Source organism: Mytilus californianus, unplaced genomic scaffold (genome assembly GCF_021869535.1).
Source record: "Mytilus californianus isolate M0D057914Y unplaced genomic scaffold, xbMytCali1.0.p SCAF_1, whole genome shotgun sequence".
In the NCBI taxonomy this organism is placed as follows: domain Eukaryota; kingdom Metazoa; phylum Mollusca; class Bivalvia; order Mytilida; family Mytilidae; genus Mytilus; species Mytilus californianus.
In genome coordinates, this window is record NW_026262581.1 from 69,462,050 (window position 1) to 69,530,659 (window position 68,610).

At 34.1% G+C, this 68,610-nt stretch overlaps 2 protein-coding genes and 1 long non-coding RNA gene across 3 annotated transcripts; 1 reads left to right on the plus strand and 2 right to left on the minus strand.

The window, feature by feature from the left end:
• Window positions 1-247: 247 nt before the first annotated feature.
• On the minus strand, window positions 248-39,176 carry LOC127707035 (uncharacterized). The gene is made up of 6 exons (XM_052211779.1): window positions 39,100-39,176; window positions 31,805-31,902; window positions 26,978-27,216; window positions 25,949-26,081; window positions 24,284-24,499; window positions 248-3,454 (listed from the first exon to the last, which is right to left on the minus strand). The coding sequence occupies exons 2-6, from the start codon at window positions 31,869-31,871 to the stop codon at window positions 3,333-3,335; spliced, it is 777 nt and encodes a 258-aa protein (XP_052067739.1). The 5' UTR covers window positions 31,872-31,902; window positions 39,100-39,176; the 3' UTR covers window positions 248-3,332.
• On the minus strand, window positions 7,480-23,303 carry LOC127707283 (uncharacterized). Its single transcript, XR_007984745.1, has 3 exons — window positions 20,280-23,303; window positions 11,523-11,657; window positions 7,480-10,476 (listed from the first exon to the last, which is right to left on the minus strand). It is a non-coding gene; the product is annotated as an uncharacterized LOC127707283 (long non-coding RNA).
• A 3,960-nt stretch (window positions 39,177-43,136) lies between the features above and the next one.
• Window positions 43,137-49,070, plus strand: LOC127706950 (uncharacterized). Its single transcript, XM_052211685.1, has 2 exons — window positions 43,137-43,423; window positions 46,972-49,070. The coding sequence occupies exons 1-2, from the start codon at window positions 43,275-43,277 to the stop codon at window positions 47,867-47,869; spliced, it is 1,047 nt and encodes a 348-aa protein (XP_052067645.1). The 5' UTR covers window positions 43,137-43,274; the 3' UTR covers window positions 47,870-49,070.
• Window positions 49,071-68,610: the final 19,540 nt, after the last annotated feature.

Consider the following 68,610-nt stretch of genomic DNA (forward strand, 5'->3'; position numbering starts at 1 on the left):
GCCAAGTTATTAATTTCCGAAATCCTCAAAAAGTTTCAATGGTATCACCCATGCCAAATTTCTTTATTTTTTCATGAACTCAAGCGGAATAATCAGGTCTTTGGTAAAAACAAAATGTTTGTTTTTGTCTATGTGTGTCTACCATGCATCTCCTACTTATATGGTTGATGCAGTTTGTTGTGATCCTAGCAAATAAAGGTATGTCGCATATATATTCTACTGAAACAGGTAAAAAAAAAACAATGAATTCAACCTAATTTTTTTATTACAATCATATCATTTACAGTTAGGTCATTATAAGAACATTCCTAGATTCTCATTCAATTTCTTTGAATAATTGAGGAAGGCGATGGTAGACTTTTCTTTTTTTTAACCATCTCTGATAAAAACCTCAAGCAAAATGAAAGAAAATAGTCGGATATCAAACTAATTTAGTTTTGCTCTGAAAAATTGGATGGGGGAATGAAAATCTAGAACCCTTTTTATTATGACCTTAATTACCTGTTTTACAGATACCTATAGCTTAGGACAATAACAACCTAGTATAAAGTTAAATAAATATTTGTGTAGAAATACATAATTCTATATTAAATAATTAATATCACATTTCCATACTATTATATCTATTGCACTAATCGTAAACATCAACAAAACACAATTTATAAATTAATATTAACAAAAGCAAACATATATAAACAATAAAGAAGCACAATATGTATTTTAAGTGTCGACAGTGGTAAGAAAATCCACTTAACATTCTTTCAAGGCAGTCAAATAGAAGTAAAAATGTAACAAAAAAGGCAAGAACACAATAATAATATCTACTCTAGACTCGAGAAAAAATGCTTCGGACAGGAAGATTTATCCAATTTTATCTAAAATCATAAAGCCCTAAATTTTGAAAAATATACCTAGAGTAGGGACATAATAATTTTAACCAAGTAAAATGTACATTTAGGGACCCTGAAAATGTCCATGTGGAATGTAACAAGGGTCTATTAAAAACGAACCATTTTATTCTGTCGTGGATGGCACAATGATTCAATGAAAATATAATGGCACAAAAAATAACTTTTGCATGGAGAAAAAGATTCGATTGGTTGATTGATTCTTGGTTTTTAACGCCACTTTCAGTACTACTGGCTATATCGTGACGGCCAGTTTTTATCGTTGGAGGGACTGCCCGGAGAGAACCACAGACTTTCGGCAGTATAACTGGCAATCATAGGGAAAAGATTCGAGAGCCAAAATATTTTTGCTAAAATACTTACTACTAATATCCCTTCAGTGACTAGAATAATACTCATCCATAATAACTACAGTTGGAAAAACATTTACAATCATAAAATAATTTACGTACAATCAAAAATATCCATACCTTATTTCTCATATCATAATGATTAAGTCCAAAATATAAATGTTTGTTTTACTAATGTTTGCAATTCAAAGAAAAAATCCAGAGATCGTTTTACCAATCAAAATTCTGTTTTTCAATGGCTGTATCTCTAACAACAAACTTACACATCTATCTTTATCTAAGTTTGATACATTTATAATTAACTTTTGAAAAACACTTCATTGAAGAGAATATTGTGATTTTGAAATTTTGAAGCTAATTTCTGAATTTCATAAGCTTATATACAGTCATGAAGACTAATATTTTGCAAACCATACACTTGCTGTCCAAAACAAAAATTTGCAAACCGATATTTCATTAGGATCAACCATACACTTGCCTACAACAAACTATGTAACTGTCAATCAGTCAAACTACACTATGGGTTTAAAGAACTGTCTCTTACAAAAAAATAAAACCGACAGCCACTGAGCCTAGTCTCATGATCTCATCTTCGCTAGCCAGGGGTAACGATCCAGTCCCCTCCTCTCCAGGGAACTGGATCGTAACCCTTGGAGAGGAGGGGACTGGATCGCAACCCTTTGTTTAGCGAAAATGAGTCTATCTGCTCATAGTCAGATTGATTTTTTACACAATTCTGATTAAAATTAGATCTGTCACTGTGCTCCGTTATAATTGCATGTCGTTCATGTAGCCGGAGAAAAGCCGGGTAGTATTTTAATTTCTCCATAGGCGACAATACCTAAATTTTCTAAATTTACAACTTTTTATAATAAAAACCTTGACAAAACAGTTATGTGTGATATAAGAACTTTATTATTTTATTTTAGGAATTGAAATCAATGGTAGCACGACCATCTTCGAACGGAGCTTGTTCATAGGCATGGTCACCGCCAATTTCCATCAAACTTATGAAAATTTGGAAGCCTTTTCGAATAATTCTCAAGAAAATATTTCGATGTGGTTCATAATTCATATTGTAACTATACACACTGCAGTTATTCAGAAATAAATAAAACATATAGTATATACCCTTACATCCAATCACAGCGCTCCAAAGTTGACTTCCTTCACCTGTCCTAGATTCACAGAAGGCAAACATAAAGCCGGGAAAACAGTGAAATATCTGATTTCAATCAGAATGTTCTTTACAAAAATCTTTAGAAAACATTAACAAAATGTTATCTTTTCACAATACTGTGAGTGTCAAGTTTATCCCACAAGTTTTGATGTATGTCATAGTACGCTGATCTACAGGTTGGAAGGACCATAGATGTATGAACCCATAGATATGGGTTTATACATCTATGGAAGGACACTATTATAATGCACTGTTAATGGAGGACACCAGGAGTGGGTGTAAATCTAATATAACAGGAAGTAATATAGAGGCCAGAAAAACTATAATCTCCTCAGTCTGATCACACTCCTCTCTATACTGAACACAAAATTATGTTGTTAATCAGAAATATTAAATGGACAAAACTATTGTAAGGTGGGTCTCATTGCTGTAAATTAATGTTTTCCAAGAGTTGCAGGTTGACAAACTTGGACATGAATGATGAGAAAACAAAACAACAGAGGTGATCCTTATGTGAAGAGGTGATCCTTGTGTGAAGAGGTGATCCTTATGTGAAGAGATGATCCCTTCATCGCTCAGCTTTGCTGTCAGGCGACACTAAAATGTGACCCTGATTGTACTACTTATATCTCTCTCTCTCTCATTTATATGTAAGACGTACTTATATATATGTGTTGAATGATTACATATAAAAATATGTTTCTAAAGGAAGATAGTTTAAATTTGAAGATATTTCCTTTGTGTGTTATCATAAATAACATGATATCATACACCTATTATATTAAATAAATATCATGCTCTAGGGTAATAAATATCTCCCTGATTTTCAAAAATAATCAGTTAATAGTATACTACTTAGACAACACATTACAAATGGTGGCAGCTTTTGATTCGTCAAGACGGAATATCAGTAGTTGTATATGGCGGTGGTTGTTCTGAGTACGCTGGCGGAGGTTCACCGTCTTGTATTGGCACGGAATGATATCCATCATGTCCATACTCCTGTAGTGGTGGAGCTAGAAAACATAAACAATTCTGTGTAATTCACAATTTCAAAATCTGGTCTAATTTTTATAAAACGTACATTATAACGTTACATTTTGATTGGTTAAAAATGTCTTAAACAATGGAAATTCAACTAATACCACAACATTTATGATTTATATTCATTTTGGGATTAACCGGAATAATTGAGGCCATCTCCGAAATCGTCATCTACTTTCGAGGAGCTATGGTAGAGCAGTGGAATATTGGGACTAGTTTAGGGGTACAACCAATCAAATTACTTATAAGAGCTATACATATTTACGAACACCCTGGCACTAAATTTTAAGGAGGTGGCCATAGGCGGATCTAGGGGGGGGGGGGCTCTTTCGTGGGAAAAATTTGTTTGATTATATAGGGAATCACTGAAGCATGACTGGAGCCCCCCCCCACCCCCCCCCCCCCCCCCCCCTTTATGAAAAGTTCTGGATCCGCCACTGGTGGTATTCTTGGGGTTTTGCCTCAAACTGTTTGGGAATTCAAATTTTTTTTAATACAATTTAAAATTTAATGATTATAAAGATATCACAAAGATAGTTAATACCAAAATCGATCTCAAACAAAATTTGAGTGATTTAATAAAAAAATTAATTGATTTTTAAATGTGTATTTCATTTATGGTAAAACCCAACGATTTCAAATTTGTTATCTAAATAGACATTCAGAAACTAATTATCTGATTGGTCAATCTTTAGCTGTGACATAAGCAAGCTATTATGTATAAATTATGTGGAAAAGGTCTTTGAAAAAAATTCTATGAAACCGTAAGAGTATATAAATTGTGCATGTTTAAATTATGACTATCATGTAAATATAATAATACGTTGTTCCTTTCTTTACTAGTAAACTGATGTTTTGTGTGTATACAATTGGATCATTGCATTTAACATGTTTAAACAACTATTAAATAACTCATTTTAAGGCAGTTTAATCAAAGTGATTTTGTTTCGGAGGTTAGTTGAATAAACTACTAATATATGGGTAAGTCGACATGTCAGATGTCAGATGGGGGGGGGGGGGGGGGGGGGGGTCAAATAACTGACCTGTAGACACACACCTGTGTCTCAGATTTGATAACATTTGATCTAAAGATACAAATATTTTCTCATCATTTCATTTCTCCTTTCACTCAAAATTTTATGGCACGTTGAAATTCATTTCATTTTTTGTATGTGTAATTTGTTGCGTAACTAGTTATAATATACATGTTTAACTATGTTTTACTATGATTGAGAGCTAATACAGATCACTAATTAGTCTAATTTAAATAAATGTGGATTATGGACACAGATGATGCCCCCGCTTGCATATCATATAGTTATAAAGAGACATAACTGAAGAACGGTAAAAGTGACGCTACCCAAATTTGAACTTGATCTGAGTTTTGTGGTAATAAGCATTGTGTGTAAGTCTCATAACATTTGGTTGAGGCTAACTTCCAAACTAAAAGACAAATTGAAAGAGTTGGTATTACTTTGTTTCATTAAAAAGAATGGCGAACGTAGATACAAGTATCTTGTCTTGGGGAGGGATAAATCCTACTTTTTAAAGAATCACTCTGATTCAAACAAACAATTCTCTGAAACTGACATTATCAAGATGCTTGATTTCTTGATTGACAACATATTTGTTATGTTTGGAGGACGTGTTTTTCAACAGACTGTCGGAATTCCCATGGGAACCAATTGTGCCCCTCTTCTTGTCGACTTGTTTCTTTATTATTATGAGGCTGACTTTATACAGGAACTTCTTAGGAAGAATGATTAGAAGTTAGCAATATCCTTTAACTCTACGTTCCGCTATATAGATGATGTTCTCTCAATAATACAAAATTTTGTGACTATGTTGAACGAATCTATCCCATCGAACTAGAGATAAAGGATACTACAGATACAGTTAAGTCTTCCTCATATCTTGACTTACATCTAGAAATTGACAATGAGGGTCGGTTGAAAACAAAACTTTACGACAAAAGAGATGATTTCAGCTTCCAAATTGTGAACTTTCCATTTCTATGTAGCAACATTCCAGCAGCGCCTGCATACGGAGTATATATATCTCCCAATTGATACGATATTCCCGGGCTTGTGTTTCCTATCATGATTTCCTTGATAGAGGATTGCTGCTCACAAGGAAGCTATTAAACCAAGAGTTCCAAATGGTGAAGTTGAAGTCATCCCTTCGCAAATTTTATGGACGCCATCACGAGTTTGTTGACCGTTATGGAATAACCGTTTCACAGATGATATCGGATATGTTCCTTATGTCGTAACTACAGTACCCTCCCTTTTCACGAATGTGACTTACCGAATTAGACTATATTTACCGGATTTGTAATAACATAAGCAACACGAAGGGTGCCACATGTGGAGCAGGATCTGCTTACCCTTCCGGAGCACCTGAGATCACCCCCAGTTTTTGGTGGGGTTCGTTTTGCTTAGTCTTTGGTTTTCTATGTTGTGTCATCTGTACTATTATTTGTCTGTTTGTTTTTTTATTTTTGGCCATGGCGTTGTCAGTTTGTTTTAGATCTATGAGTTTGACTGTCCCTCTGGTATCTTTTGTCCCTCTTTTAAGTAGAGAACAGAAACGAAAAATTCAGCAACTTTTCTATTTGTAAACACACATAACTCTAAAACGGTTGTGTATAAGTTTTATAACATTTGGTTGAGACAAACTAAAGTTAGAGAACGGAAATGAAAAATTCAGCAATTTTTATGTTTATAAAGGGACATAACTCAAGAATGGTAAAAGTGACACTACCCAAATTCAACTTGATCTGTGGAAGGCAAAATTAAACATTGCATTGTATAAAGCATTGATTGTAGTTGATTAAACTATAATCATGGACAAAGGAAGATAACTCCAATTTTAAAAATTACTTGAATAATGATATTGATATTTTTGGAAAAAAAATGAAAAAATTAGCAATTTTTTCATTTGTAAAGGGGCATAACTCTAGAACGGTTAAAGTGACGCCAACAAAAATCAAACTTGATCTGTGTTTTGTGGTAATAAACATTGTGTATAAGTTTGATAACATTTGGTTGAGGCAAACTTAAGTTAGAGAACGGAAACCAATTTTGGGACGTACGGGCGGACTGACAAGGGTAAAACTTAATGCCCCCTCCGCCTCGGCGGGGGTATAAAAAATGAAAATAAAAATTATTTCTTTCAGCATATACATATTTACGAATAATATTGTCCAAATATATTTTATTTCTATTTCTAAAAGCATTTTGTGTGCTTTCTCCTTTCCTAAAGGTCAATAGAAAATCTAAATTATCTTTAACTAGAAAGAAAATCCTGTTTTTTATTGGAAACAAAGTGACAATCTGACTTAAGATTTCCCCCTTCTATTTCAAATTTTAGATAAAAACTTGTTTTAGTTCTATGCCAAAAATTACCAAGTCAGAACAAAATTAAAACTTGCTTCGTGTAAAAATAATCATACTTTTATCTGTCTTCAGACAAAACACAGTAAAATCATGCAATGAAAAAAAACATGCAAAGTTAAATGCACTTGCGTACAAAAAAACTTATTTACTGACTTAGGTAAAACACACTTGAAATAAATGGTACAACATACAACTGCAAGGTCAAACACAAATTATGCAAAACTAAAATAAATAAAACAAGAGGCTCACAAGAACCTGAATCGCTCACCTGGTAAATATATATGTAATTCTGATATTATTTTTTAACTTTATTGCAATCAGTTATTTTCTTTTCCTAGATCTTGTATTGCCATCATTTTTGGAGAGCAGTTTACACTTAACTTTTATATAAAAACACAAATGCTAGTCAACAGTCGTCATTCAAGGGCAATAACTCCCTCAAGAGTCATCCAATGGTTTCAGCCATAATGACAATTTGGAAGCTGTTGTTGAACTGATCATTTATGCTATTTACACTTTTTACTTATCGAATATAGTTTTCAAGATAATTTGCAAAATAATAAAAATTATTAGGGGCAACAACTTCTATAAAGACTATAACTATAAATGGTTAACTCATATTGGCTTTTTGTATATCTTGTATTGCTGATCATTTTTGCTGTTTTCAATTTTTATCTCTATTTTATACTTCTTGAGATAAGTGACAAACTCATCGTCATTTAAGGATCATAACGCCTTTTAAAGTCATCCTATGTTTGGTTCGGTAGTTTCATAAGAGATAAATGGGGAATGTGTCCACGGGACACAGATGATGCCCCCGCTTGCATATCATATAAAGTTATAAAGGGACATAACTGAAGAACGGTAAAAGTGACGCTACCCAAATTTGTACTTGATCTGAATTTTGTGGTAATAGTATAAGTTTCATAACATTTGGTTGAGGCAAACTTAAGTTGGAGAACGGAAACGAAAAATTCAGCATTTTTCCATTTGTAAAGGGGCATAACTCTGGAACTGTTAAAGTGACACCACCAAAATTCAAACTTGATCTGTATCATGTAGTAACTAGCATTCTGATAGTATTGCATGGCAATACATAGTCCCCTACCGGGTAAAAATTCATTATACTGGAACAAAAAGCTAACTTGTTCTATAACTTGTCATGGTGTAAACAAAAAGAAAATATCAAGTCAATATCTTCAAGCATGACTAAAAACAGGGTGGAAAACTGATTAAATGAATGAATTTTTCAAGTCCAAGGACCATAACTCTGCACAAAATTATCAGACCGAAACAAAATTTCGAACTTGATTTGTATAACTTGACATGATAAAACTATATACCAATTATCAATCAATATCTTCAAGCATGATGAAAATAAAATGCTCCGCAGGGCGCAGCTTGATACGACCGCAGAGGTCGAACTCTGAACAGTTGGGGCAAGTATGGACACAACATTCAAGCTTGATACAGCTTTGCATTTGGATTGTGATTAAATATTTGACACAGCATAGGTTTCTGACACAGAATTAATGTGGTCTAAGAACTTAAAATTTTAAATTGGACATTCACCTATTATGGTCCAATATCCAAAATCTAAATACATGGTTAGATTCAGCATATCAAAGAACCCCAAGAATTCAATTTTTGATGAATTCAAACAAAGTTTAATTTTGGACCCTTTTGACCTCAATGTGGACAAAGTTGATAACAGGGCCCAAAAATCAAAAATCTAAATACATGGTTAGATTCAGCATATCAAAGAACCCCAAGAATTCAATTTTTGATGAAATCAAACAAAGTTTAATTTTGGACCCTTTTGACCTCAATGTGGACAAAGTTGATAACAGGGCCCAAAAATCAAAAATCTAAATACATGGTTAGATTCAGCATATCAAAGAACCCCGTATGTTCAATTTTTGTTGAAATCAAACAAAGTTTAATTTTGGACCCCGATTTGGACCAACTTGAAAACTGGGCCCATAATCAAAAATCTAAATACATGTTTAGATTCAGCATATCAAAGAACCCTAAGTTTAATTTTGGACCCTTTGGACCTTAATGTAGACCAATTTGAAAACAGAACCAAAAATTAAGAATCTAAATACACGGTTAGATTCGGCATATCAAAGAACCCCAATAATTCAATTTTTGATGAAATCAAACAAAGTTTAATTTTGGACCCTTTGGACCTCAATGTGGACCAATTTTAAAACGGGGCCCAAAATACAAAAACTAAATACACGGTTAGATTCAGCATATTAAAGAACCCCAAGAATTCAAGAATAAAACCCCATTGAAATTGGTCAAGAAATAAGCAATTTATACGAAGTATCTTCTTTTGCACAATACTGTGCAATTAAATATTTCTTGCTATTGCGCAATACTGTACAATTGACAATTTCTTGCTATTGCGCAATATTGTGCTATTGGATATTTCTTGCTATTGTGCAATACTGTGCAATTGAAGATTTCATGCTATTGCGCAATACTGTGCAATTGATGATTTCTTGCTATTGTGCAATACTGTGCAATTGAAAATTTATTGCTATTGCACAATACTTATTATATAATAATTTACACATCCTGTTTGGTGTGTATCTCCTACCATATCATTATTATTTGCTTTTAAATATAAATCAGAAATAACCAACTTAAAATGGAAAATTTTAAAAGAAAAAAAAAAGGAAAAAAAAAAAAAAATCCCCCCCAAATTTTTTGAACCCCCTTATGATTCATCACCCCCAAACTCAATCCCAGCCTTTCCTTTGTGGTATGGTACCTTGCAGTACAATTTCAGAGAGATCCATACACTTGAACACAAGTTATTGTCTGGAAACTAGAAAAATGTGTTTTTTGGCCCCTTTTTGGCCCCCAATTCCTAAACATTTAGGGCAATTACCCCCAAACTCAAACCCAGCTTTCCCTTTGTGATATGGAACCTTGTAGTACAATTTCAGAAAGATCCATACACTTACACACAAGTTATTGTCCTGAAACTAGAAAAATGCTTGTTTTTTGCCCCTTTTTGGCCCCTAATTCCTAAAATATTGAGGCAATTACCCCCATCATCAATCCCAGCCTTCCCTTTGTGGTATGGTACCTTGCAGTACAATTTCAGAGAGATCCATACACTTGAACACAAGTTATTGTCTGCAAACTAGAATAAAATGCTTCGCTGGGCGCAGCTTGATACGACCGCAGAGGTCGAACCCTGAACAGTTGGGGCAAGTATGGACACAACATTCAAGCTTGATACAGCTCTGAATTTGGATTGTGATTAAATATTTGACACAGCATAGGTTTCTGACACAGAAAGAATGTGGTCTAAGAACTTCAATTTTTTTAATTTACCTATTATGGTCCAATGTCCAAAATCAAAATACATGGTTAGATTCAGCATATCAAAGAACCCCTTATATTCAATTTTTGTTGAAATCAAACAAAGTTTAATTTTGGACCCCAACTTGGACCAACTTGAAAACTGGTCCCATAATCAAAAATCTAAACACATGTTTAGATTCAGCATATCAAAGTACCCCAAGAATTCAATTTTTGTTAAAATCAAACTAAGTTTAATTTTGGACCCTTTGGACCTTAATGTAGACCAATTTAAAAAACGGGACCCAAAATTAAAAATCTAAAAACACGGTTAGATTTGGCATATCAAAGAACCCCAATAATTCAATTTTTGATGAAATCAAACAAAGTTTAATTTTGGACCCTTTTGACCTCAATATGAACCAATTTGATAGCAGGCCCACAAAATAAAAAATCTAAATACATGGTAAGATTCAGCATATCAAAGAACCCCATATATTCAATTTTTGTTGAAATCAAACAAAGTCTAATTTTGGACCCCAATTAGGACCAACTTGAAAACTGGGCCAAAAATCTAAAATCTAAATACATGTTTAGATTCAGCATATCAAAGAACCCCACATATTCAATTTTTGTTGAAATCAAACAAAGTTTAATTTTGGACCCCAACTTGGACCAACTTGAAAACTGGTCCCATAATCAAAAATCTAAACACATGTTTAGATTCAGCATATCAAAGAACCCCAAAATTCAATTTTTGTTAAAATCAAACTAAGTTTAATTTTGGACCCTTTGGACCTTAATGTAGACCAATTTAAAAAACGGGACCCAAAATTAAAAATCTAAATACACGGTTAGATTTGGCATATCAAAGAACCCCAATAATTAAATTTTTGATGAAATCAAACAAAGTTTAATTTTGGACCCTTTTGACCTCAATATGAACCAATTTGATAGCGGGCCCACAAATAAAAAATCTAAATACATGGTAAGATTCAGCATATCAAAGAACCCCATATATTCAATTTTTGTTGAAATCAAACAAAGTTTAATTTTGGACCCCAATTTGGACCAACTTGAAAACTGGGCCAAAAATCTAAAATCTAAATACATGTTTAGATTCAGCATATCAAAGAACCCCATATATTCAATTTTTGTTGAAATCAAACAAAGTTTAATTTTGGACCCCAACTTGGACCAACTTGAAAACTGGGCCCATAATCAAAAATCTAAACACATGTTTAGATTCAGCATATCAAAGAACCCCAAGAATTCAATTTTTGTTAAAATCAAACTAAGTTTAATTTTGGTTTCTTTGGACCTTAATGTAGACCAATTTAAAAACGGGACCCAAAATTAAAAATCTAAATACACGGTTAGATTTGGCATATCAAAGAACCCCAATAATTCAATTTTTGATGAAATCAAACAAAGTTTAATTTTGGACCCTTTTGACCTCAATATGAACCAATTTGATAGCGGGTCCACAAATAAAAAATCTGAATACATGGTTAGATTCAGCATATCAAAGAACCCCAAGAATTCAATTTTTGATGAAATCAAACAAAGTTTAATTTTGGACCCTTTTGACCTCAATGTGGACAAAGTTGATAACGGGGCCCAAAAATCAAAAATCTAAATACATGGTTAGATTCAGCATATCAAAGAACCCCAGATATTCAATTTTTGTTGAAATCAAACAAAGTTTAATTTTGGACCCCGATTTGGACCAACTTGAAAACTGGTCCCATAATCAAAAATCTAAATACATGTTTAGATTCAGCATATCAAAGTACCCTAAAAATTCAATTTTTGTTAAAATCAAACTAAGTTTAATTTTGGACCCTTTAGACCTTAATGTAGACCAATTTGAAAACGGAACCAAAAATTAAGAATCTAAATACACGGTTAGATTCGGCATATCAAAGAAACCCAATAATTCAATTTTTGATGAAATCAAACAAAGTTAAATTTTGGACCCTTTGGACCTCAATGTGGACCAATTTAAAAACGGGGCCCAAAATCCAAAAACTTAATACACGGTTAGATTCAGCATATTAAAGAACCCCAAGAATTCAAGAATAAAACCCCATTGAAATTGATCAAGAAATAAGCAATTTATACGAAGTATCTTCTTTTGCACAATACTGTGCAATTGAATATTTCTTGCTATTGTGCAATACTGTACAATTGACAATTTCTTGCTATTGCGCAATATTGTGCTATTGGATATTTCTTGCTATTGCGCAATACTGTGCAATTGAAGATTTCTTGCTATTGCGCAATACTGTGCAATTGAAGATTTCTTGCAATTGTGCAATACTGTGCAATTGAAAATTTCTTGCTATTGCACAATACTTATTATATAATAATTTACACATCCTGTTTGGTGTGTATCTCCTACCATATCATTATTATTTGCTTTTAAATATTAATCAGAAATAACCAACTTAAAATGGAAAATTTTAAAAGAAAAAAAAAAGGAAAAAAGGAAAAAAAAAGAAAAAAAAAAATCCCCCCCCCAAATTTTTTGAACCCCCTTATGATTCATCACCCCCAAACTCAATCCCAGCCTTCCCTTTGTGGTATGGTACCTTGCAGTACAATTTCAGAGAGATCCATACACTTGAACACAAGTTATTGTCTGGAAACTAGAAAAATGCTTATTTTTGGCCCCTTTTTGGCCCCCAATTCCTAAACGTTTCGGGCAATTACCCCCAAACTCAATTCCAGCTTTCCCTTTGTGATATGGAACCTTGTAGTACAATTTCAGAAATATCCAAACACTTACACACAAGTTATTGTCATGAAACTAGAAAAATGCTTGTTTTTTGCCCCTTTTTTGGCCCCTAATTCCTAAAATTTTAAGGCAATTACCCCCAAAATCAATTACAGCCTTCCCTTTGTGATATGGAACCTTGTGGTACAATGTCAGAGAGATCCATACACTTACACACAAGTTATTGTCTGGAAGTTACAAAAATGCTTATTTTTGGCCCCTTTTTGGCCCCTAATTCCTTAACTGTTGGTACCATAACCCCCAAAATCAATCCCCACCTTCCTTTCGTGGTATTGAACCTTATGGTAAAATTTCATGGATATCTATTCACTTAAACTAAAGTTAGAGTGCGAAAACCAATGTGTCTTCGGACGACGCCGGACGACGCCAGACGACGACGACGACGACGACGACGACGACGACGACGACGACGACGACGACAACGTCATACCAATATACGACCAAAAAATTTTCAATTTTTGCGGTCGTATAAAAATGCTTATTTTTGGCCCCTTTTTGGCCCCCAATTCCTAAACGTTTCGGCAATTACCCCCAAACTCAATTCCAGCTTTCCCTTTGTGATATGGAACCTTGTAGTACAATTTCAGAAAGATCCATACACTTACACACAAGTTATTGTCATGAAACTAGAAAAATGCTTGTTTTTTGCCCCTTTTTTTGCCCCTAATTCCTAAAATTTTTAGACAATTACCCCCAAAATCAATCCCAGCATTCCTTTTGTGATATGGAACCTTGTGGTACAATGTCAGAAAGATCCATACACTAACACACAAGTTATGTCTGGAAGTTACAAAAATGCTTATTTTTGGCCCCTAATTCCTTTAATGTTGGTACCATAACCCCCAAAATCAATCCCAACCTTCCTTTTGTGGTATTGAACCTTGTGGTAAAATTTCATAGAGATCCATTCTCTTAAACTAAAGTTAGAGTGCGAAAACCAATGTGTCTTTGGACGACGCCGGACGACGACGACAACGACAACGACGACGCCAACGTCATACCAATACACCAATATACGACCACAAAAATTTTTTTGCGGTCGTATAAAAAGTGTGGAAAACATGTTAACATTAGATATGATTAATAGTTCTCTAAAATTAGATATGATGTAATACAGTGTATATCTATTTTCAAATTATAATCAAATATAATTAATAGTTCCAAATATTTTGTCTTTTATTTGTCACAAACTAATATAGATTTGTAACTTATCTATAAAATGTCAACAATTTTTATCTACACAATGTAATGTAATATATACCATTAATAAAAATAGATTATTATCTTATTAAAGGATTTCACTTCATAATTTTATATATATATATATATATATATATATATATATATATATATATATATATATATATATATATATATATATATATAGCATTCAGAAAATTAGTTTATACAAAATAACAAACAAATCTGCCAAAAAATTATTCAAATAATTTACCAAAGAATGTCTTTTAAAAAATGAGTTATCTCCCTTTGTACAGAAATATGGTTTAACATAGTACTCTAACATTAGATATGGTCCATAACTCTGGACTAAATCATCAGACCGGAACAAAATTCGAACTTGATCAATAACTTGTCATGGCAAAACTATATACCAAATATCAAAGCAACCAACAATCAATCAATCAAATCAATATCTTCAAGAACGAAGAAAAAGGGTGTGGAAAACTGATTTGCCGGACTGACGGATGGACAGACGGACGGACGGACAGACGGACAGACGGACAGAGTGCAAACCTAAAGTCCCCTTCGACTTTGTCGGTAGGGGACTAATAAGCATTGTGTATAAGTTTCATAACATTTGTTTGAGGCAAACTAAAGTTAGAGAACGGAAACTAAAAATTGAGCAATTTTTCCATTTATAAAGGGGCATAACTCAAGAATGGTTAAAAGTGACGCCACCAAAAATTCAAACTTTTGGACTTATGTGAGTTAAAAACTAAAATAACTAACATAAATGATGCAGCAAGATGAAAACAAGAGTGTACACGCTGAAATGTCTCGTCTGCTTTACTTATCATGATTGAATTTATATTCAAACCCTGTGTAGCAGGAGCAATTCTGCTGGAGATTCGGGGATGCGGACCACAGCTTGTTCTAGTTTGTGAACTGATTTAACGGAGATGATGGATGCCAAATGTAAAAGCGCTATCTAAATATCTAAGTAAATGAAAACCAAAAACAGTGAAAACAACATATAATGTATTCAATAAGTACAACTTTTATTATGAAATCCAAAAGTTTAGAAATGGAGCATTCAGTGACTTTAATAATTACCCGTATTAAGAAGGCAAATGGCAGATGCACTAACCTTAAAGGGAGGTTTGGAAAAGCACAGCTTTCCTAGGTTGGATTGAACATTAGTCCTCAGACAATTCAATATAATAATTCCAAACCAGTTATATAAAATGTATAAGTTTTTCAAAGAAGGTTATAAATGATTTGCAACAATGCAAATTCTAAACTTTAGAATATAAATAAATATCTTTAACCAATGAATTCAAAATATCAATATCTATTCAATTTAACAAATATGTACTGAATAAGCATCAGGTAAATCATTAAATAAAGAAATATGAAATTTATAGTTAAAACAAGGGAAATAACAATTACATAATAATCCTGTCTGCCACATTCATCCCCCCTAAGACAAACGATAAATTTCATAGATAAAGTCTGCAAATTTAAATGTCGATCAAATCTATCTATTTGCAAAAATAAACATGCACTCAAAATGCAAATGTCATAGAAAATAAATATGAATAACTTGTAATGATTAAACATTAAATCAGATAAATATCAGTAAAATGTAAATAATGAGACTTTTCAAGGGAGACCACAACACCAATCTGCTACACCTGTTAAGATCAAGGTTAAACTGTAGGTATTACTTAAAACTTTAAAATGATCAAAATGAGGGCAAAGTCATACAAAAACTGCCAGACCTTAATTACTCATTACAATCATTCCATACACTAAGTATAGTTACCTATTGTTTTATAGTATCTGAGAAGCGGAAATAACAAGACAACTTAATATTGACCAAATGAACCATGAAAATGAGGTCAAGGACATATTTACCGTGCCAGACAGACATGCACACCTTACAATGATTCCTAACACCAAATAAAATTGATTTACTACTAAATCTCATAGTATCTAAAATTCTGAGGGACACCCAAAGTGGAGGTAGGGATAGTACAGAATTTTAGTATAAGTTAAAACTCTTAGAAGTTCGGGGCATATAAATAGTAAAAATATGCCGTAAAGCCCTATGTTTTGACCTTTGAATAAAAAATTGGTGCATATCAACTTTCCGTTCTAGGATATAATTTTTTACGAAACTTCATAGTAAAAGTGGCACAGCTTTAGCCGCAACGGGAGTTCCTATGGGTAATTGTATTGTCTATATTTACAGAAGTGCAACCTATACACCAAATGCAGTTGACCTATTGCTTATAGTTAAGTACAAGTATCTGAGATACAGACGAAAACTTAATATGTGAACAATGAAAATGAGATTTGCAATATAATTAATATTTCCAAAGGGCATAACTCATTAAAAATTTTTGACCAGCACTTATTTTCGAAAGTGTCAAAGACATTACTGATATAAACCTATGCTATAAATTTCATAAAATTCTGGCAAGAATTGTACATATGAGAGTGCTAACGATGCAATTTTTGAACTCATCCAAAGCCATTGATGATATAAACCTATGCTATAAATTTCATAAAAAACATGGTAAGAATTGTACACATGAGAGCACTCACAAGGCAATTTTCCATATAATTAATATTTCCAAGGGCATAACTCTTTATAAAAAATTTGATCAGCACAGATTTTCCAACTCGTTTAAGACATCGCTGATATAAACCTACAATATAAATTTCATAAAAATCTGGCAAGAATTGTACACATGAGAGCACTAACGATGCAATTTTCCATATAATTAATGTTTCCAAGGGCATAACTCTTAAAATAATTGATTGGCAATTATTTTCGATCTCGTCAAAGGCATTGCTGATATAAACCTACGATATAAGTTTGATAAAAATCTGGCAAGAATTGTACACATGAGAGCGCTAAAGATGCAATTTTCCATATAATTAATTTTTCTAAGGGGCATAACTCTTTTAAAAATAATTGATCGGCACTTATTTTCGATCTCGTCGGAGACATTGCTGATATAAACCTACACTATAAGTTTAATAAAAATCTGGCAAGAATTGTACACATGAGAGCGCTAAAAATGCAATTTTCCATATAATTAATTTTATAAGGGCATAACTCTTTTGAAAATAATTGATCGGCACTGATTTTCGAACTCGTCCGAGACATTGCTTATATAAACCTACAATATAAGTTTCATAAAAATCTGGCAAGAATTGTACACACGAGAGCGCTAAAGATGCAATTTCCCATATAATTAATGTTTCTAAGGGGCATAACTCTTTTCAAAATCATTGATCGTTACTGATTTTCGAACTCGTCCGAGACATTGCTGATATAAACCTATGATATTAGTTTATAAAAATCTTCAAAGAATTGTACATGTGAGAGCACTAACAAGACCGGAAGGACGGACGGACAGACGGACGCCCGGTATTTATATGTCCCCCGCAACGCGTTGCGCAGGGGACAATAAGAAAGTACTTCAAGATAGGTATGTTAAAAAAATGGGACTTCAAATATATTTTTTTTTATTTGTAAAATTCAGAGGACATGTCTTTAAACTTACATAGAAATAAGAAGATGTGGTATGAGTTCCAATGAGACAACTCTCCATCCAAGTCACAATGTGTAAAAAGTAAACAATTATAGGTCAAAGTACGGCCTTCAACACGGAGCATTGGCTCACACCGAACAACAAGCTATAAAGGGCCCCAAAATGACAAGTGTAATAAAATGCTCCGCTGGGCGCAGCTTGATACGACCGCAGAGGTCGAACCCTGAACTGTTGGGGCAAGTATGGACACAACATTCAAGCTTGATACGGCACTGAATTTGGATTGTGATTAAATATTTGACACAGCATAGGTTTCTGACACAGAATGAATGTGGTCTAAGAACTTAAATTTTTTTTAATTTACCTATTCAAACCATATCATTATTATTTGCTTTTATATATAAATCAGAAATAACCAATTTAAAATGGAAAATTTTCTTTTAAAGAAAAAAAAGGAAAAAATCCCCCCTCAAATTTTTGAACCCCCTTATGATTCATCACCCCCAAACTCAATCCCAGCCTTCCCTTTGTGTTACAATGTATGGTGCCTTGCAGTACAATTTCAGAGAAATCCGTATACTTGAACACAAGTTATTGTCTGGAAACTAGAAAAATGCTTGTTTTTTTTACCCTTTTTGGCCCCAAATTCATAAACGTTTAGGACAATTACCCCCAAACTCAAACACAGCTTTTCCTTTGTGATATGGAACCTTGTTGTACAATTTCATAAAGATCCATACACTTACACACAAGTTATTGTCCTGAAACTAGAAAAATGCTTGTTTTTTTGTCCCTTTTTGGCCCCTTATTCCTAAAATTTTGAGGCAATTACCCCCAAAATCAATCCCAGCCTACCCTTTGTGGTATGGTACCTTGCAGTATAATTTCAGAGAGATCCATACACTTGAACACAAGTTATTGTCTGGAAACTAGAAAAATGCTTATTTTTGGCCCCCTTTTGGCCCCTTTTCCCTAAACGTTTTGGGCAATTACCCCCAAACTCAATTCCAGCTTTCCCTTTGTGATATGGAACCTTGTAGTACAATTTCAGAAAAATCCATACACTTACACACAAGTTATTGTCTGGAAACTAGAAAAATGCTTGTTTTTTTGTACCTAATTCCTAAAAAAATTTGAAACAATTACCCCCAAAATCAATCCCAGCCTTTCCTTTAGAGGTATGGAACCTTGCAGAACAATTTCAGAGAGATCCATACACTTGAACACAAGTTATTGTCTGGAAAGTAGAAAAATGCTTATTTTTGGCCCCCTTTTGGTCCCTTATTCCTAAACGTTTTGGGCAATTACCCCCAAACTCAATTCCAGCTTTCCCTTTGTGATATGAAACCTTGTAGTAAAATTTCAGAAAGATCCATACACTTACATGTACACAAGTTTTTGTCATGAAACTAGAAAAATGCTTGTTTTTTGCCCCTTTTTTTGCCCCTTCTTCCTAAAATTTTGAGACAATTACCCCCAAAATCAATCCCAGCATTCCTTTTGTGATATGGAACCTTGCAGAACAATTTCAGAGAGATCCATACACTAACACACAAGTTATGCCTGTAAGTTACAATAAAATGCTTCGCTGGGCGCAGCTTGATACGACCGCAGAGGTCAAACCCTGAACAGTTGGGGCAAGTATGGACACAACATTCAAGCTTGATACAGCTCTGAATTTGGATTGTGATTAAATATTTGACACAGCATAGGTTTCTGACACAGAAAGAATGTGGTCTAAGAACTTCAATTTTTTTAATTTACCTATTATGGTCCAATGTCCAAAATCAAAATACATGGTTAGATTCAGCATATCAAAGAACCCCATATATTCAATTTTTGTTGAAATCAAACAAAGTTTAATTTTGGACCCCAACTTGGACAAACTTGAAAACTGGTCCCATAATCAAAAATCTAAACATATGTTTAGATTCAGCATATCAAAGTACCCCAAGAATTCAATTTTTGTTAAAATCAAACTAAGTTTAATTTTGGACCCTTTGGACCTTAATGTAGACCAATTTAAAAAACGGGACCCAAAATTAAAAATCTAAAAACACGGTTAGATTTGGCATATCAAAGAACCCCAATAATTCAATTTTTGATGAAATCAAACAAAGTTTAATTTTGGACCCTTTTGACCACAATATGAACCAATTTGATAGCGGGCCTACAAAATTAAAAATCTAAATACATGGTAAGATTCAGCATATCAAATAACCCCATATATTCAATTTTTGTTGAAATCAAACAAAGTTTAATTTTGGACCCCAATTTGGACCAACTTGAAAACTGGGCCAAAAATCTAAAATCTAAATACATGTTTAGATTCAGCATATCAAAGAACCCCATATATTCAATTTTTGTTGAAATCAAACGAGGTTTAATTTTGGACCCCAACTTGAAACAACTTGAAAACTGGTCCCATAATCAAAAATCTAAACACATGTTTAGATTCAGCATATCAAAGAACCCCAATAATTAAATTTTTGATGAAATCAAACAAAGTTTAATTTTGGACCCTTTTGACCTCAATATGAACCAATTTGATAGCGGGTCCACAAATAAAAAATCTAAATACATGGTAAGATTCAGCATATCAAAGAACCCCATATATTCAATTTTTGTTGAAATCAAACAAAGTTTAATTTTGGACCCCAATTTGGACCAACTTGAAAACTGGGCCAAAAATCTAAAATCTAAATACATGTTTAGATTCAGCATATCAAAGAACCCCATATATTCAATTTTTGTTGAAATCAAACAAAGTTTAATTTTGGACCCCAACTTGGACAAACTTGAAAACTGGGCCCATAATCAAAATTCTAAACACATGTTTAGATTCAGCATATCAAAGAACCCCAAGAATTCAATTTTTGTTAAAATCAAACTAAGTTTAATTTTGGACCCTTTGGACCTTAATGTAGACCAATTTAAAAATGGGACCCAAAATTAAAAATCTAAATACACGGTTAGATTTGGCATATCAAAGAACCCCAATAATTCAATTTTTGATGAAATCAAACAAAGTTTAATTTTGGACCCTTTTGACCTCAATATGAACCAATTTGATAGCGGGTCCACAAATAAAAAATCTAAATACATGGTTAGATTCAGCATATCAAAGAACCCCAAGAATTCAATTTTTGATGAAATCAAACAAAGTTTAATTTTGGACCCTTTTGACGTCAATGTGGACAAAGTTGATAACGGGGCCCAAAAATCAAAAATCTAAATACATGGTTAGATTCAGCATATCAAAGAACCCCATATATTCAATTTTTGTTGAAATCAAACAAAGTTTAATTTTGGACCCCAATTTGGACCAACTTGAAAACTGGGCCAAAAATCTAAAATCTAAATACATGTTTAGATTCAGCATATCAAAGAACCCCATATATTCAATTTTTAATGAAATCAAACAAAGTTTAATTTTGGACCCTTTTGACCTCAATGTGGACAAAGTTGATAACGGGGCCCAAAAATAAAAATCTAAATACATGGTTAGATTCAGCATATCAAAGAACCCCATATATTCAATTTTTGTTGAAATCAAACAAAGTTTAATTTTGGACCCCGATTTGGACCAACTTGAAAACTGGGCCCATAATCAAAAATCTAAATACATGTTTAGATTCAGCATATCAAAGAACCCTAAAAATTCAATTTTTGTTAAAATCAAACTAAGTTTAATTTTGGACCCTTTTGACCTTAATGTAGACCAATTTGAAAACGGAACCAAAAATTAAGAATCTAAATACACGGTTAGATTCGGCATATCAAAGAACCCCAATAATTCAATTTTTGATGAAATCAAACAAAGTTAAATTTTGGACCCTTTGGACCTCAATGTGGACCAATTTAAAAACGGGGCCCAAAATCCAAAAACTTAATACACGGTTAGATTCAGCATATTAAAGAACCCCAAGAATTCAAGAATAAAACCCCATTGAAATTGATCAAGAAATAAGCAATTTATACGAAGTATCTTCTTTTGCACAATACTGTGCAATTGAATATTTCTTGCTATTGTGCAATACTGTACAATTGACAATTTCTTGCTATTGCGCAATATTGTGCTATTGGATATTTCTTGCTATTGCGCAATACTGTGCAATTGAAGATTTCTTGCTATTGCGCAATACTGTGCAATTGAAGATTTCTTGCAATTGTGCAATACTGTGCAATTGAAAATTTCTTGCTATTGCACAATACTTATTATATAATAATTTACACATCCTGTTTGGTGTGTATCTCCTACCATATCATTATTATTTGCTTTTAAATATTAATCAGAAATAACCAACTTAAAATGGAAAATTTTAAAAGAAAAAAAAAAAGGAAAAAAAGAAAAAAAAAGAAAGAAAAAAAAAAAAAATCCCCCCCCCCCAAATTTTTTGAACCCCTTATGATTCATCACCCCCAAACTCAATCCCAGCCTTCCCTTTGTGGTATGGTACCTTGCAGTACAATTTCAGAGAGATCCATACACTTGAACACAAGTTATTGTCTGGAAACTAGAAAAATGCTTATTTTTGGCCCCTTTTTGGCCCCCAATTCCTAAACGTTTCAGGCAATTACCCCCAAACTCAATTCCAGCTTTCCCTTTGTGATATGGAACCTTGTAGTACAATTTCAGAAATATCCAAACACTTACACACAAGTTATTGTCATGAAACTAGAAAAATGCTTGTTTTTTGCCCCTTTTTTGGCCCCTAATTCCTAAAATTTTGAGGCAATTACCCCCAAAATCAATTACAGCCTTCCCTTTGTGATATGGAACCTTTTGGTACAATGTCAGAGAGATCCATACACTTACACACAAGTTATTGTCTGGAAGTTACAAAAATGCTTATTTTTGGCCCCTTTTTGGCCCCTAATTCCTTAACTGTTGGTACCATAACCCCCAAAATCAATCCCAACCTTTCTTTCGTGGTATTGAACCTTATGGTAAAATTTCAAGGAGATCCATTCACTTAAACTAAAGTTAGAGTGCGAAAACCAATGTGTCTTCGGACGACGCCGGACGACGCCAGACGACGACGACGACGACGACGACGACGCCAACGTCATACCAATATACGACCAAAAAATTTTCAATTTTTGCGGTCGTATAAAAATGCTTATTTTTGGCCCCTTTTTGGCCCCTAATTCCTTAACTGTTGGTACCATAACCCCCAAAAACAATCCCAACCTTCCTTTTGTGGTATTGAACCTTGTGGTAAAATTTCATAGAGATCCATTCACTTAAACTAAAGTTAGAGTGCGAAAACCAATGTGTCTTCGGACGACGACAACGACGACGACGACAACGACAACGTCATACCAATATACGACCACAAAATTTTTTTTGCGGTCGTATAAAAACAATTCAAACAGGAAAACCATAGGTCTAATCTATATAAAAAATGAGAAACGAGACACACTCAAGAACCACATCAACAAACGATAACCACTGAAGCAGGTTCCTGACTTAGGACAGGTGCAAACAAGTGAAGGGTTTATACGTTTTAACAGGCGCCAACCTCCACCCCAACCTGAAATAGTAGTGTAACATTACAACATAGAAAGACACACTATAAAATATCAATTAAAATGACTTAACTTAATCAAAAAGACATAATAACAAAAACAAGTAAACATACACTGAACGAATAATTTGATCTATGACATAATGTCAAAAAGACAACTATAACCTTGGACAAAATGGCGTAAAATAAATTAACGTACACAGGTAAATTTAAATATAATAATTTTGTTGTTAGGAGTACGGAGATATTTTTTACAAAATTAATAAATTTGTTGTTCATAGTACGAGATCATTAGTGAAATTGTTTTTTGTCTTTATCACTATATAAACAGGTTTCTAATGGCTTTTGGTATCTGAGAAACGGACATAACCATAAAACTTAGCATTGACCAATGAACCATGAACATGAGGTCGAGGTCAGATGAAACCGTCAACTTAAAAAGGACTTGTAAAGTTAAAACCGTACAATCGTTTCGTTCGCCAAATGTAGTTGACCTATTAATTTCGGTATTTGAGAAATGGACATAACCACAAAAAGTTTTAAATCAAAGTAAAGGTCAGATGAACCCTACAAAACAGACATGTAGACCTTATATATACTAAATATAGTTGACCTCTCACCATAAATTTATACACATATGTATATAGTTACTTTGTCTAACCCTTTAAACATTGCTTTATACAATGCATTCAATTTTTTTCAGTAAAACACTACATCTAGAATGCCCAATTTTATAGGTTTATGAAGAGTGATTTTTGAGTGAAACACACAAACAACCAATTAGTCAAACAGCATGCTCTACAGTAAGAAGGTTCTTTCTACTTATATAAACAAAAGTTTTTTTATTTCTTGTCAGGAATTGGCAAATATGCAGTAAATTGCACAATGAGAAGATAGATTTGATTAAAAGTTCTTATCGTTAACAAAATCAACACACCACAGTGTTGCGGAGTTTTATTTCCAAAGCATGCAAAATTATAAAAAATATAAATAATGTTAAAACCTGATGGAGCTGGACGTTGATTGCTACACCCTTGTTGTGGTCCTGATTGTCGATTCATCTTTATTCCTTTAGATTGGGTTATCCCGCCAGTTTTACAACAGCAACAGACGATAACAACGGCAAAAACTGTGATCAGCACCACGACACAAATAATGATGGCAATTATTACTCCAACTGACATCACAAAACCATTTAAACCGTTTATTAAACCATCAGCTGAAATACATAATAAAATACGAAATTGATGAAATGAAAATTAAATCATAAAAAAAACCCCAAAAATCATATTTTTATTGTCTGTCTAAGTTGTAGGTAATGCCCTTTGAATATACAGACTTGTGTCAAATCCATAATCTTACAGATGTAAATCTACATGTATGTAATTATATCATATTATAGTACAGACATAGTGGTTTTTCCACTATTGTCAAGGACGACGGATTTAGGTGTTGAAGCAGAGGCGGTGTGTGGGTTACCAGTGCGAGATGGAGAGAGGAATAACCTATCAGAAAACATTGAATCCTGAAATGAAGCTTCTGGGGCTGTCCTGGACCTGATGGGGACCATATCAGACCCCTCGCCTAATTTTCATGCACATCCGAACGACAAATCTTAGACCCACCCGGATTGCATCATGACAAAGCAATTCTTTTCAGTATCTAGCTTTACATATAATGTGCCGGATAAGTATGTTTTAATGACATGTCGTAAATATCGTAGTTGAAAAAAGTCAATGTATATCATGTGTGCTCCGTCTGATTTATAGTAACTTGCCACTAATTTGGGGACATCTTACATGACACCATGACAATTAATTTGACCTCTTCAACCAAACAATGTGGGAAATTTTCAATCAACTATATTTTGTCACTCCCTGAAGATGTAATATGCCAGCCCCACCCACCCCATGAACCAAAATTTAGGTTTTATGCAAAGATTTCTCATTTAATTACAGCCAGGTTACGGTCTAAGCCCTAACGTCACAGTACCCAAATTGCACCGAGTACCAAAATTGCACCTATTTAGCAAAAATAGCAGCGAAAATCTTACAAGATTTCCTAGAGACTAAACAATTTGTATTTTTTATCATCTGACATTAAGCACGTCTTTCAAATAGATAAATATATCTAAATATTCATAAAACATTCACAGTATATATAAACAGATAAAGTAATCACTGGAAAAAGTCAAATCTACGGAAACGTCGCCATGCGACGTCCACAAAAAGTCTTCTTTTAAAAATGAGCAAATAAAATATGTTACGAGCATCCATTTCTTAAAAAATGATAAGTAAGCATGGACAAATGTCAAATTGTTCTAAATATTTGAAAAAATGAATAAAAACATCTGTTCTTCGATTTTTAAGGACGTGAATTTAAGCATAGATGCAATTTGGGTACTCCTCATGATAAAACCATGGATCGTTTGGAGGTCGGTTCAAACCCATTTTTCTATGATTCAATATGGATTCAAAATTAAATTGGTGGAACTATATAGTAAATAAGGATATATCTACAAAATAAACACAAAATGGAAACTTTTGTCTGGATCATAAATAAACGTAGGCGAAAAAACTGTCAAAATAGTTGCAATTTGGGTACCCTCACGTTATACATACAATTACATGTACTTGCATTTCTAAATAATAACTTATAAACTTCTTACTTTGACTTTCCTCTAAAATTCTTAATTTAAACTGATAACTAGTTGATCTGTAATTTTCCTTCTCCAGTTTAACTGTAAGGTATCTTCCCGTACTACACAAACTAGAGGCTGAACTGCGCTGCCCTAAGTTGTACTGAAAAAGATAGAGATAATTTTGACAAAGTATATATTGGTTAGGGATAGTTTGACAAAAATGTTATATAATCATTCAGATTTTTGATTCATACCTGCATAGTTTGAGATCAAGTTTTGAGTTTTATAAAGGTATCATAGATTTATATTATGTATATATAACGATGTGTGCATAGAACATTCAATTCCCCTTTTCGGTGGATGATTAGCAAATACTACCATCTTTTTTATTTATTGTAGCTCGGCTCACCAAATATTTCTAGATATAACATTCGAATTCTAAAAGAAAAGATGAACAGACTTAAATTAAATGATAACATAAGGTCACACCAATTTTATTCTTGTTTTTTTTTTTTTTAGGGGGGGGGGGGGGGGGGGGGGGGGACAAAAGAGGCACAATTTTATTCTTGGTTTTGGGGGAGACAAAAGAGGCACAAGGATGCAAATCTTTCAGTTATTTTCTTCTAAAGACAAGTTAGATATGATAAAACAAATTCAAAATCGGTATTTTACAAACATAGGAAACGCAAGGTCTCAAGAATTTGTTTTACAATAAAAACATAGACATCGACAATAAAACAATTACCTGTGAAATAGGTAGCAGAAACAAGATGGTGGCATATTTTCTAAAAATATTGTTTTAAAATAATATATAAAGGCATTAAAAACTGCATATATATTTAAAAACAATAAAGATAAAATTATAATGCAGGATTATCATTCTAAAATTTACGCTTTTAAAACTGATGTAAAAAATTTCCATCGGTCTTAAATCAAGAACGAGCTATACTTTCTAAAGTTTTTCAAACGTACAAAAATATGACAATTTATCATGATAAAAATTTTGTGTGCCGAATGCTGTCATATTCAGCAAAATAAATTTATAAGAGGATGTACCTTAGGTTCACCACTGGATAGCTGGCCATCAAAAATCAACAGATTAGTTCCTCTTTCATTGATACTCAATTTATCAAAAATGATGCAGATTTGTTCATCTCTTTCAGCCCTGAATTTAATAACACAGATCATTGTCTTATATGCCTGCCCCCCTCCCCTGCCGCTCAAGGTAACCGTCTCGTCACTGATTGGATAATATCCGTCCATATTGCAATGTCCATAGGTGTCCATGTATAATGCTGTAAAAATAATACAAAATCTTTGTAAGTATCCATTAAAGGGAGAGTCGGTATATTTTTTTATAAATGGAATGGGGTGTAAGGACCATGAATTTACATTTCCAATTCAAGAAGAAATGAAAATCATTTAATCTGGTTTTCGTCTGTTTGATATATTCTTCTATTCATTTTGGTGTACTTTTCTTTCAAATAACTAGAAGACATTGGTCGAGTTTAAAAAATCAATGATATCTAAACCAGAGTGCACACGATCTCACCTGCTTTATTTATCGTGATTGATATCATGTTGAAAGGTTTTACAAGTGTCACATTGTCATAAACTTAACATATCAATGATACATGTAAATGAAGATGATGATGACGTTGGTGACGTTTGATGGCTGTTTAACGTCCAGTGGCAAATTAAATGCATATATATTCAGGACGAGTACATGTTAATGTCATATGAATATTATCACTGCTTTGTACTAGACCGACACACTGAGCCGGATGTTTTTAAACGTGCTAGTTCACAAGGAAACAGTCAGAAGGAAGACATGTCACCATACCCTGACACATTCGGGACCAGGATATGCCCTTACTCCTTGATGCCACTTGCTTAAGCGGAGAAACAGCCGATACAAATTCTAAAGTCTTTGGTTTAACTCGGTCGGGGTTCGAACCCACGACCTCTTGCACTTGAGGAGACTGAACATGTTACCAAGAGATCACCGAGTGATAATTGTCAGTGACCAGGATTGAGAAAGTAAACACCTTCTGATAGATAAGATAGATTTTTTTTAGAAAAACCATGACAGGAAAACATTCAGTTCGATGATTAAATACATTCACGTGGACAACTGTCTATTGTTAACCCTTTAGATGTCTTTTGGTTATTTTTGTCATTGTAATGGTTGCTATTTTATTGGCGAATATATAGCCAACATCTCCTTTTATTCATATTTACATAGAAGTGTTATCATTTTTCAGCAAAAAAAAATATTAGATTTTGGCAATTAAATAAGAAAAGACAAGATAGTACAGGGATTCATATTGCCATACGAAAGCAGTGACAAGGTATAGTTTGAAGACAGAAAAATAGACACAATCAAATTTCATTCCAAATCCATTTACACCAAGATGTCGTTAAATGAAATTGGATACCCTGCATTTATCATACTCTTCAATAACATACGGTAAAATCGCTAAAAGACCCCCACCTAAATTATTGAAAACTAATATTCTGGATTGGCAATAATATATTGGTGTACATTAGATACACCCATTCGGGCTAACGCCCTCAAGGTGTATCTAATACATCTACAAAACACCTTGTGAAAGTCTTACTGCATTTGGAAAATTTGAGACATATAATGACACTTTTCCTATTTTATGAAAACATTTCTTTTTTAGAACAAGAGAAAAGATAAAATATGTATTTATTACTTCTATGTAAATCATGCCGCCTATCAGATATCTAGGTGACATAAAATAATGTCACACCCTAGTACCTGCTACCGGTACAACATATAACACGGTTGCAAAATCAATGGTTTTGCAATGACAATCGGAAACGGAGACAAAAATCTGCTGATAGCAAAAATAACTGTTATTAATAGTAATCGAGAACATAGATCATATTGCATCTGCTGGTAATAAGGTGCCGGTGAATATCTTTATTGTACTAGTGATTACAAAAATCATGATTAAATATGTAATAATGAATATCCCTTCGAAAACAAAACATGGTGAAACCGAAGCTTGATATAATATGGAAGTAATGTCAATAAAAAAATAAATGGCGAATGTGTCCATGGGACACAGATGATGCCCCCGCTTGCATATAACGTTATAAAGGGACATAACTCAAGAACTGTAAAAGTGACGCTACCAAATTTGTACTTGATCTAAGTGTTGTGGTACTAAGCATTGTGTATAAGTTTCATAACATTTGGTTGATGCAAACTTAGGTTAGAGAACGGAAACGAAAAATTCATCAATTTTTCCATTTGTAAAGGGGCATAACTCTAGAACGGTGAAAATGACGCCACCAAAATTCAAACTTGATCTGTGTTTTGCGGTAATTAGCATTATGTATAAGTTTCATAACATTTGGTTGAGGCAAACCAAAGGTAGAGAACGGAAACGAAAATTTCAGCAATTTTTCCATTTGTAAAGGGGCATAACTCTAGAACTGTAAAAGTGACGCCACCAAAATTCAAACTTGATCTGTGTTTTGTGGAAATCAGAATTGTGTATAAGATTCATAATATTTGGTTGAGGCAAACTAAAGTTAGAGAACGGAAAACAATTTTGGGACGTACGGATGGCGGGGGCATAAAAACATATTCAGCATGCTTAGTTGATATTTTACAATTTGTACAAACAATGCATATGGGGAGTAAAATAATGACTCCCCACTATGAAATCTTGATTAGTAAGAGTTGTCAATATTGGGAGTAAAATGATGACTCCCCACAATGAAATCTTACCTTGGTCAGTTAGAGTTGTCAATATTGGGAGTAAAACAAGAAATGATTGTAACAGGATGCTGTTACGAAGTCTCCCAAACGAAGCTCCCATAATTCGTCATTCCTATGGTCGCCTGACATTGGGCAAAGACCAGTACAAATTGGTTTGGTCCAGTAAAGTGACATGCATAAGTGACGCATAGGGACTGACCCTGCATGTCATTCAAATCTATGTGAAATGACGAACAGGAATATATATGGTTTAGGGGTGGGGATCTCAACCATTTACAAGATATTAGAACATTTGGGTGGGGTGACCCCTGGGGACTGACCCTATATATCATTCAAATCTTTGTGACATGACGATCAGGAATATATATGGTTTAGGGGTGGGGATCTCGACCATTTACAAGATATTAGAATATTTGGGGTTGGGAGAACCCCTGGGGACTGACCCTATATACTATTCAAATCTTTGGAACATGACGAACAGGAATATATATGGTTTAGGGGTGGGGATCTCAACCATTTACAAGATATTATAACATTCGGGGTGGGGAAAACCCCTGGGGACCTTTCCTATGTTTCATTCAAATCTTCATGACATGATAAACAGGAATATATATGGTTTAGGGGTGGGGATCTCGGCCGTTAACAAGATATTTGAACATATTCAAATGACTGGATTTGGGGATGACCCCTTGGGTCTTACCATGTTTATCATTAAAATCATCTTAGCATGACAAACCAGCATATATATATGGTTTAGGGATAGGGATCCTGACCACTTACAAGATATTATAACTTTATAAAATGGCAGGGGGTCGGGACGACCCCTGGAGACTAACCCTGTTTATCATTCAAATCATTTTGGCATGACAAACCAGAATATATATGGTTTAGGGGTGAGGATCTCGACCATTAACAAGATATTTGAACATATTCAAATGACTGGAGATGGGGATGACCCCTTGGGTCTTACCATGTTTATCATTTAAATCATCTTGGCATGACAAACCAGAATACATATGGTTTAGGGGTGGGGATCTTGACCACTTACAAGATATTAGAACTTTCTCAAATAGCAGGAGGTCGAGACGACCCCTGGGGACTAACCTGTTTATCATTCAAATCATCTCGACATGACAAACCAGAATATATATGGTTTAGGGGTGTGGATCTTGACCACTTACAAGATATTAGCACTTTCTCAAATGGCAGGGGGTGGGGATGACCCCTGGGGACTAAGCTTTTATTTCATTTGATGTGCTTTATCATGACAAACCAAAATATATATGGTTTAGGGGTGGGGATCTTGACCACTTCCAAGATATTAAAACTTTCTCTAATGGCAGGGGGTGGGGATAACCCCTGGGGACTAAGCTTTTATTTCATTTAATGTGCTTTATCATTTAGAACATTTTTAATTACAAAGATTGTGTCTATCCCTAACTGTTTTCAAGTTATAATAAAAAAAATAAAAATCCCATAGGGTTCTATAGTAAACCCCTCCTTCCTTTATGCCCCTCAAAGTACCCCTTTATAAACCCCACTGCACAAAGAAAACCCTGATTGCACCACTAGACATGTTAGTCTAACATATTGTGAAACCCTAAGTTAATCTGACCAGTGGTTTTGGAGAACGGGTGCGGACAAGTTCGGCGGAAGAAGAAGAAGAAGAAGAAGAAGAAGAAGAAGAAGAAGAAGAAGAAGAAGAAGAAGAAGAAGAAGAAGAAGAAGAAGAAGAAGAAGAAGAAGAAGAAGAACTGAGCAAATACAATAAGTCTTCCCAAACTTGGTTTGGGAGACTTAATAATAACTCACCACAATGACATCTTACCTTGATCTACAAGAGCTGCCCATACTGGGAGTACAATAATGACTCCCCACGATAAAATCGTACTTTGATCAGTTAGACCTGTCCATATTTTGAGTTAAATAAAGGCTCCACACAATGAAATCTTACCTTAGTCAGTTAGAGTTGTCAATATTGGGAGTAAAATAATGATTTACCACAATGACATCTTACCTTGATCAGTAAAAGTTGTCAGATATAGTGTACAATAAAGACTCCGAAAAGATTGCTTGATTGATTGTTGTTACTTAATTAACGTCCTATCACCACACTGACATCTTACCTTGATCAGCAAGAGCTGCCCATATTGGGAGTAAAATAATGACTCCCCACAATGACGCATTGTCCATTGTGTCCCCAATGTGTTACATCTTTTTATACCTGTCAATAAATAATATTTTGTAAATTCACATTATATCACTTTATCCCAAATTTTAGTAATAATATTTGCAAAAGGTATTTTTCTCACTTATTATTGAAACTTTATGGTGATCAGTTATTTTTAGACCTGTCCAACTAAAATGATAGTGGTTGTCTTTTCTTTGTTTCCAATTTCTATGGAGAGGTAGTATATGATTGCCAATGAGACGACTATCCACCACAAGGATTTAAACCAAAATAGGTCGCCATACCGTCTTCAACAATGATCAAAACTGATATATAATAAAGTTAGCTATAAAGGTCCGGGGAATAAAAAGGGGAAACAATTAAAACCCAACGTCCTATAGGTTTCACTATGTACACATCTTTTGACAATAAAACAATGTTTATAGTACCATGGAAGTAATATTCAATATTACTTCCATGATAGTACCGATAAAGGTATTATTCATAGATCTGATTACAATGTTTAATTGATACCAATTAGAATAAGTTTATTCAAAGGACAGATACGTCAACATTGATCATATTTTAATTTACGAACAACATCACCGCAAAAATTTAGTAAAGAGTTATTGGGGTGCAATGGGTGTCGATAGAAAAACCTTTAACCTGCAGAAAAAACTTTACATCCCGAAACGTATCAGCTTATTTTGTATGAATGGAGATTTTAGCTCCTTTGATTTCCACTAACAAGATCTTCGGTCATCATAGGGACTATTTTGAACTATTTTGGTAGTTTTCTCTATAAGCTAAGGCTTTTCAGATTGCTTAATGTGTTGACTTATCTCATGTGAACCTATCTCTTTTTTATTTAGACTTAAGACCAAAATAAAGTAACTTTCTTCTCTTGGCAGGCTGATATCCAGTTGAAATTAAACAAAAGAAATGGAACTCTTTATTAGAGAAGGTAAAAAAGGCCAAGTTGATCTATTTGAATTGTTTACATCCATTTTTATGGGCCTTAAAAGATAAATGTAGGTGCATAATTAAGGGTTTTATTCATCTTTTACACGTGTTTTTACTTAGATTATAGTATAGAGATATTTGTAAACTTTTAAATTAAAGACTAATTTTCACAAAACATTCGATTGTGGTAGGTGCAAATACATGTGAATCTTTTTTGGTGCATAAGCATAAATTCCGCCGAAAAATATTCCACAGAAAGATAATAGATTGACAGATTTTTGGGAAAAAAATCTAAAAAGTGGCAATAATTTCCTCGAAAGGAGAAAATATATAGTACACCTTTTGATGTTCAGGCGTGTTGGAGTTGACTAATTTGACTTGAAAACGTATAAAGAACAAATATTTGATACATCATCTCGCTTCGGATTCTATCATTTTATATGTTTAGGCTACAGGTTGATATAAGTTTAAAAATTCACAGTACTTAAAAACGAAATATATGGGTCAAGTGAAATACCCTCCTAAAGTAATGAGTCGTAACAACAGAGTAGGTGTGTTTAAATACAGCATTTTTTTTACTAAAAGTACTTGACGACAGACTTTACTTGTGGATCTTAAAAATGCATATCTTAAAAAAAAACATTTTTTTTGTGTTTGATATCTTTGGTTATTAGTCTTCGACCTCTGAAAATTTAAAGTCTGCCCTTCCACGAAATATTGAATTAGAATTTTTTTTAAATGTTTTTGAACTTTCGAAAATTCCCCCTGACAACCGATCAGACAACAGTTTTAAGTTGACTAAATGCATAAGTATACATTAAATGATGCTTAATAGCTAGTAGATACATTTGTCCCTTAAAATACAACTGTCATGTAAGAATCGTAATGATGCTATGTGGATAAATTTATCGATTTTCAAGAGCAAAATTGACAGCGCGTCATCCCTACAATGGCTTCCATTTTTACGATTGAAAAAAAATGGGTGGCGAAGATAATTTTGACGAAGTAGAATCCTTACTGAGGAATACGTTTTTACCTGTTAATTTTTCTGTTAAATTTGTTTGTATAGGGTTTCTTTTATTTTTCGATATTATTATCCGTAATAGATGACTATACATGCCAACCTTATTCTGAATTTAAGCCAGGGGGGAGGGCCGAACAAAAATGGTTTGAGTAAGGACGAAAAATGGTGACATTTGGGCACATTTGGATGCAAATTGAAAGTGTTTTGATTTAAGCCACTTAAGCAGAAAAGACAATCAACTACCTTCATAACCTAAGCCTTTTCGGAATTGTTAGCATCCGACATTTCGACAAGAGAATGTCAATATTAAACACCTTTCAACTTCATCATTGAATACTATTTTTGATTCAAGCACTTGACGAAAAGCCAATGGTGACTTTCTGAAACGGCAAAGTGTATTACCTGGACTGGACAGGACTGAACTGGACTGGATTGGACTGGGCTATAGACTGGACCGGACTGTGGCCTGTTTATACTTTTTAATAACATGCATTTATTTTTTATTTGTTTAGTTGTTATCTTCTTGTTTATTTGGGATGTACTTAATGCTTTTTTATTCAATAATATAGTTTTGATTTATAATCATGTCGGTCTGTATTAATTGATGACAATCGACCTCCCGAACAGATCTCTTATATCTTTTAAGTTACAGATTGGAATGTCAGCATCATTTTTATTGTATAAAGCAGATAGAAAGACAGATAAATTATCCTGTATTGTGTATTGCTTTGTGTATAATACATTTATCACCTTATTCTATTTTATTTCCTAAATTTTATATCGTGTACTTTGTTTCACATAAAGATAAAAATAATAAAATGCTCCGCAGGGCGCAGTTTGATACGACCGCAGAGGTCGAACCCTGAACAGTTGGGGCAAGTATGGACACAACATTCAAGCTTGATACAGCTCTGAATTTGGATTGTGATTAAATATTTGACACAGCATAGGTTTCTGACACAGAATGAATGTGGTCTAAGAACTTAAAAATTTTAAATTGGACATTCACCTATTATGGTCCAATATCCAAAATCTAAATACATGGTTAGATTCAGCATATCAAAGAACCCCAAGAATTCAATTTTTGATGAAATCAAACAAAGTTTAATTTTGGACCCTTTTGACCTCAATGTGGACAAAGTTGATAACGGGGCCCAAAAATCTAAATACATGGTTAGATTCAGCATATCAAAGAACCCCATATATTCAATTTTTGTTGAAATCAAACAAAGTTTAATTTTGGACCCCGATTTGAACCAACTTGAAAACTGGGCCCATAATCAAAAATCTAAATACATGTTTAGATTCAGCATATCAAAGAACACTAAAAATTCAATTTTTGTTAAAATCAAACTAAGTTTAATTTTGGACCCTTTGGACCTTAATGTAGACCAATTTGAAAACGGAACCAAAAATTAAGAATCTAAATACACAGTAAGATTCGGCATATCAAAGAACCCCAATAATTAAATTTTTGATGAAATCAAACAAAGTTAAATTTTGGACCCTTTGGACCTCAATGTGGACCAATTTAAAAACGGGGCCCAAAATCCAAAAACTTAATACACGGTTATATTCAGCATATTAAAGAACCCCAAGAATTCAAGAATAAAACCCCATTGAAATTGATCAAGAAATAAGCAATTTATATGAAGTATCTTCTTTTGCACAATACTGTGCAATTGAATATTTCTTGCTATTGCGCAATACTGTACAATTGACAATTTCTTGCTCTTGCGCAATATTGTGCTATTGGATATTTCTTGCTATTGCGCAATACTGTGCAATTGAAGATTTCTTGCTATTGCGCAATACTGTGCAATTGAAGATTTCTTGCTATTGTGCAATACTGTGCAATTGAAAATTTCTTGCTATTGCACAATACTTATTATATAAAAATTTACACATCCTGTTTGGTGTGTATCTCCTACCATATCATTATTATTTGCTTTTAAATATAAATCAGAAATAACCAACTTAAAATGGAAAATTTTAAAAGAAAAAAAAAGGAAAAAAAAAAGAAAAAAAATATCCCCCCCCCCCCAATTTTTTGAACCCCCTTATGATTCATCACCCCCAAACTCAATCCCAGCCTTCCCTTTGTGGTATGGTACCTTGCAGTACAATTTCACAGAGATCCATACACTTGAACACAAGTTATTGTCTTGAAACTAGAAAAATGCTTATTTTTGGCCCCTTTTTGGCCCCCAATTCCTAAACGTTTCAGGCAATTACCCCGAACTCAATTCCAGATTTCACTTTGTGATATGAAACCTTGTAGTACAATTTCAGAAATATCCAAACACTTACACACAAGTTATTGTCATGAAACTAGAAAAATGCTTGTTTTTTGCCCCTTTTTTGGCCCCTAATTCCTAAAATTTTGAGGCAATTACCCCCAAAATCAATTACAGCCTTCCCTTTGTGATATGGAACCTTGTGGTACAATGTCAGAGAGATCCATACACTTACACACAAATTATTGCCTGAAAGTTACAAAAATGCTTATTTTTGGCCCCTTTTTGGCCCCTAATTCCTTAACTGTTGGTACCATAACCCCCAAAATCAATCCCAACCTTTCTTTCGTGGTATTGAACCTTATGGTAAAATTTCATGGAGATCCATTCACTTAAACTAAAGTTAGAGTGCGAAAACCAATGTGTCTTCGGACGACGCCGGACGACGCCAGACGACGACGACGCCAACGTCATACCAATATACGACCAAAAAATTTTTAATTTTTGCGGTCGTATAAAAATAGTTTTATTCCAATTAAAGGGCCCATGGTGAGCTAAGTATTTTTTTCATAATTGAAAGACACAAATAATTTTGTCAACCATATACTCTATAATTATGGATATTATCAACTTATTTTATGATCTAAAGCCACTTCCAGACCAGAGTCGTAAGCACTTTTGTAAGAGCATTAATAACTTTGAAACAGATTATATCAAAAATAACACGCAAATATTCTTAGTGGGTTACATATAAACATATCTGTACTGTATTGATAGTTTTATGAGTTCAAAACATTTAATAATATATAAGTTCCAATAACTTTCAATACCTCTAGGTTTTCTTGAATAAAAAACCAATTGAACTTGGCACTTCTAAATTGTCTGACAATGTATGAAACACAATGGAAACCCCTTTTTTGACGATCAATGCTTTTGAATGGGGACATATGGTTGGAACCGCCCCCTTTTAAAATCCGCCCCTAAAATCCGGGTAACAAACTAAAACCGAGGGAAACACATAAACTATAAGAGGAAAACAACGGAACAACAACAGAAACACTGAACTACAACAAAAGCAAACGCCAACATACATAGAAACGGACTGTCTGATAACAACTGCCATATTCCTGACTTGGTACAGGACATTTTCAGAAAAAAATGGTGGGTTGAACTTATGTTTTTCATTGTGCATAGGATTAAAATATGAACGTGAGCCCAACCTAAATACTCATGTAATATTGATATAGAGTTAAAAGAATAAAGAAGACATATTTAAAAAAAAAGTTATAGCTTTAACTTTAAAATTTGTGTCAAATATAACTTTTCTCATTACGGGCCCTTCAATGGAATAAAAATATTTTTATTATGTGAAACAAAGTTCACAATAATAAATTTCAGAATTAAAACAGAATAAGGTGATAAATGTCTTATACACATAATAATACACAATACAGGATAATTTATCTGTCTTTCTATCTGCTATATACAAGAAAATTGATGGTGGCATTCCAATTTGTACCTAAATAGATATAAAACATCTGTTCTAAGGTCGAATGTCATGAATAAATACAACTTCTATTGACAGACAAGATTATAAATTAGAATGATATTATTAATAAAAAAAAGTATAAAGAACAGTGGTAATAAACACGAAGATAACATATAAACAAATAAAAAATTAAATGCATGTTATTAAAAAAAAACATGTGACAGTCCAGTCTAGTCTAGTCTAGTCCAGTCCAGATCAGTCCAGTCCAGTCCAATCCAATCCAAGAATCCAGTCCAGTCCAGTCCATGTAATACACTTTGCCGTCTGAATTTGTCTGAACTGTACTTATAAACATTATATGTACCAGAACCTATCTCTGTTTACTTAAATAATCGACTAAATACTTATTCATTAACCACGGTTATATCAGTAGAAAAATGTCGATTTATTGATAAACAGTTGTTTCCCTTGTTGAATGATAAATTGAACTTATTAAATACTTATTGTCACTGCACAAAATGTCATTGATTTTATCCTTTGGTCCATTGGAATGTTGATTTTATCCTTTGGTTCATTGATATACATACAAGATTTAGTAAGCGTTTCCCCATATAAGTTAACAATTCAGTAATTATCGATGTCATTTGGGATTTATACTTATAGTCCTAGTTGTCAGGAAAATAAATACACAAAAAAAATACTTTTCACCAAAGATTTGATACAGGCTTACGTGAAAAAAATGGATTTGTATCTAAACATTTTAATCTAAAAGAAAAAATATATATAAAAAACTATGTATATGATGCGAATGAAGGATTTTGTCGAAAGCTGTTGCACTATTAAAACAAACGATTTTAGACAAATCCTTTTCTCAAATTAAAGAGAATATTGTCAAGTAACACAGAAAACAAAAAATCTTATAAACAATCAAATATTCTTTCATAGTTTCATTTTTTTTTTTTTTTATTTAAAGTAGAAGAAAACGAACAAAATGCGTAGAAATTTTCTTGTGGCTCACCTTACTTTGATATTCATATTTATGCATAAGATAAGGAATCATGAAACCAGCAGATACATTGCATGCGTACAAGACGTAAATTATATTTAGAAAAAAATGTTCAAAGAAAACACAGTAGAACATGTGATCTTCAGAAATATAAATTTTAAATTATTGATCTTTGGAACAAATATGTGGGTTGTCGTATTGTGCTCCATTTTTTAATTATATATGTTAATGTAATCTATTTTATTTTTTTATCACAAACCATCTGCAAGGACATTTGTAATAGAACAAAGCATAATGTTTTCATGTATAATCAGATAATTATTATCATGTACCAAGATATGTTGATGAGTCACAGGAATATTTCATGAAACCAGGAAATATCCAATAATGTTCCAATAACCAGTTTTAAATTGTAAGATTACAGTGTGTGATTGTTTTCTTTATTTCAATCTACATTTTGTGTTTCAAACATTTAAATTAAACCGTATAAATGATAATTAATTTCATGTAAATGTAGAAACTACACACTTACCGTAAGGAATCTACATCTTGTTATCAGCTGCTGTAACCGTAAGATGATAGGTGGCGCTTCCAACACACGCATGCAAATCAATAAGGTAAACAATACATTACAGATATTGATTACGAAGTATTATTTACCCATTAATCACAAAATCGGAAGTTACAATAAAAAGGTTAACACATCATCGACATTCGTTTTTTTTTCCTAGCGAAGGAAGAAATTGGTAGACAAATAAAACATTGGTAGAATTAAAGAATGAATTAAGAGGATCGCTCAGACTTCATTAATTTTAGCCCAAAATTCAGTAGGCTGCATATAAACATTAATTGTTCACCAATTAATTCTTTCATCGTCATCATATTTAAGTGGCAAATGTCTGTGTAACAGTGTTTTGTTATAAGACAATGCATGTCTGTTATTTCCTTTGTTATTTGTGAAGTCAAATTTATAAAACCCACCAGGAAAAAAATAAAGATGAAAACACACCGTCAATCATGCAGTTTGACGTTATTTTTAAGCACCAAAATCATATTTGTCCAATAATTATATCTAACAAACTGTGCATCAGTATATAACGTTTTTACCTTGAAACAACATGATAATTATTTTTATGACTGGCCATGAAGTTCAAATTCCCCCTGAAGCGTCCTTGTTTCTTGATTTTCGCAGGATCTTCTGCACTATTCTTCGTGATTTTTTTCCTCCGGTCTATCAAAAACCAACCAGGAAGCGTGCGCACCACATAATCTACTTAAAATATAGATCTCTGTTATGCTCATATGAGCTTCGACCAGTAAGCGAGTTACGATAAATATCAATTTTATAATCAGATTGACGCACCACAAATAAATAAACACAATTTGACATAATCCCTGTGGTCCTTAATGGAAATTAACTGTTATAATTACCCTTCTCCCTTCTGTTCACTGTTACAATTTTATTTCCGTTAACTGGAAAATAACTTAATTGTCAAAAAAGTTTAACTTTTTTGCAGCATCGTCCCTCAACAAAATGTGGGATTGTATTTAAAATAATTGAAAGTTGACGAGAATCTAAAAAAATGTCATGTGCCTTGGTTGAAATCTCGTAAGTCTTCCTTGCTTTGCCAGTTGAAGTGTTGATTATTTTTCATTGATTTACTGTGTTATCAAAATATTTGACCGTTTTGGTACTTATTTGACACTTTATTTTATACCTACTGCATGAAACGGGGATGTAGAGATCGCTTTGCCCGTCGTTCATTCTGCGGTCCTGTTCGTTCATGACTTTGTATCCCCGTCTAACTTCAAAAGTAGCGGAGACAAATTCATCAAAGAAACTTTCAGACGATATGAATTACAATTGCGTTTTTCGTCCTATTTTAGGCAAGACTTCCATTTGAAAAACTTTGGAATATATGTATATTCTTATTCCATCAACAGAGGCCAAACGCGATGTTGTTCCTTTTTAGCTCAGCTGGCCCGAAGGGCCAAGTGAGCTTTTCTCATCACTTTGCGTCCGTCGTCCGTCGTCGTCGTCGTCGTCTCGTCGTCGTCGTCGTCCGGCGTCGTCTGTTAACTTTTACAAAAATCTTCTCCTCTGAAACCACTGGGTCAAATTTAACCAAACTTGGTCACAATCATCATTGGGGTATCTAGTTTTAAAAATGTGTCCGGTGATCCGGTCAACCAACCAAGATGGCCGCCATGGCTAAAAATAGAACATAGGGGTAAAATGTAGATTTTGGCTTATATCTCTGAAACCAAAGCATTTAGAGCAAATCTGACGTGGGGTATAATTGTTTATCAGGTCAAGATCTATCTGCCCTGAAATTTTCAGATGAATCAGAGAACCTGTTGTTGGGTTGCTGCCCCTGAATATGTAATTTTAAGGAAATTTTGCAGTTTTTGGTTATTATCTTGAATATTATATTAGATAAAGATAAACTGTAAACAGCAATAATGTTCAGCAAAGTAAGATCTACAAATAAGTTGTCATGACCAAAATTGTCAGTCGACCCCTTTAGGAGTTATTGCCCTTAATAGTCAATTTTTAACAATTTTTTGTAAAGGAGTAGGCCCAGTAAGACCCCTTTTTGGCCCCAAAATATAGCAGTTTTACAAAATTGTTAAAATGTAAATTTTTAGCTATTTATTGGAAAGAAGAATACTTCTGTTACATAAATATGGGCTGTTTTTGACAATACAATGCACATGTTTCGGGTACTAGCATCATTAAGTCATGTTAGATTACTGAAATCTTTGAAAATTTAGCATTTTGGTTAATTTTTAGACGGTTTCCGTCTGAAATGGAAGTGGCCGCATTTGTGTTCATTCTTAATATTTAAATATAAGCTGTATTTGATGATATTACATAACATATATAAAGGTTAAGAATGAACACGGATGCGGCCACTTTCATTTTTGACGAAAACCATCTGAAAAGTGACATATTATGGCATATTTGATAGATTTTTCATATTTAAGCTTGAATTTGAGCGTCTTTAATGACTAAATCAGTTCAAATCTTTCACATAAACTGATTGAATCGACTGAGGTAGACACTTAAGTGTTTAAAAAGTGTCCAAAATATTCCATTAGATGAACTTGAATTTTGAGGCCAAAATCGGCCCTTACCGGACCTACTCCTTTTTGTAATCTTTTACAAAAATCTTTGTCTCTGAAACTACTGAGACAAATTTAACCATACTTGGCCATAACCATTATTAGGGTATCTAGTTTAAAAAATTTGTCCGATGACCCCGCCTTCCAACCATCATGGCCGACTTTGTTAAAAATAGAACATAGGGGTAAAATGCAGTTTTTGGTTTATATCTCTGAAACTAAAGCATTTAGAGCAAATCTGACAGTTGGCAAAAATGTTCATCAGATTTAGATTTATCTGCCCTGAAATTTTCAGACGAATCCGACAACCCGTTGTTGGGTTGCTGCTCCTGAGTTAGTAATTTTACAAAAATTTTGCAGTTTTTTGTTATTATCTTAGATATCATATCTAATACTATTAATTATGATTTTAACCTTATTTTACATGATTTTCAAAGCATCAGTAAATACAGGTGAGCGACACAGGCTCTTGAGAGCCTCTAGTTTTATTAATCCAAATGATTTTTTATTGTTGTTTTACAGCATAACAAGGAAACGTGCTTAACTTTATACAAAAGTTAGTATCATTTTTTTACCCACAGTTTGTTTTAAACTAATCTCCCGATTGCAAGGACATATGATTTGTTTAGTCTGAGAATCTTTTCTTACATTATGCAACTGTCAGCCGCATACTGCAAATTATTTTTGGGGGTTTCTTTAGAAAAACATCGAATTCAGGAGATATTGGTGATGAATTTCACTTAAATAAAAAAAAAATTGAAACCTTTAATTCTTCCGAAATAGACCAAACATAATTTTCATAGTCTAATGAATTATGCCATACCTATGCTGAACAATTTGTGCAAATTTATCAGGCTAATTAAGAAAGGATGGACTCTCAGGGTAACATTGTTAGTTAGCATTTATATACTATTGTATTCATAAATACATTGTATTTTTTATATAAACTGGGATCTCTTTCTAACCATTGTAGATCATACATTCGTATTAATTCTGACCACTAGTTACATTCTTAATGATTACAATATTTTTTGTCTCTGTACCTATATGATTTGAATTTAGAAAGAAAGTTAAGCACCGAAAGGAAAAAAAGGGTAGGGGGGCTATATCCCCAGCACCTGTGAACCGAACTTAGGACAGGGGATACTTGAACAATTATATTTATATATAGACATTGATATTGTCTATGTTTTATCAAATGTCATTATGTAATGACAATCACTACATTTAATATTAGTTTCAATAATTAAAAAAAATCAATGATAATTAAAAAGCCCGTGTTCGTCAAATTGTACTATACTATTTATTTATAATCCGCAATTTAATTTTTAAAGTTTTGATTCAGACTTATATTGACTATAACAATAAATAGACATGCGAACCTTTAAAAAATTCAATGACGTTTAATAATCAATATTTACCTGTGAGAAATGGTCGGTAGATGTCGCATGAAATTGTAAGGAAACCATAGACGCCTGGGACTTTTGCCAATAAAAATGAGGTATTTCCTGTACGATTTTTGTTAAAAACAATGTCGTGACCCTCTTCAAATCTACTGTGCGCGAAGGGGTAGGACAAGCCATGTCGGATGTCCAGCCCCTTATCGGCCTGCTGGAGGTGCTGTTGCAGTTATCGTGTCCCAAGCCTCGAGTGAAACCCGGAGGCTATAGTGATGATATATTTCTTGATCTCACAGAGGAAGAAAAGGAAGCTTATGAATGTTCAATTTGGTATGTAAACTATATTTACAAATGACAGTGTATGTCGTTGACTATCGTACCAATTATTTCTTTAAACAACAATAATGTGGCAATGTTGTAACACGTTTGAAGTAGACGGGTGACCTATAGAAAAATGAAACATTGTGATATAATCCATAGGCCCTTTAAGCAAGGGATCTCTTCAAGTTGTGTTATATTTTGTGATGTAAAAATATATATATTTTTGCTTCAAGAAAACATCTTCCTTATTAAAGCCACCCAAAGTGTTGTTAAGAAGTGAAGATCTAATTATTTATTTATAGAGTGCCAGCTCGATGTGTTTGATAATATAAAATATGGAGAGCTGGTATGATTGCGAATGCGACAACTATCCAGCATAGTCAAAATGACGTGGATTTAAGCAACTATAGGCTATCGTACGATCTTCAACATTTAGCAAACCCAACCGTACGTTCAGCCATATAAGCCCCGTACATAACAAAATGTTAAACAATTCAAACGAAAACAACAACGGCCTGATTTATAACAAAACAATAAACGAAAAACAAAAACGGCCTGATTTATAACAAAACAATAAACGAAAAACAAATATAACAGAAAGCAACCAACGACAACCACTGAATTACTGGGTTCCGACTTAGACATATATAGAATGTGGCCGCGGGGTTCAATTTGTTTGTGAGCGCTGAACCACCCCCTAACCTCGGACAGTGGTGTTACAGCACAACATATAAGACCAAACTTTAATGAAAATCAAAATGGCTTAACATATCAGATTAACAAGAAACACACATAGTTAACATGAAGACTAAGGACATCAAGCTTTGTATGCCCCACCTACGATAGTAGAGGGACATTATGTTTTTTTTGGTCTGTGCGTCCGTTCGTTCGTCCGTCTGTCCCGCTTCAGGTAAAAGTATTTTGGTCAAGGTAGTTTTTAATGAAGTTGAAGTCCAATCAACTTGCAACTTAGTACACATGTTCCCTATGATATGATCTTTCTAATTTTAATGCCAAATTAGAGTTTTGACCCCACTTTCACGGTCCAGTGAACATATAAAATGGTAGTGCGAGTGGGGCATCCGTGTACTATGGACACATTGTTTCCACCTATATCTATCAATTTTTTTTTCGAAATAATAGGTTAAAGTTAAAAAAGTCAAATTCGTCATCTAAGGGTAATAAATCCTGTAATGACTCGATCTTATTTTTTTGGAAATAGGAAGTAGATAGATCTTGACATTCTGAGCATTTTTGCATGGCTTACATTATGTATATAAGTTATGGATTTCAATATAATATATACCTCTAAGGCTGTTTTACTCTTTCTTATAAAAGGGCCCGAACCTAGGGATACGAAACCGTTGACATTTTTGAAAGGGTACATTTGTCTTGTGTCATGTAAGGTTCTTTTACAGCTGCATGTACGGTATTGGTGTTGATCATTGGTGACTAACCCGAATAATTCAGTCATTATATTCCTTTGCTCTAAGATAACTACATTTGGGAGAACCCTGAATTATTCGTGTATACGGCGACCTATAGTTTCTAATTACATTTACGTAAGTTGATCTCTGGCGATTAGTTGTCTCATTAGCAAGCATACAATGTACCACATCTTCTTTTGGCAATCAAACCGCATCTCCTATTGGAAATCATACTACATCTCCTTGTTTTTATATTGCTACATGCAAGGAAAAGCTGCGATATTCATTTTTGCCGCTTGAATCTGAAAATAATTAATTTATTAATCTATGAAAAACATTTGTAAAGTGTTCTGAAACTACTGAAATTCATATGGTTACTGACTTCACGCCTCTAATTGACGATTCTTTTTAATTGGCAAGAAATTCTATAACTTAACAAATGGAAAATTAAAATTCATGACAAATAAGTTGAAATTTTTAACAATAAGGAGTTTATTAAACATGCTTAATGTATTTGACCAAAACAACTTCAGCTGCATGGATAAAACCAATAACAGCCAATATTGTAAGACATAACTGAATAGGTCGGACCAATTTTAAAAAGATGAACATAAAATAACGACAAAAAGAGACGATTTCAACTAACTTCCATTTTTAGCATACCTGGCCCTGGCCATCATTTGTCGTCCGTCGTCGTCGTAAATTTTTACAAAAATATTATCCTAAAAACACTCGATAAATTTTCCACCCAAACGTTAACTGAATGATCCTAAGGAAATCTTAGTACACAGTTCGTGTTTTTTGGTTCCTGCAAATCAAATAAAATGGCCTCCATAGCTTACAATAAAACATAAGTTTAAAATACACGTATCGTCTAAAAAAGTGAAAACCATAATAGATAGAAAAAATATTGAGAATGTTAAGATCTACCTACTTCCTATATTTTCCACCTAAACAAGACAAATCCTTACAGGGGTTATTACCCTTAATGACGATTTTTGACAAATTTTCAAGTTTTTGCCTTTATTTCGCAAAGAATGACAGATATAGGTGAAAAATGCAAACAGCATAAACTTTCAACAGTGCAATATCTTTACAAAAAAAACTTTATGGACATTTCGGAAATAAATTTAATCGACAGGTTGTAGGCATGCATTCCTATTGGCACCAATACACTGGAAACTCTGTACCAAAGTTTACGATAAAAGGGACCTGCAGAAAACTAGTTACTAGCGTATATTTACGATGATGTTGTTTTTAGAGCCCGTAAACTAAGATACGATCTTTGTTTAGCTTATATGTCCTTTGAATAAACTTTTGTTTAAAGGTTATCAATTTAACACTGTAATAAGATCTCTGAATATAGTTTTTATCGAAACTAAGTGGAAGACCAGTTGATTTTTCGGGGGGGTGGGAGATGAGGAGGATTTTATTCCTGTTTGATCATTTATTTTCATCTGTTGCTACGCATGCTTGTTTTTCCACGTGGCTTCGCCTGTGTAAACGTTTGTCTCTTGCATTGTGTGTTGCAGAATATGCATTTGCATCCTGTCTTGTGCAAAGTTATTTATTTACAGTTCTTTCCAGGCCAGGTCAGTTATTTTCAAGATCCTCATGATACTTATTTTGGCATTGCACTCGGTCAAGTTTTCCTATAGGCTCTTTTATGACGTTTATATACTCAATCTATTGGATGTGTACTGATTGGTATTTTCTCTTGGATACTTGATTTTTTTTTTTACTTATTGGCTTTGAACTAGCTTTCAGTAACTGCGACACGTGCACTTGTCTCTGAAAAAAATATCATATATACCTTAATTTTGCAGAGATAAGTAGGTCCGTTGTTTATGTCTAAGTGTTAATGTTTATAGTTTTTGTGCTTTGTATTGATCTGATGAGTCTTACACAAGAAAAAAAAATGTTTTGCTACAAGAATATTAACAATCAAAATGTTAATGTGTGTAAAAATAATATAATTATAGGATTTTATCATTTGCAACCAGAAGTCAATTTACAATTAAAGGGCTTGTATGAAACATACCCAATTCAGCTTATATAAATGCTAAATTAACAGATGTTTTATTCTCTCCCTTTAGATGTTACTAATACACTGTATGTACTTCTTTTCAGCTACCAAGTCCTAAAGGAACCACAGAAATGTCGGAATAATCATCAGTATTGCTACTCATGTATCTACACATGGACCACGAGTTCGCCGGAAGCCAATCATGGACGCTGTCCCGTGTGTCGAGTCGACGGTCCTTATCGGAAACACAATGAACTAGACGAAATAATTGGAAAAAAACAAGTTAAATGCAATTTAAAATCTTGCAACTGGAAAGGAACTTTAAAGTCACTTGGAGGTCACCGACACACCACATATACAAGGACTGGTCTGCCATATAGACCGACAAATAGGGTACGTGTTGATGAGGATTTACCAGCGATTTCAAATACAGACAGACGAACTCCGTCGGTTAGTGACACGCCTAGGTCAGTGGCAAACGCTCGTGCAAGTAGTGTTGCACGAAGGCATAACACAAATTCTAGTAGGAATAGTATAATTGAATCTTCTCCTTTTACGCCTAGACCGCCATCTTCGTCACGCCCTCAAGGGCAAGGACAAGGACAAAGGCGCATTCCAACTCTTCCAAGTATAGTAAATCAGAATTCCGATAGGAGAATAACACAGGGTAGAACAACAGCCGCCAGGCGGAACACTGGTACAAACACTCAAAATGGCAGCTTTCAAGGAGGAAACGTCAATATTCGAGATAGGTTAAGGGACAGTAGAAATCGGTTAGATGCAATGATGACCAGTTTTGCATCAGAACTTGACAGAGGTCGTAGAGACATTGCTGATTTTCAACAGGAGAGGGAACGTCGAAGACAAGAACAATTACAGGAAGTTCGAGATCTAGGCAGACGTCTTGGTCACGTGGCACAGGAACTGCGCGGACTTTTAGAACGCAGACGACAGATGAGCAGTGGTGATTCGTCTTCCTCCGATGATGATGATAACTTTTGAAAACGGAAATAAACAAAAGTAAAAAATGTGCATTCTATACATTCTGTGATAATTTTTGTGATATCAGAGTTTGTAAAATTAATTTTCTGCATTAGTAAGTAAAACAATTTTTAAATATCTAACCGTAAGTTATTCGATAATTCTCATTAATTGTGATTTATGTGTTGTCAAGTCTCTGCTTAATATGCCAGGGAACAACAACGTGGAAGGACAAAAATGCATTTACTAAAATCGCGGATTCAGAAGTAAAAAATAAAAAAAAGGAGAAAACATCAATTAAAATGCAAATGTCAATGAAATGTTTATGCCAAACATAAAAGTAAATATCCAAGACTATATGAAAACAGAAGAAATGGCTTTAAGAGTGTTCGCTGCTCTGTTTCAAAATAACAAGATTTTTTTAGAGAGATTATCAATAGTAAATAGATAACAGAACTAAAAAGACAGAAAAATGAAAGGTCGTGTCCTTGAGGGGTTTGAGATATAAACAATTGAAAATTTGGCGGGAAATGATTGTCTCTAGATTGTTCATGAATAAATGATTGTCTCTAGATTGTTCATGAATTTAACATTGGCACCTTTTTTCAAAGGCGATAAAAAATAACAAGGATTTTATAAGATTTTTTAATATGGCTTTTGAACTATATGTAATAGACCTTGAAATGGCACTACATGGATAAAACCAGAGGATTCCGAATACCAGTATCTGACCAAAAATTCAAAAACAAGATCAGCGAACATCCTTACAACTAAAATTCAGTTGTTTATCCGTGCACAATCAATTTCTTACGCATATAATTGGGACTAATTTTCCCTGATTTAACTAGATGTACAAACAAAAAGATGCATTTGCTAAATGTTTTATGTATCTCTTCTGCAGCAATTGTTTAATCTAGTGCTTGAACATTAGTGTATATAATTCACAACTGTTTTGCTTGTTCTGAAATATTATGCTAAAAGAAATAGTTAAATGAATTATTTGATGGTTATCTGATTTTTATTTAAACTGTACTGCTATGCACTTTAAGATTCAGCATGGTTGGTAACGGGCGAGCGGAGGAACTAGTACTAATGCACTGTACGATATACAACATGTATAACTTAATTTCATATTTCATTTTCCTATATATTGTACATGTATTTATAAATACTGTTTTTTTTTTTGTTATAACTTATCAATTAAAATTATTTTTCGGTGGAATTCAGTTTATTTTGAAAGATTCTTTTCCTATATTTCTATAAATTTCTGCATCTTACTATAGTACATGAAATGTTTTAAAGAGCATCTTACTATAGTACATGAAATGTTTTAAAGAGCATCTTACTATAGTACATGAAATGTTTTAAAGAGCATCTTACTATAGTACATGAAATGTTTTAAAGAGCATCTTACTATAGTACATGAAATGTTTTAAAGAGCATCTTACTATAGTACATGAAATGTTTTAAAGAGCATCTTACTATAGTACATGAAATGTTTTAAAGAGGATAACAGTTATAATCAACAACAAAAAATTAGCGTAAATTAAAAATGATTTGACAGTGTAAGTAAGTAAGTAAGTAAATTTTTATTGTAGTGACATGTGTAATAACAGTTTAACAAAATACAAATATATTACATAAACAATAAAATACACCCGACCCATTGGGTCTATAAGTCATTTTCAAAATCATAAAACGTATTTCTTTTATCACGGATTTCAAACAAAATAATGAAAAAAGATTAAGCTAAATTCAAAATAATTAATTCATAATAGTGTATTTATCTCTTGTTCCAATTAAGACGGCCATTGATGGACATTATGACATTATGACATTCACTCACTATAAGATTTGGTAAAACATTATCACATTGAAATGAAATATTGAATGTTCATATGATAGGGTCCGTCTTTAACTTGCAGTGAGGTGAGAGTTTTTTTTTTTTTTTTTTTTGCTCCGTGTTGAAGGCATCAATGTGACTTTGACATGAAGAACAGCAATAAAAGCGCTGTTCCTTTTTTTTTTTTGTTGTGCATGTACTGATTTCGTGTCATGAATTGATACCCCATATTCTTCGTTTTTCTATTATATAATTATAAAACCCCCATAATATAACAGTATCTAGGAGAATATTACAAAAAATGACGACATCTGTCATATTTCTGACTTGGTACATCTGCATCACTATTGCATACACGACAAAATTAATGTAAGATAAAATATGAGGGTTATTGCACCAATATTATGGAATTTTGAAGATCAGAATATGTTTTTGCACACACTTTGCAATTTGTCATTTAAAGGTATAATCATTCACAATTTCATGGGCGGATCAAAACAGTTAAGATTGGGAGGGGTGACCAAGTAATAATTTCATCGGGCGAACGAGTCGGAATTTTTTTTGACGATTAATATGTAGAAATAAAGGGATATTTTCCGATTGCGGGGGTGGCGCACGCCCGCTACGCCCCGCCTTAATACATCCCCTGACTGCCATTCACCCAAACTGCGTTGTATCAAAAGCGATTATTTATATAGCTCTTTTTCTGCAAAGGCTTTGTTTCGCATACGGTGTCGATGTGGACTTCTTGTGATGCATTTAATGTTCAATCATAAGAACTGGATGATTCATTGCTTTTAGCAAATACTAGTATCTTATATTGTATTTCTTAACCTCATTTTCATTGTACATTGACGGTATAACAACTTTAAAGTTTGTTTATTCTGTTGAAATTTCAGTTAGGTGTAGAAAAAAATCAGGGGAAACTGGCCATCATTAATATATTATTGAAACGGTCACATGTCTGCCTGACAGGAAACATCAAATCCCTGACCTCATTTTGATGGCTCATTGATCATCAAAATTCATGACTTAGTTATTTTCCAAATTTCATTAATATATTATTGAAACGGTCACATGTCCGCCTGACAGGAAACATCAAATCCCTGACCTCATTTTGATGGCTCATTGATCATCAAAATTCATGACTTAGTTATTTTCCAAATTTCATTAATATATTATTGAAACGGTCACATGTCCGCCTGACAGGAAACATCAAATCCCTGACCTCATTTTGATGGCTCATTGATCATCAAAATTCATGACTTAGTTATTTTCCAAATTATCAAGGGTAACATGTCCGTCTATACTAGCTGAGGACATTTTAGCGAAAAAATCCGGACGTTTTAGCGCTAAAGTGTAACCCATTTAAGCGCAAGTTTTTAATTTATTTAGCGAAAAGTGAAATTACCAATACCCGTTTTAGCGACAAAATTGAATTCATATTAGAATAATCAAGTTATATTGTACCAAGACAGCATTCAATGTCTAAAAAGTTAATTCAAATGTTACAAGTCCGTTTAGGCCTGGAATTTAGACCACAGTGAACGTGCATAATGGGTCTCTTGATTTGACTTACTTGACTTGACTTAATCCACTTCGTCCCAAGGGGGACATAGGGCGACTACAGTTTCTCTCCATTTCTTCCTGTCCATGGCTGTTCGTTTTGTTTCTTTCCAGGTCTTCCCAATTTTACTCAGCTCTGTTGTTAGTCCCCTGCGCCAGGTGTTTTTTGGCCTCCCCCTTTTTCGATGTCCTTGGGGCTTGCTTGGTGATATTTGTGTCTTTTTTTCTGAGGGTATGCCCGATCCACTTCCACTTTCTTGTTCTTATTATCTGAGTTGTTGGCTGTTGTTTGGTTCTTCTCCATAACTCATTGTTGGATATTTTGTTTGGCCATCTGATGTTGAGGATGTTTCTCAAACATTAATTGACAAAAGTTTGGATTGATTTGACAGATGCAGCTGTTTCTCTCCAGGTTTCTGATCCGTATAAAGTACAGATTTGACATTGGTGGTAAATATCCTTAACTTTGTGCTAGTTCTTAAAGCATTACTCCTCCAAACGGGTTTAAGCATGGGAAATACCTGTTGTGCTTTCTTTTTTCTTGCCGATATGTCTTCGTCTGTGCCTCCTGATGTACTAACAATACTTCCAAGGTAAGTGAATTGTTGTACGTCTTCCAACAGTAGAGTCGTCGATCTTAAGACAATCTTGCTGGTTTGTATTTAGCCTCATTGATTTAGTTTTCTGTGTGTTGATGTATAGGCCTGTTTGTTTTGCTACTGTTTGAAGACTTTTGGTCTGATGTTGTGCATCTTGGAAGCGATGGGATAGTGTACAAATGTCATCGGCAAATTCTAGGTCTTCAAGACGTGTTGTGAGAGTCCATCCAATGCCTTTCAGATCTTTGTAGGCTGATTTACCAACCCAGTCAACTACTATTAGGAAAAGGAGCGGAGAGAGAAGACAACCTTGACGTACCCCAGTTGTAACGGGGAATGGTTCGGTCATAGTTCCACCGTGTATAACTTGACAGGAAAATTGGTCGTATAGCAATTTTATCATTTTGATGATCTTTTGCGGAATTCCATAGTGTCCTAGAATGTTCCAGAGGACCTGATGGTCAATGCTATCAAAAGCTCTCTGGAAATCCACAAAATTTAGGTAAAGTGTTGTCTGCCATTCTATTGTCTGTTCAATAATAATTCTCAATGTGGCTATTTGGTCTACACATGATCTTTCTTGTCTGAAGCCAGCTTGTTCATCTCTTAATATCTTATCGACTTCATTTTTCATTCTGCTAAGGATGGTGCTACAGAGCAGTTTGCTCGGTATGGACAACAAAATGATACCTCTCCAGTTGTTGCAAAGTGACTTGTTACCTTTTTTGGGGATTTTCACTAAAAGTCCTTTACTCCAATCATCTGGTATTTCTTCTTCCTCCCAGATCTTATTAAGTAGTTGTAACAGGCTAAGGACAGAGGTATCATCCAAGACTTTTATAACTTCTGGTGGTATGTTATCAATGCCGCCTGCTTTCCCATTTTTTAGACTTTTGATAGCTTTGGTAACTTCAGCTTTTGTTATTTTGCTGGTTTTGATGTATAATGTTGGACCATTTTGTAGTTCAGGTGGATCTGTAGGTGGGGGTCAGTTAAGAACCTGCTCGAAATGATCTTTCCACCTTTCAAGTTGTTCTTCCAGTTGAGTGAGGGTCTTGTTGTCTTTATCTTTGATTGGTGTATTTGAGGTTGGTGGTTTACCACTTAATTGCTTTGTAATGTTGTATAGGGTTTTGATGTCTCCCTTGCTACAGGCGGTCTCTTGATTTACCCACGGAATAATAATGTTCATAAAATTGCAATAGCAACTGTTCCTTCTCTTTATCATTTCCAGATTGAGATGCAGATTCATCGATAGTTTTTTTGTCTCGCCTGCGACGAAAGTATGCGATACATAGAGATTACTATCCGGCGGCGGCGGCGGTGTAAACTATTTGTATAAAGCTTTATATTTCAGAAGGTAGAAGACCTGCAAGCTTCATACCTTGTATGCTGATACCTTATGTTACGAAGTTTCTATCTGTCATATGTCCATTGTTCTTGACCTCATTTTCATGGTTCAGCGACTGTGTGAAAAAAAAACTATTGTTTTGTTATGTTAATTTCTCACTTATTGTGAGTAATAGGATAACTATTATATTTGATTAATGGGTTCCTTGTAACGTCTAACCCGAATATTCCAGTCGTTATATTTCAATCACTTCGATCACTACCTCTGGAGGACAATGACCATAAGGGGGCGCTGAAGTTATTCGAGTAATGTAACGTCTACATGTCTGTCAGACAGGGTTCACCTGGCCTAGACCTCATTTTATGGATCAGTGATCAAGGTTAAAGTTACGCGATAAGGTCCGTTTCTTAGACACTATAAGCAGTGGGTCAACTATATGTGGTGTATAGAATGATTGTAAGGTGTACACGTCTTTCTGGCAGGTATCATCTGACCTTGACATCATTTTCATGGTTCATTGGTCAATGTTAAGTTTTTGTGTTTTGGTATGTTTTTCAAATACTACAAGCATTAGGTCAGCTAAATTTGGTGTACGGAATGATAGTAAGGTGTACATGTCTGTCTGTCAGGTATACTCTGACCTTGACCTCATTTTCATGGTTAATTGGTCAATGTTAAGTTTTTATGTTTTGGTCTGTTTTTATTTACCATAAGCAATAGGTCATCTATTTTTGGGGTATGGAATAGTTGTAAGGTGTACATGTCCGTCTGACAGGATTTATTGGACCTTGACCTCATTGTCATGAATCGTTAAACATATTAAGTGTATGTGATACTTGTAGTAAAACCTTTATCTTTAAGACTTTCAACATTAAATCAATGGTCAGTAAGGCAGGCGAGACATTTCAGTGTGTCCACTCTTGTTTTTATATGTTGTTGTATGTAATTTGATAATCATGATAAAAGTATCCAGCATAAATGATTGTTCATGGTTTAAGTGTGGTGCGTTTTATTCAACCAGGTAAGTGTTTGTTAAAATGAGTTATCGAAAATGGGCATAGGACATTTGAGCGAAAATAAAAAATACACATAGCGTCATTTGAGCGCCGACATCATAGGACATTTTAGCGCCGGAATATTAACCTTACCTGGATTTCCAAATAAGACCTTTGAGCGAAATTTCCTGTGATACTTTTATATAAAGTAAGAAAAAAGAGCTAGTTTTTTAAATAAATATATTTTATTTGATTTTACGCCCGAGTAATTCGACCGGTTCTGGCTAGTTAATGATAGTGTTGTCCTAAGTTGATCTCTATTTGTCAATCAATTCTACTATAATGCATTGGCTATGCAAATTTACCGTTGTAATTCAACAGAAAAACGCACATGACCATGATACCAAAGATCGCGACAATGACCGTCACATGCTCCGGGTACGCGCAAAACGTAAAGCCGATGATTAAGAGTTACTGTTTTGTCATTTTTAATTTTTTTTATCTCGCTCAAATGTCCTATACTTTTGCGCTCAAACGTCTTTCTTTATCGCTCAAATGTCCTGCCATTTCGCTCAAATGTCCATTGCCACAGGTGAACGGATTAAACCGGCGCTAAAATGTTCCGTAGTAGTTTTAAATTTTTCGATAGATCGTCCTGATCCCGTCTATAAAGGGTTCGTCTGACATTCATATGAATTCACACTTTTTGTATATAATGAATGTAAGGTGAACTCTAGCTGTGTAACTGAATTCGACAGAGTTAGAACAGTTTCTCTTCTAATGTCAGTAATTTACTTATTTATGTTTTATATATATATATAAATCGTAATGGATACATGTAAGTCTGACAGAGCAAATTATCATGGCCTTAAGTTTGGTGAATCATTGATCAATGATAAGTTTTTGTAGTGCTTATAGTAAGACCTTTATCTAACAACATCCTCATAATGAGTAACACAGGCTAGACATTTCATCATGTAGACTCTTGTTAATTACTAGTGTAATATCGTTTTTAACGTCCAGAATCAATACCAGTGCCTTCTTGTTACATCAGATCCAACCTCAGCTGGTCCCCATATATAGACAGCATGACAAACAAACCACCAGTGCCTTCCTGTTACATCAGATCCAACCTCAGCTGGTCCCCACATATAGACAGCATGGCAAACAATAACACCGGTGCCTTCCTGTTACATCAGATCCAACCTCAGCTGGTCCCCATATATAGACAGCATGACAAACAAACCACCAGTGCCTTCCTGTTACATCAGACCCAACCTCAGCTGGTCCCTACATATAGACATCATGTCAAACAAACCACCAGTGCCTTCCTGTTACATCAGACCCAACCTCAGCTGGTCCCCATATATAGACAGCATGACAAACAAACCATCAGTGCCTTCCTGTTACATCAGATCCAACCTTAGCTGGTCCCCACATATAGACTGCATGACAAACAAACCACCAGTGCCTTCCTGTTATACCCCGTATCAGATCCAACCTCAGCTGGTCCCCACATATAGACAGCATGACAAACAAACCACCAGTGCCTTCCTGTTACATCAGACCCAACCTCAGCTGGTCCCCATATATAGACAGCATGACAAACAAACCACCAGTGCCTTCCTGTTACATCAGATCCAACCTCAGCTGGTCCCCACATATAGACAGCATGCATGACAAACAAACCACCAGTGCCTTCCTGTTACATCAGATCCAACCTCAGCTGGTCCCCACATATAGACAGCATGACAAACAAACCACCAGTGCCTTCCTGTTGTATCAGATCCAACCTCAGCTGGTCCCCATATATAGACAGCATGACAAACAAACCACCAGTGCCTTCCTGTAACTTCAGATTCAACTTCAGCTGGTCCCTATATATAGACAGCATGACAAACAAACCACCAGTGCCTTCCTGTTGTATCAGATCCAACCTCAGCTGGTCCCCATATATAGACAGCATGTCAAACAAACCACCAGTGCCTTCCTGTTGTATCAGATCCAACCTCAGCTGGTCCCTACATGTAGACAGCATGACAAACAATAACACCAGTACCTTCCTGTAACATCAGATCCAACCTCAGCTGGTCCCTACATGTAGACAGCATGACAAACAATAACACCAGTACCTTCCTGTAACATCAGATCCAACCTCAGCTGGTCCCTATATATAGACAGGATGACAAACAAACTACCAGTGCCTTCTTGTTGTATCAGATCCAACCTCAGCTGGTCCCTATATATAGACAGCTTGACAAACAAACCACCAGTGCCTTCCTGTTGTATCAGATCCAACCTCAGCTGGTCCCTACATGTAGACAGCATGACAAACAATAACACCAGTACCTTCCTGTAACATCAGATCCAACCTCAGCTGGTCCCTACATATAGACAGCATGACAAACAAACCACCAGCGCCTTCATGTTGTATCAGATCCAACCTCAGCTGGTCCCCATATATAGACAGCATGACAAACAAACCACCAGTGCCTTCCTGTTACATCAGATCCAACCTCAGCTGGTCCCTACATATAGACAGCATGACAAACAAACCACCAGTACCTTCCTGTTACATCAGATCCAACCTCAGCTGGTCCCCATATATAGACAGCATGACAAACAAACCACCAGTGCCTTCCTGTTACATCAGATCAAACCTCAGCTGGTCCCTACATATAGACAGCATGACAAACAAACCACCAGTGCCTTCCTGTTACATCAGATCCAACCTCAGCTGGTCCCTACATATAGACATCATGTCAAACAAATCACCAGTGCCTTCCTGTAACATCAGATCCAACCTCAGCTGGTCCCTACATATAGACAGCATGACAAACAAACCACCAGTGCCTTCCTGTTACATCAGATCCAACCTCAGCTGGTCCCTACATATAGACATCATGTCAAACAAACCACCGGTGCCTTCCTGTTACATCAGATCCAACCTCAGCTGGTCCCCACATACAGACAGCATGCATGACAAACAAACCACCAGTGCCTTCCTGTTGTATCAGATCCAACCTCAGCTGGTCCCCATATATAGACAGCAAGACAAACAAACCACCAGCGCCTTCCTGTTACATCAGCTCCAACCTCAGCTGGTCCCCATATATAGACAGCATGACAAACAAACCATCAGTGCTTTCCTGTTGCATCAGACCAAACCTCTGCTGGTCCCCACATATAGACACAAAACAAACAAACCACCAGTGCCTTCCTGTTATATCAGTACCTACCAAAATAAAACCAATAAGCAATGAAGCAGAACATAGGTAAGCCTGTAATGGACAACTGCTCTATGGAGTGTGAATTAAAGATACAGGAGAACATTAACAAAATAGAGATGTACAGAGAACAGATGAATTGATTGATTATATAACCACCAACAATGTGATATCGATGCTAGAATATATGATTCTCTTACATGTCATATGTATACTTGTCCTAAAGACGATTGACGGCGAAACATGTCGACAAATTAACAAATTACTTTGCGGTAATTTACGAGTGTTGTCTTTAATGTCGATTTTGTTTTAAAAAACAACTGTGAATACCCATAGGTATCCACTCGTTACGAACTTACCGCTGAACCACCACTTCATGTGTTGGTTAACCATATTATATTATATACAGTTACTCTTTAAAACATTGTTGATAACAAGGTAAATTTACCAGGATGTATAGTATTGTAAACAGATTTGTGACTTTGGCTATACCAAGACAGTTGGATACCAAAAGTTAAATCAGCAACAAATAGGGGTCACTGTTTTTGTTATCATATACCTGCCTTAGGAACCCAGTATCCTGAACAGGTATTCTTACCATCAGCTATACGTTTGTTAAACGAGCTTCCATCGCGTGTGTAGCTAGAAACACACAAGCCACTACAAAGAACGTCTGCAGCAGCACCACCAAGAGGTAAAGAGGATGCTTAAACTGTATATTATGTGTTTTAACATGTAGCATCATGCGAGAATACATTCAGAAGTGGTATGCAGAGATTTGAGTTAGATGGATAGTTCTGGTTTTACTGATTTGTTTTTGTTCTCTCCAAAGTGTTATATTTGGCTTTGTAAACTGTTGGTCAGAAGCGTTCCTGGTCACGGTGGGTAAGGTTGTCCTGCGAGAGAACGTTCTGTGCTGGTGATTCGGTCCTTACTGGTGCTGGTGGGTCCTGATTCTGTGCTGGTGGGTTTGTTTACATTGTACCAGACCGGCAATAAAACAACCGTTCTGTTGCTTAATTTTTCTCTGATACTTCCTAAGTACCATGCGAGGAATATTACAACGATTTTTTATTAAAAAAGTCGTGCAAATTCGCCAAACGAAATTGTCCTGACGATGTGCTGGTGATTAGAAAAACGGTCCTGGTTCTGTGCACCTATGTCCTAGTTCTGTGCCTTTATATTTTAGTTAAAAGTGGCAAATATTCAAGATCATTGATGCAGAAAATTTGTATAACTGATAGAAAATATACCTAGCATATATTTGGTGGATATTTCATATGAGCCAAGTTGAGTCTGTTTTTTTTTATTTGATTTTTGAGAGGGGTGCAAGATCTTTCTGTTGAGGTGTTTTGGCATTTTTAAACTTTTGTTAACTGTTATTTTGAAGATATATGCGCTGTTAACTGTTATTGACTAATTAGCTGTTATCTGTTTTCTTAAAATTACATTGTTGTGAACTGTTGTTATGAAGAAAAAATACCCCTGTTTACTGTCTTTTTCATTTTTGAACTCACTGTTTTCTCATTTAAGATGATTTAAAATGCTGTTATCGGTTATCAATATTTTAAATTTACTGTAATCTGATTTGAGCAAAATAAAAAAAATAATTGAACCCCTCTTGCCCCCTTTTGAGATAAGAAAATATGCATACGATTTGCGGGATTACGATCCTTTTGCATGACCATCAAAATACGGTGTAAAATATCCAATACCTATATAATAAAGATTATCTGGTATGTTTGCCAATGGACAAATTTCCATCAGAAACAAAATGAACTAGGTGTTAACAACTATACGTCACCGTACGACCTTCAACAATGACCCGAAAAATCAAAATGAAAAAGATTTTGCATAAAAATGGAGAGCATAAATATAGAATAAAGGACTTTTTTCTAATAAAATTGAGAATGGAAATGTGGAATGTGTCAGAGACAACAACCCGACCAAGGAGCAGAAAACAGCCGACGGACACCAATGGGTCTTCAACACAGCGAGAAAATCCCGCACCCGGAGGCGGGCTTCAGCTGGTCCCAAAATAAAATGTGTACCACTTCAATGAAAATGGACGTCACACTAAACTCCATAGCATATAAATGAACTAACTGACTTGGGACAGGCGCAAAAATACGGTGGGGTTAAACATGCTTTGTGAGATCTCAACCCTCCCCCTATACCTCTAGCCAATGTAGAATAAACAAACACACAGCAATACGCACAGTAAAACTCAGTTTAAAAGAAGTCCGAGTCCGTATCAGAATGGGTAACCAAAGAAACTAAGCAAAATGACAATGATACATAAATTAACAAGGGACTACTTACAGTTACTCCCATGCCAGCTCCAGACCTCAATTAAAATGATTGAAAGATTATGTCTTCATCATATGAAAATTAAGCACAACCTAAGCTGATCACGGCAAACTATCAGGTGAGTCTGAACATTTCTTAGATGAGTTTAGATAATACATTCAGTGTAGCCTAAGCATCCTGGATATTGTTTCTCTGACAAATTTGTTCGATACTGTAGATACTTTTCTTTTTATTCAATCAAATGAATCTCAGCCTTGTTTCTGCGCGTAAGAATCATGTGTCCTCAGCAGCTAAAATCAGATTTCTTTGTAACAATTTAGTGTTTACTAAAAGGATGACAATAATATTGCGGGGTTTTTTTGGAATAAGGAAGAGGGAGGTCACGGTGAAAGTTATTAAGCTTGGAATAGTTTTGAAATTCTAAAATTGTTGATAAAAAATAATTTGATGCAGATGATCAAGAACGATTTTATTACTGCAGTTGAAAATTTTACCATAAAAACATTTTCCAAGAGGGGAGGGGGTTCCCGTAAGTTTTAAAAGTTGTACTTTAAAAGAAAAATGTATCTATTAGCTATTAAGCATCATTTGATGTACCTTTAAGCCTCTGGTCAACATACAATTATTGTCTGATCGGTTGTCAGGGTGAATTTTCGTAAGTTCAATTAAACATTAAAATAAAAATTTAAATACTTCATGGAAGGGCAGACTAGAATTTGTCAGAAAATGAAGACTAGATAACCTAGATAACACACACACATATAAGATTTTTTTTAAAATCCAAAAGTAAAGTCTGTTGTCAAGGATTTTTGATAAAGAATTAAGGGGGAGTAAGTGAACGATGTGTCCTAATTTTCTATTTTTAAATATATTTCCTGAATAAAAATAAAATATGCCTAAATTTTAATTGAAAATGAGTGAAAAATAAGTGAACGAAGAAATGAGTGAACGAAAAAAAAAATACCAGACTAAGAAATACACTTTTAGTTAAATATTTGTAATAGCACGAAGCTTTTAATTTTTGTGTTTCAAACACACCTTCTATGTAGTAATGACTCGTTACAAAGGTATTTTACTCCATCCATTTATTTCATTTTTTTATAAGTACTGTGAATTCTCAGTATTATTATATTAACATGTAGCCTTAATATAAAGAAAAAAATCGAATCTAAAGCCAGATATATCAAACATTTTATTTTTATTTTATACGTTTTCAGGAAAAAAACAATCAACTCAAACACGCCTTGAACGTAAAATGTGTACTCGACTGTCTCTTTACGATAAGATAATTGCCCATTTTTAGACCCCCCCCCCCCCCAAAAAAAAAAAAAAAAAATTAAAAAAAATACTGTTGCCGGGGCAGAGATGCAAATTAATGCTTTTTTAAGATCAATATTTTATCTTTTCGTGCATGTTTTTTTTTCAGTTGAATTTATGCTTATGCATCTTAAAAACCCAGAAGTATTTGCACCTACCGAAATCGGCTGTTTTATTAAATGTGCAAAAATTACAATATCTAGTAGCTTCATACTACCAATTGAGTATAAACAAGTATATAAGATGCAAAAAATCTTAAATTATACACCTAAATTTAACTTTTAAAAGCCATAAAAACAGTTATTAACAATTCAAATATACAAACTTTACAAAACTTGGTTTAATTTCCACTGGTTATCAACCCGTTTTGCTCTAAGCTCACCTGAATCAAGGGGCCGTGTGAGCTTTTGACTTGGCGTCCGTAATTAAAAAAAATCTTCTCTGAAATTGCTTGACCAAATGTTACCAAATGAATTTTCCTGAGTGAATCTAGGAAAAACAATATTCATCAACAAACATGACCACTGTTTGTTAAAATATATTCGAGTTTTTAGTTTATATCGCAAAAGTTCAAACAGTTAGCCAGGCCAATGTCTATCTACCTTGCACTTTTCAAAAAATTCAGATCGGATGCCGAAACTTGGTCCAGCAACATTTATCAGCAATACAAGATTTTGACCCACACAGTTTCCATTCAATACAAATATTCTTGTTGCAATGAATCATTTTAAATGCAAAAATACCAGTTGCAGCCTTTAGTTTGTTTATTTATATATGTGTATAGATTATCGGGTTTTCTACACATTGATATCGTAAAATATCAACCGCGAGCCACAATGTGAACCTTTTTGGCGAGTGAGCGCAGCGAACGAGAGAAAAAGCTTCACATTGTGTCGAGCGGCAGATATTTTACGATATCTATACGAAGAAAACCCGATTATCTGTTTATCGTTCTATAACTGGTCTTTTCCCCTCCTTAAGGCAGTTTTACGCTTGACGAAAGCAAGCTTGATAACGTCTCCTCTCACATTGTGACGTCGCTGATAACTTCTCCTTAGACATTGTGACGTCGCTAATAATGCCTGCTCTCGTCTCAAAGCCGTGATACGAGAATTACGGAGCGACTGAGCAGGGTGATATAGGCGTAGGGAAGCACGATAAATATGAATATATGAAGGGAAGCAGGGTCACCAGGGTGTGAATTCCATGTCATCTGAAATAAATTCTATGCATAGATCTAGAAATCGACAGATAATAATGACATTTAAAAAAAATACTCTCTTACAAGTATTCGAAGTGTTTGCAGTTTTGTTTTGTCTAAACAAATTGACACACAAAATGAATATAGTATTGTGGAATTTTTTAACTTAAAATGTTCGATACATTGGAATCACCGGTTACTAGGATAATAATCCTGTCACGTATGAATTGGGTAAAAAGATGGAAATGTGAAAGTTTACGGGCGGTAGGTGCAACAGGATACCGACAGCTCACATGGCTCGTCAGGGTGGGACCTAAAAAGTGGATCAAAGTCCATGAAAATTTGATTTAAAACCTTTATTCATTCCAACAAATTATTGAGATTTTGTTGAGGATTTTATCATTTACGGCAACAAGAAAACTTTCAGAATTTAATGCAAAGAAGGTTTAAAGTCTTTCGCCAAAAATACTATCAATTTCTTCTTATCCTATGTTAACCTCCATGCAATCTCCATCCCTTTATGATCAATAAATTGAACTGTAAAATACTACTTAGTATCTTCCAAATGTCTTTATAATGTCTGATGTATACATATTTATGACAATAACTGTTGTGAGCACAAGATTCACTGCACAGTTTTAAAGTTTTGCTAAAACAAAAATTAAAATGTAAACTTAAGTTTTGCTAAATTTGTTTGATGTGTACCGATTGAGATTTTAATCTAAGAGAACATGGTTTATCTATTAGTTGAACTAGCTTTCAGTAGCTGCGAGTACTCGTGGTTCAATAATTTGTGTCTTGATGTTATTATTTTGTGTGCTAAGTGTTGTGTTGTTACACCACTGTACCAATGAAGGAGGAAAGGAGGAGGGAATGGGTTGGGTTTGGAGCGCAAACAAACATGTTAAGCCCTGTCACGAGTGCCCAAAACCAGTGGTTGTCGATGTTTGCTATCTGTCATGTTGTTTTTTTGTTCAAAGTTGTATTTTAAATCAGGCCGAAGGTCTTCATTTTTTACCGTGATTTTTATAGCTAGTATTCGTTATGGTTTTTGCTCGTTGTTGAAGGTCATACTTTGACTTGCAATTGTTCACATCTTTTTCCATTCTAGTAAGTTTTTATCAGTCATGTATGAAAAGCAAGTCTACGTCGTTTTTTTATCCTGTCGAAATGTATTGGAGACAGTGTATATATTAAGGAAGAAATTAGAGGCACCAGTATTAAGATCATCTAACTTCGTATATTTAACTGAAATAAACCAGTCAAACGTTTATTGTCGTTATAATATACATGTCGCTTAACCCTAAGCACCTTTTATAACTGTTTTAGTTAGCATATTATGTAGAGAATAATCGATTGAAGGGCATTTAATATCTTAAATAAAACTATTCTAATTAGATATATTTTCATCTGATATTGGACGGAAAATGTTGCCCTTTTATGTAATATAAGTTACGATTATTTGAAAATGCTTATTAAACAGCCAAATGGATGCACAAAAGTGAAATTAGGAGTCACAAATCCGATTGAATACAATTATCTGCCCAATTTTATTGATTCTGTAACGTTTGTTTCAAATATAACCAACTGTTTACCCAAAATCACCAGCACCGTATCAGGACCCACCAGCACAATGACAGGGCCCACCAGCACAGAATCAGGACGTGTCTAAACTGAGAAAATACAAAATTTTAATAAATTGCAAAGGTTTTTAACAAAATAATTTTGTCGTGTGGATTTGGGTATAGAAAGCGGACTCCAGGAGCATCTTTGTTTTATTTTTTCAGTTCTAGATTTTCTAAAAATGAGCACTTTTGCGTTACGCTTACTGAAACAGTTTAGAGGGTCCATTTTCCATTTTTATTTCTTTTTAATTCTTTAAGAAACATTCTGCAGAACATGGCTATTTGAGTCTTTGATCCATTTTTTTTATATAAATAACTACGATGGGAAAACAGGCTACATGTACAAATATTTCTGTTAAGTGTTACCTACCAACCCTATTTATGTATGATACCTTGATATGCTCACCCTAAATTTTATAGTGCCACTTTTGGAAGTGAACCGTAAAAGATTGCAGGTCTCCCGATTTGATCAAGTCAAGGTAAAAACAGATCAGTAAAATAAAAAAATCCCTACGTACCTGCCATATTGACTTTCTTAAGGAGAAAACCCTAAACCAAAAATACATCTTTAATGCAACAAACAGTCTTAACCCTTTGAGCGCCGAGACGTTGTTTTTTCACATTGTTTCATTGCCATACATATTTGAATGACGTTACTATAAACGATACGTAACGTAACGTCAACACATTACCTACAAGCACATGCACGTTATCCTCTTTAATCGATAAATTGGACATCTCGTACATTCGGGGAAATTTCCAATATCCTCGGGACTAACCTTTAAACTTGAGTACACGTAGCAGACCTTGCGTATATTCAGTGATTTTGTTTTATTTTCGGGTTGGAAATCGAAGTTATTTTATTTCATTTCTATTTTTTTTTTTCTAGAATACTATAAAATAAAACAACGACAATATGGAAATAAATGAATATTTTATAACATGATATATATATATATATACTAATAACAAACAATAAAGAAATATTGAACACAATATAACTCAATTACTGTATTTTGAGATAAAGGATCATGCAAGATTTGATATCATCGAGGGATTCAAAAGACGAGCAGTGTTCTCAGTTTCTTCATAGTTGGCGCGGATCTGTTTTTTTTTTCTAAAGCACCGTCGACGAAGAGTCCGACTTAACACTTTGCGCATCACCACAAATGTCGGAATACTAGTATACAGCATAGTAAAGATTTAACCATCAAAGTCTAAACTGATTGAGCATAAAATCGAATGACAACTGCGTTCAGCGGCAAATATTTCATGAATATTAACAGCAATAACTTATCATTTTTTTCTGATAATTAAATGTATAATCTGCAATAAGTTTACTTTAACATTACAATTGTGTGACTTATCCTTCATTTTGATTTGCCGATTTGGTTTTGAGGAACGTCACTTGTCTGACTAAACCAGTAGTAGTGAACTTTTAGCATCAATTTTTTTTTTTTTTTTATGTAGCCTAAACTGACCTTTTTTTTGTTATTCAAGTCAATATTTTTCATGTCGAAGGCATGCGAAGTTCCCTTAATTTCCCTCAATCTTTATTTTTTTTATGCAACATTTGATGTTTATCTGTGGTTGAAACTGTCTTGACCCTTTTATGGAGTAAGCCGATTTTTACAGATAATATTTAAGTTTTATGAACTTAAGTTCAGTAAAGAACACACTTATAGGTACAGGTTTAAGAAATCATTTGCTGTGTCCGACTAAAATCAGTTTTGTCTTGATAAAATTAGGCTTGTCGATAAAATTATTTTATATTTCTTGTTGCGATCTTTGACTTCGAAAATCTGATATAAATCCCTTTTTCATTGGTGTGATTTAGGCAGATGATGAACAGAAATAATCTAATCGTAGAGACACACTCTTTTGGGAATCCGGGTCCGTTCGCGCCCATTCACGTTCGCCCCCTTTCACGTTCGCACCCCGGGTCCGTTCGCACCCTTTTTATTGATTTTGTCTTAAATAATTTTTCAATCGTATTTTGGTTAGTATATTACTATAAATATTTTTTTTGTTCATTGTTTTAAAATGAAGTGACTTTCTAAAAACGATTTTTGTGTTGAATAATTTTTTAATCGTGTGTTGGTTATTGTATTGCTATAAATAAGTTTTTTTTTCATTAATTGTTTCAAAACATGCAAAATAAAGTGACGTTTTTTGTGTTAAATATCTTTTTAATCGTGTTTTGGTTAGTGTATTGCTATATTTTTTTTTTTTCATTGTTTCAAAATAAAGTGACTTTCTAAAAAGGTTTTTTGTGTTGAATATTATTTAAATGTTAAGATACCAAACCGCTTTAAACTCAACAACAATAACATTTTGAATCTTAATTGTTTTTACTCATACCAAGTTAAATACATGCTAATATAACTACATTTATTATATACTTAGTAGTAAATACAGATAAATTGTATGTGTAATACAGTCATTGACAAGCGTGCTGTATCAGCCACCCGTGATGATATCGATATCAGCACGGTTGCAAAGGCTTTATCACACCTTTAATCTGTATGACGTCGCGTCATCGATTACAGTCACTGTTGCAAAGGCTTTATCAAACCCCTAACCTGTATGACGTCATTTCAAACCTCTAACTGCATGTATGTATGTATGACGTCATGTCACATAAAAACATCTACGTGAGGTACATGTATATAATAAAGTGTATATGATATGGCTTTTTCAATATCACACACCGTATCAACCCTCAACCAATATAATCCCTCGAGCAGAGCTCTTGGGATTATATTGGGGTCTCGGGTTGATACGGATGTGATATTGAAAAAGCCATATGATATTCTCTATGTACATGCAGAATTTACATCAAGTTTAGCTGTGTAAACACCATATATAATTAACAGTAATCATACATAATTAACATATAATAATTAATCATCAAATCAATTTAAAACAATATTTCATTTAAAAAATTCAAAAATAGCCGAATTTTTCTTTATTTTGAGATAAACATCTTAAAAACATCTTATAATTCATCTGGTTTTTCAATTAAAAAAAAAGGGTGCGAACGTACCCAGGGGGCGAACGTGTTGTGATATTGATATAATACTTCCATGGTTTGAAGTATGACATGAAAGTGGTAAATTTTGGTACCAATAGCTATAGTTTACCCCAATCATAATTACGGACGATGTACTTTCCTTTTGACTGCGGTTGTTGAAGTTTTTGAATTTGATTTGATACATGCACAAACATAATCACAAACTGGTTACTTCAAAAACCCTTCTCCAATTTTAAAAAGAGATGCGGACTCGGTGTAAATGAGACTTTAACCCCAGGACAATATAAATAGAGGTCAACTTACAGTCTAAAAAGATAGTCGGACATTATACGATATTTCAAACACTAAAATGATAAAGTATACTTAGTCTGTGAATAAATTATCAGACTACATGTACTAAAATTTGCTATCAGCATTCATTTCCTAAAATAAAATATAGCAGTCGGATATAAACGAACACAACCGCTTGGACAATAAAAAAATCACACTTAAACATTAATGGAAACAACGACTGGGACAAAAATCAACTTTCACCTGAGTGAAAACAACCGCTGTTGACTGACACGGATAAATAGTGCCGAGTTGAAATAGTCACTTATATCAAAGATCCAACTGCCATCAACACCAAATTCTACAAAAAAAGAAGAAAAACAACCCATAAAGATATGATACTATTATAACACCTTCATTTTGGACACGCACGTGAATATTTATAGATCTATTAAACATAAGTGTTTGTTTGTCTTGACAAGTATAACCATGTATGCTGTAACATGTGTATTTATTTGCTTTGCCCATCCTTGTCCATTATGTGTTGTGAAGTATGTATTTGTTTGCCTTGATTATTATGTGTTGTTAAGTATGTATTTGTTTGCCTTGGTTATATTTTATTGTGTGCTGACGTCTATATTTGGTTGCTTTGATTATATTTTTTTTTACGTATATCTGTTTGTTTGGCTTGTCTATCATATGTTGTAACGTGTGTATTTGTTTGCCTTGGTTATTACGTGCTGACGTCTATTTTTTGTTGCTTTGATTATTATATGTTGTAACGTAACTATGTGTTGTTTGACTTGTGTATCATATGTTGTAACATGTGTATTTCAGGTTTGCCTTGCGTTATGTGTTGCGACATATGTGTTGTTTGTCTTGCTTAGGGAGCTACCATTTGATTTTTATGGGGGGGGGGGCTAGGATGAAAAATTTTGTCCTGCATTTTTTTTTTTTTAGTTGTAATCTCTGTCCTGCCTTTTTATTTTTCACACTATTCGGTCCTACCTTTTTTTTTTTAGTTTATCCTGACTTTTTTTACATACATTGTCATCCTGCATTTTTTTTGCCAAGTTGCCCATCCTGCCTTTTTTTTTTTACTCAAAACTCCTGTCCTGCCTTTTTTTAAATTTCATCCTAGCCCCCCCCACCCCCCCATAAAAATCAAATGGTAGCTCCCTTATTATGCTCTGTATCGTTAGTGTTTGTTTGCCTTGATTACACGTTAAATATGTGAAAAATAAGATGAAATATTACAGAATATTTACTTAAAAGAATACTTAAAAGAATATTTATACAAAAAAAAAAGAGAAAAAAAGGTGTGGTCACCCAAAGCAAGCGTCTGTAGTTGTAACATAATTTATGTGCACGTTTGTCGGTTTTTAACTTAAATTGGTATTTCCTCTGTGGGTCAAATAAAATAG

Coding starts and splice junctions, on each gene's coding strand:
- LOC127706950 (XM_052211685.1), top strand. CDS start 43,275: ATGTCGGATGTCCAGCCCCTTATCGGCCTGCTGGAGGTGCTGTTGCAG. Junction 43,424..46,971: donor GCTTATGAATGTTCAATTTG/GTATGTAAACTA, acceptor ACTTCTTTTCAG/CTACCAAGTCCTAAAGGAAC.
- LOC127707035 (XM_052211779.1), bottom strand. CDS start 31,871: ATGGACAATGCGTCATTGTGGGGAGTCATTATTTTACTCCCAATATGG. Junction 27,217..31,804: donor GGCAGCTCTTGCTGATCAAG/GTAAGATGTCAG, acceptor TTATTTTTACAG/CATTATACATGGACACCTAT. Junction 3,455..24,283: donor TCAACGTCCAGCTCCATCAG/GTTTTAACATTA, acceptor TATGTTTTCTAG/CTCCACCACTACAGGAGTAT.